The sequence below is a fragment of the Phoenix dactylifera genome, chromosome 7 (assembly GCF_051530095.1).
Source record: "Phoenix dactylifera cultivar Ajwa chromosome 7, Ajwa_hap1_PhDact_Kaust_v1.1, whole genome shotgun sequence".
NCBI lineage: Eukaryota > Viridiplantae > Streptophyta > Magnoliopsida > Arecales > Arecaceae > Phoenix > Phoenix dactylifera.
Window position 1 is genome coordinate 26,399,854 of NC_143196.1, and position 69,056 is coordinate 26,468,909.

Below are 69,056 nucleotides of genomic sequence, written 5' to 3' on the forward strand. Positions count from 1 at the left end.
CCCATGTATTGTGCGCTGGTCCCTTGGTCTCGTTCCCTCATTACCCATGGATGAAGGAACCTTTTTCTGTTATTGAATGGGTAACCCCTTGCATACCCCAGGAAGAGAGTATTATGCCTAAGGCCTTATTAATTACTATCTAATCATTAGTCTGGGAGCATCTAACCAGCGAGTCAAATACTCTTTAACATTACTTGTTTTTTTAGTTGGTTAGATATGTACTAAGTACGAAGATCTAATGGCAGGTCAAATGCTCTTAGTTTTGACTGGTTGTCAGGTTAGCAACCGATGCATATTTTTTGGGAGGAAGCATATTTGTGATGAACCTATGAGAGTTCAAATGGAGGCTTAGAAAAATCGAAATATTGGCCCTAAAAATGGCTCTAGCATTTTGTCTGATGCTTTGATGTTGATAATTGACGTATTATTAGATGTCACGCCCCGAAACCAACATTCGGGTCCGGTACGCGACACAGTTGCGTACTTTCTAAGGCAAAGTCCTAAAGAATATGCAAAGCCTAAAAATTTGGTATAATATCATTATCCGTAATCAATAATGATCTCAATTCATACGAAACAACAAAGTTGGTCCAATTACAAGATTTGATTATCCAACCAGTATTAATCATTCTCTATCTAATCATCCCCTCCACTTGTGATCTTAACCATCGCCATATACTATGTAACCTGCAACTTTGAAAAAGAGAAAGAGAAAGGGGTCGTGAGCTTTGCAGCCCAGTATAAATCCCCACACATCCACACCAACACAATAATAATACAAACCAGCTATCAATAATACTCGAATAATCAGAATAAATATGTACATCAAATATCAATAGAAATCCAGCCACTCAAGAGTGATATATTGGATGATATCTCATAAATTTTTAATAGTATTTTCAATGCTTTTCATTCCAATCCTTTTAAACTTGATTCGAATTAATTATCTTTTCGACTTTGGGTTAAATCTCAGTCATGTTTTCAGCTTGTAATGGGGCAACTAGTAGTTTCACATTTTCGGCCTATGAAGGGGCAACCAGTAGCTTCATATTTTCGGCCTATGACGGAGCAACCAAGAGTATCACATTTCTAGCATGTGATGGGACAACCAGTAGTTTCACATTTTCGGCCAATGACGGGGCACCAAATAGTATCACATTTCTACATTTCCGGCCTCTAACGGGCCAACCAGTAGTTTCACATTTTCAGCCTGTGATGGGGTAGCCAATAGTTTCACATTTCCAACCTATGATGGGGTAACCAATAGTATCATATTTTCATCCTGCAATAGGACAATCGATAGTATCATATTTCCAGCCTGTTATGGGGCAATCGATAGTATCATATTTTTAGCATGTGACAGGGCAACCAATGATAATAAGATAAGCCCAAAGTCCTTGTTCATTTAATCAAGTTCACATCTAACATCAATTTCTTTTTATTTCCAGTTTTAGACTAATTATGGTCACGTTTCCAGGCCGTGACGAGGCAATCAATATAACATGTTAGTTAAGAGCACCACATCCATTAGTCTGATTATGCAAGTATAAGTTATAATCATATATGCATCCATCATACCATCAATCATAAGTATACTTGATCAAAATATAATTTAATATAGAAACCATCATAAGACTATTCTTACTTCTTACTTATCTCGATCATTAGTACATGATATATATATAGGTACAAAAATATTTATATATGTAGGTCGGTGTACAAGGATTCTTACCTCTTTGCTGACAATCAGACAGACTAATCACCTACCCACACAGCGATCTACGAACCAGGGTGTGCGAACCCTGCTCAATGTCCTCTTGTCCAAAAAATTGCTCTCCTACAGAACCAAGTCAACATCAAAAATTATCCGAGGCATTCAACAATCCAGAACCCTCTACTGATTCGCTAAAGGGTCCACCATCACGTAGTAATCTAGGACTACCCTCTGAATCATTTTAACCAAAATTTTCTCGGATCAAGTTAGAGTACAACATCTCGTTGGGCTTCTTTCTTCCTGAATGACTATAGCACCATACACAATCAGGGTCGACCATGAAAAAAGATTCATATTGGAAGATATACGAGTCCAACTAGATAACAATACCTAATTGTTTGAATCAGTCAATACAGCTTAACTCAATCCTTCTGATCAAGAAACATATATCTAATCAAGGTAATAGATCAGAGGTTATTAGTTATGGGACCAATAGTGGCTGACAACAGTCATGTGTAGGACGGACAAGGTCGACTAGGTAATAGTGTCCAACAATTTGGGTCGATCCACTCTAGCCAGTCCAACTAGTCAAATCATGAAACAAGAATCAGACCATGGTACAAATAATACAATAGGGATTCATGATGATAGATTCCAATAATACTTGGCAATGGTTGGGGTAAGGCTAGCATGACGGGCGGTCATAGTGACACTGTTCCAGGACCCTCTACTGGGTCAACCCAAGTCCACAATAATAATATTTGGGATCCTCCTGCTGGGGTGCAGAGTACCCTAATTAGAATCTTCTTGCGCAGATCACTCTCCTCCTACGGAATTAAACTCAATTATTAAAAAAGAATAAAATAGTGGACTAGTAACCTGGACTGCCTACCAGCGTCCACCAAGGGTCTTTCACCAAGTCCCCCGAGTCCCTTTTACCACCTATCTGAGTCAACTAGAGAGAAAGTAGAGAGAAATAATCTAGGTAGAGAGAGAAATAATAGAGAGAAGAGAGAGATAAGTAGAGAGAAGTCAACCCAAAAACTCGGAACCCCCCGTACGGTCGCATAACACTGACTCGGAACCCTTCTTATGGCTGCATAACGCCGACCCGAGACCAATACCAACTCAAAACTCCAGGTCACAACACTGGTCGACTAAAATATGTAGAGAGAGAATGAGTAGAGAGAGAAAGAGTGATAAAGAGAAAGAAATCAAGAGGGAGAGGAGAGAGGAAATAAGGAAAGAAGAAGAGAGCCGTGAGGCCCTCTCTCCTTCCCCCCCTCTCCTTTCTGAACAGGTGCTCAGCGGCAACAGCCACTCATGGTCGGCGACCCCTCCCCCAGCGGCTGATGATCCACGGCGGCGTGGCACGCCCGACAACAACCAACAAAATGGAAGGAGTAACATGAAATAGGGGAGATCCTATTCATTATTATTTCGGCGATTCGCTGGTCGAATTTCGAAGAAAAGACACTGGCCTAACAACCAGAAGAAGGAGAGAAAAACCAACCACCACGACTCACCTCCGGCGAGATCTTCCAGCCAAATTGACGGCGAAATCTCTGAGATCCTTTATGGCAACTACCTCAAAAATTATCTCAAAACTAGCAATTGATCAAGTAGGACAAGTTATGCTAAGAGGGAAGAAGAATGGCCTTTTTATAGGCTCAAATCCAGGCACTACCGGAGTGCAGGATGCCTTCGAAGTTTGGTTCTTGTTGGACTCGAGGAGGAAGGAGGCTCCCATCAGGAGTCTTCCTCCCCTAGCTCTAGTGCCGGGTGCATGGCCCAAACGGCCAGCCCAAGCCCAACATGCTGGACCAGGCCCACTGAAACAAGGGGCTCTACATTCTTCCATGAACGAACGGGATCCTGTGAGGATTCTTGGGAAGTGTGGGGTTGCATGCAAAGTGAGAGGAGCTCGTCTTGGAGCTAGCATGCAGTTCAATATTGATATTGAGAGGGAAGATTGGAAGCTGGCTCTTGTTCTACAACTTTTATGAGACCTTAGATATTGTGGACTGTGACCTTAGCTAGCACTTACATTGAGACCTTAGATATTGCCATTTGTGATCTTAGTGAGCACCTATGCAGGGTGGCTTGGCTCAAAAGTTTTGATACAGGCCAAAACAAGAGACAATTATGGAAATTCTGATGTGGTTCAGCTTGTATTGTTGTCACTTTATTGGACGAAATGAGCATTTTAGAAAGAAGGGTGTTGTGTCAACATTGCCACTTCAGACTTTTTATTCTGATACACACCAAGCAAATTAGTCATCTAGTAAGCCAACACACGCTTCTAGGTAAACCAAAATACAGTTTCCAGATCATAGTGTTCACCAGTATATAGTACATGGCCAAGTGATACATACTTAGAAATTAATCATCTAGCAACTCAATACATACCTCTAAATAAATTGATACAGTTTCTAAAACATCATGTTCATCAGTACATACTGCAAGGCCAGATGATAATTAAATACTCGTCAACTTTCTAATGCATACTTTAAGCTTCTTTGATACATACCCAGTAGTGATCCAATATGCACCTCCAAATAAATCATACATATTTTTCAAAATATGCTTTTATTAGTATACACTACATGATCAAGTGATACATACCAAACAAATTAGTAATCTAGTAACCCAATACACATCTCTAAGTAAATTGATATGTAGTTTCTAGAACATTGCGTCAACGGTATCAGTACACAATACTCAATTTTCTAACTTTATTGAACATAAAAAATTATATACATACCATTACTTAAATTTCATTACCTCTTAGGTGTAAAGATCTTAGAAGAAAAGAGAAGGATTCGAAAGAGGAGAAAGGGATTCGAAAAAGGGAAGGAAGATCTCATAGGCGGAAGAGATGATTTGATGAGGAATAGAATGGATGGAGAGATTTGATGAGAAAAAAGAGGATGATGTGCGCGATTTTCTTTCTTTTTTTTTTTTTAAAATCACGGGACTGACGGCTCTGTTAGATCTTAAAAAAAGAAAGGCACTAAAGCAAAATAAGAAGCCCACCTTATATTTTCTTCTCTAGCACATGCCCGATATGATTTTTGTTCAATAGGGTCAATAGTGTTAGTTTCTATCCATGAGGATGCCGTAATAGGACTTCAATTGTACAAGTCTAAAAAGGTTAATACTAAGAACAGTCAGTCTCAATTACCAGCAAATATAATACGTATTATTCTCGTATTATTCTCGCTGGTCGCAAAATCTGCCACACGTAATATGCGTGGTCTTTGTTCTAATCCTTTTGGAGGACTAAAGGACTATGACTACGTGTTAGAGTAGACCGAGTCCTATTTCATGTTTGTACACGTCTCATTTATATATTATAACTTGTCTTGTAGTTAACGAGGCGATGTCAATCATATATTTAATCCAACCGAATCTAGCAGAGAGCAGTCATGATCAGGTAATGGTGAAACCTCTTACCATGAACTCCATGATAACCTAATAGATTGTACCAGTTGAGGAAAAACGCCATGGGCCGGCCACCTGTCTCACATAAAATATCACTTGGCGTCTTATGATGTTGGCACAGCTAGGAAGGACTCAATGAACCCTTCCTCTCGTTCCCTCATTACCCCATGGATGAAGGAACCTTTTTCTGTTATTGAATGGGTAACCCCTCGCATTACTCCAAGAAGAGAGTACTATGCCTAAGGTCTTATTAATTACTATCTAATCATCAGTCTGGGAGCATCTAACCAGCGAGTCAAATTATACTCTTTACCATTACCTGTTTTTTCGTTGGTTAGATTTGTACTAAGTACAAAGATCTAATGTCAGGTCAAAGGCTCGTAGTTTTAACTGGTTGTCAGGTTAGCAACCGACGCATATTTTTTGGGAGAAAGCATATTAATTTGTGATGAACCTATGAGAAAGTCCAAATGGAGGCTCGGAAGAATCGAAAGCTTGGTTCTGAAAATGGCTCTAGTATTATCTCTGATGCTTTGATGTTGATTTATTGACGTATTAGAAACATAGAAAGGAAGAAAGTTCTTTAATGTCTTGTAATCTAGGGAACCTCAAGTTTGGATATTCTAACTTAATTACCGGGAGAATTAAAGACATGGCAACTTGAATGAAGTTTCTAGGAAAGTGTCAGCATTCTTTGACAGAAAACTAATGGACTATTAACTCTCCTCTAAGGTTGGATGAATCAAAAACAATCAAATCAAGGATTAACCTTGGAGCTGCTGAGCATTGAAAATATATATTTATATCTGGATTTTTTGCAGTGTTTAATATTTGATATGAAGAAACACGATCTCAGATCCTCTCTGAATAGCCTAGCCAGTCCATCTTCGACCAGCCAATCCTTCCAATGGGAAGGAGAGAAAGAGCGAGAGCAAGAGCATAGTGGTAGGAATGGACGAAGAGAAGAGTCAAAACTCACGCAATTCCCCCTATTCTTTAACTCAGTCAAAAAATTAAGTGTTCCGTCGGTGATACATGGTTACTAGTCTATCAAAAACCCAGTCCAAGGTCTCTTCTTCTTTCTCTAATTGACCGTATGCTAATTGCCAAGATGTAATATATGTTCTATCCATCATGCAATATAGTCAAAAGGCCTCAATTAAGTACAAATTAAATCAAGAGCTACTTTTTGAAACTATTGGGCAGACATTTCAAACCAAGTCCACTCTCACTGGTACAACCATCATGATTGACAATAAAATAATTAGTAGTTATTTTGACAAGCAATCTATAAGATCACGGAATTGTAACATTTCCAACTTCCAAGGGGATTTGTGGACTTGATCTCAAAGATCTTATCATTTGAGTGCATCCTAGATGAAAACACTTCAAATCTGACCAACTTGGGACCCTAAAGAAACATCCTCTCAATAATTATCCCTTCTCTATCATCATCTCAATCTTTTGAATGCATCTTGCATATAGAAATGTAAATGTATTGCCTAATTACCAGATTCTATATTGTTTGGACTAAGTCATCAAGTCAACTCCAATGAGAATTTTAGATATATTCAGTTTAGACCTGGTCTATTTACATAACTTTTTTGCTGAAACAAAAGGGGAAGGGGGGGAGGAAGGGACAAGCCCACCTCTGCGTAGCAGCCCCCACTGGGCCCCCACCCCGCCAGGAGAATGTTCGATGCGGGCAGAAATGACCGTGTGTTGGGCACCCCAGCCGGTTTTACTCATACCCTCCCCACCCGTGGACCCGGCTTGGTTACCCATCTGAGCACCGGCACGAATGTCACGTGTGAGTACGTCATACCTGGCACCACCGAGGCTACCAATAGAGCGATACACCCTTCCAGAACCCGTGTCCGAGTGCGTTTCGAACTCGGAACCACTTGGTTGGAAGTAAGGCCACGCTCCCACTGGGCTACCACCTCAGTGGTTATTTACATAGCTATTCGAAACATATATGTTCCAAATAATAGAGGCATACTCTTTTCTCCACATTGAAAGCTCAAAAGACCTAACCCTGCTCAAGAGCCTCCAAAGCCACATTTTTAAAAGATGATAGTCATGCTCAACATATATTCTAACTATCAATGATGTGATATAATCAAAAATTTCATGTGAGCAAAATTTAAATCATGAGGTCCGTGTATGCCAATTCTCGCTGCTTTCTAATATCAATGGCCTGACAATTTAAATTGAACTGCGCTCACTAGCATGACCATCTAATAATTGAATTGCACAATAAAATTAAAAAAAAATACAATAAATACTTGAGAATACAATCTATAAGGTCACATAATTCTAGTATATACTTCCAACTTCCAAGAAGAGCCATTAACTTGATTTTCAATGAACTTTGTATTTGAATGTTCCTACTATATGGATAATGTCCAAATCCAACCGACTTGCAATTGTATACATAAAATATCCACTCAATATTTGTTAGTTGCCTCCCATTTTTAATAGAAATGGCAATTTACTCCTTCCCATTGGGTATCTGGCCTTACCTGGCCCTAATCGAGCAAGTTTTACTCGACCTGCACCAGATGTGAGGTGGGTACACATAATAGAAAAATCCATCTTGAATACGATGTGAATACATATAAATCTTCACAAATCCTCTCCTAGAGAAAAAAAAAATTGATTTGTGTGCCAAAAAAAAAAAACTTTTGTAGCTTTACCTGACCCTATCCTTTAAAATTGCCCCATCTAACTCTACCCGCCCTGCTCTGAGGCAAATATGAGGTGTGTAGGGGTAATGGCCTACTTGACTTATTCTCGACCCAATGCCATCCCTAGTTTTCAAACACATCTTGAGGCTGGAGTTTCATGAACTGATCTATGGATCAAATTTTATAATATTCAAACTAAGTCTTCATGTTGGATCTGATGAAAGTTTAAGATATCTTTTGTTTCTTCCTGATCCATTTACTTCCCTACTTGAAAAACATAAATATTTTCTAAATAACAGAAGCATGCTCTTTCAGTCTTTTATTAGTTATATCATGACAATTGTTGCTGAAAATTAGACCCGGGGGGCGACCATTGGCTGAGAAGGCGGAGCTCCGACGGGCGGCGCGTCGGCGGAGCAGCGTCCTCTGGGGATCTTGCAAGAAGCCGGTGGCCGGGGTTTCCGTCGCCGGCCCTGCAATGCTTAAGTCAGAGGGGAGCTTAATTTGGAGAAAGAAATAGAAACTGTGTAAATAGAAGTCAAAGGCCAGAATCCCCCCGCTAAGAGGAAGAGGTTCCCTTTTTATAGGAGGAGTTCCAGGGTTACCTGAGATGTGACTGGATGAATTAATGGGCTACCGTCATGATCGTGCGAGACCATGCATATTAATGAGTTGCCGTGGGCGATTGAACGAGATGGAGTGGCGCATTAATGAGTTGTCGTGGGCGACTGAACGAGATGGAGTGGCGCATTAGTGAGTTGCCGTGGGCGACTGAACGAGATGGAGTGAGTCAACGACTTGTCGTGGATGGCCTGAGATTTTGAGTAAGTTGGAGGTCCATGGAGATCGTGCACATTTAATTGCTGACAGTTGCTCAAGCGAAGATCGCGGGATTAGATCCTGGATGAGGAGGGGGGAGCTTGGTTCCTGGTAGAGTGGAGAGGTCTGCTTCACCCTTTGATCGGGTCTTCCTCAGACTTAAGGTCGGTCGGGCTCAGCTTAGCCGAGATTAAGGGTGCAAGGCCGTGAGCTCTGAGGTCGGGCGTCTTGAGGTCGGACACCTTTGAGGTCGGGCGCCTTGGGGTCGGGCACCTTGAGATCGGGCGCCTCTAAAGGTTGCTGCCATTGCACTCGTCATCACGTGCCGGCGATGCATCCACGTGTTTTGGGGCAGTCCATTTTTCTTCCAACAATACCTCCCGACTTTCGAGTTTGAGCCGCTTATGAGTTTGAGCGAAGGAAGTAATTGTCTTTATGCCGGTGGGACCATGTAGCTTTAAATTGTTCCGTCGTTCCGTGCATTTTGGGGCGTCTTTAATGAGAGCACGAGGCGACGCCTTTTTGCTTTTCGAGGCGGTATTGAGCCGCGGGTTTATGATGAGGTTCCGAGATCCGACGGGACGCCGCCTCGATTCTGCTTTTAAAGCATCGATCCAAGTTGATACGCCGCTTCGGTTTTCGGGGCTGACACGTGGCGCGATCTAGACGGAAGGAGAGATATGGCTCTGTCGATCAGGGTCGTCGGAGGGGTCTATATAAACCCCTGACTTGGCCCTAAAAGTTCTCATTTGGTCGCCACAGCTGTTGCTTTCCTCTTCCATTTTCTTCTCCTTTTGTCTTCCGATTGTTGCTTAGATCTTCCGGTAGTGCTTCAAGGCGATTTTCGGTGGTCATCTTTGTTCTTCATCTTTGGTCAGCGGCGTTTCCGGTGAGGCCCACAGTAGGTCTTTTCTCTCTCGTTTGCTCGGAGGGTCTTTGTCTCCCCTTTTCTTCCTTTTTGCCTTCCTCCTTTTTGGTCTCCCCCTATTCTCAGCAATGCCAGGCAATGCCTCATTCTTCGATAGGGACCTACCTCATAGGAGGGAGGTTGCATCGGAGGTGGGTCATGGTCCCGACGGAGTCGGGTCTAGCTTGACCAAGGAGGAGTTGGAGTTGATTCGTGCCCGACTTTTTTCTCAGTGCGGGTTTCGCCTTGAGCCCGCGGGGTCGGAAGACCGGGTGATGAGACCTCCACCAGGTCGGATCGGGGTGTACGTAGAGACGCTCTAGGTTGGCCTGCGATTCCTCCTGCACAGATTTGTGAACGAGCTCCAGGCGACGTATCAACTCGTCCCAGCGCAGCTCGCTCCAAACTCGTGGAGAACCATTATCGGTTTCTTATCCCTTTGCCTCACGCATGGGATACCGACCTCGGTGAACGTCTTTCGCCGGTGCTTTATGTTGAAGTCCAATCCGGCAGACGGAGAATGGCTCTACCTCGCCCTTCGGGGCGGTAGGCCATTCTTCTGAGATGCTCCTTCCTCCATTAGTGGGTGGAAGGAGAAATTTTTCTTTCTCTCCTCCGAGCGCTCGTGGGGATTCGACCCGAGGTGGGGGCAACCCCGACTCAAGGCCGTCAACAAGTCCCCCAAACTTTTAGAGAGTGAGCAGAAGACTCTCGATGCTCTTTACGGCCTCGAGGAGAATATTCTTCTGAATGACCTCCTGAGCGAGGAGGCTTTGGTGAATATCAGCCTGAGGTCGGCGCTTCCCCAGGATAAGAGCGGTTGCACTGCTCCTCTGTTTTGTCGTCTTTCGTCTTTCTTGTTTTCTTCTTCTTTTATATATATATATATCATCACTCTTTGGTGGGACCTGATGCTTGGGCCTTTTTTGCTTTTCAAAAATTGTTAGGATGGTGCCCAGTAATGCAGCTCTTCTTGCCCGATACAAGAAGAGGGCAGTCGAGGCCGGCGGGGCTCGACCCGAGCCCGGGAAGAAGGCTAGGTCAGCCTCGACTGCTTCTCCCACCGAGGTGAGGGGCCCTGAGGCGAGGACATCCGACTTCATTCGAAAGGAGGTTCCTTCCACCGAGCGCGCGGGCTCGAGCTCTGCGAGGAATCCCGCGACTCCTGCTTGCCCAGCCCCTATTTCCCAGCGACCAAGTCGCCAGGTCATCCGCTTACGATGCTTGGGCCCCGAGCTGGGCAGCGGTCTCGGGGTCCCGAGCCCATCTCTGCAGAGCTCGGCGAGACCCAACCTTCCGAGCTCTTCGAGGGCCGAGGCCCGCCAGGAGAGGAGGACCCTCTACCCGGAGTGGGTGGTCTACGAGGGCGACTCGGCCCTCCATGATGGCCAAATCGCGCGCCAGGTATTCCGTGTTGCGCTGCTTCCGGCCGACCGAGCCAAGTTCGAGGCTGCAGATTTTGGCAGCCTTATCGACCAAACCTACTGCTCCGCCATTCGGGTAAGTTAGCTTCTTGCCTTAACTTTCATATTTTTTCAAACCCTTCACCTCTACTTACTCCTTTTTTTCTCCTCTACAGCATCTTCATGAGGTCAACATGTTGGTCTCCGTGGTGGCCGATTGTCTGGATATTGCTCGGAGGAGCCAAAGGGCGTAGGACGAGGCCGAGAGAAGGCTTGGCGAAGCCGAGGCCTTGCGGGGGGAGGCCTTTACGAGGATGGAGGCCGCCGAGGCCGAGCGGCAATCGTCGGTTGAGCAGCTCGAGGAAGAGAAGGCCTCGCACGCTTTGGTGACGTCGGAGCTTCACGCCTCCGAGGCGCGTCTCGTCGAAGCCCGCTCCGCGATCTCCGGCCATCAGCACGAGGTGGGGCTCTTCCGCCTGAAGATCAAGAAACTTGAGGCTCGAGAAAAAAGGGCACTGGAGCAAGCCCAAAATGCGGTGCAACTCTTCCGGGAGTCGGAAGAGTTCCGTGACTTGATGGAGGAGGAGGCCGTGGACGGGCTCATCCGCGATTTTGAGGACTTCTGGAGGCAGATGCGGCAGATCTGCCCTCAGTTCAACCTCAGCGGTCTTCAGCCCAATATGGGGATCGCCGAGGGTGAAAGCGAGCCCGGGAGTCTGGAGGACGGCTGCGCGATCAGCGGCGCGCCTGCGAACCTTGAGGCTGAGCGGGAAACCTTCGAGGCCGTGACTGAGGTGGGCAAGCAGGCTACTCAGGAGGCTTTTCCTGGAGAAGCTGCCGAAGGCACTTTTGAAGCCACTGGCGAAGCCCCGCTCGAGGTTGCTGCAGATGCTCGTGGAGACGGGGCGGCGGAGGACCTTGGGGCAGCTCCTGCTGATGATCCCAGCGTGATCGTCGTGGACAACCTTGAGGCCGACGCCGAAGCCGCTGCAGCCCCTGAGATGCCCTAGGCCTTAGCTTCCCTCTTTTCTTTTTCTTTTCATAAATGAGGTCGGCCGTTACGGCCATTGTACGGCCTGGAGGGTCGGCCTCTTTGTCGAGTCTTGTAGTTGGCCTTAGGGCTTCTTATCAATGAAATACATACTTTCCTTATCTTCACTTTGAGGTGGCTTCTGCTTGCGTAATCAATGAACTCTTGTCTTCGGCTGTATGAATTGAATTCCATGCATCGTTCGCCTCCTGATAAGTGCTAAATAATGCATAAATTAATATCTTATTCATAGCACTTATCATTATTTTAATTCACATATTTTGTAAATTCAACTAAAAAAATATGTTCACCTTCATCAATGCATTTTAATTCAATTTTGATTATTGATTAAGCTTAATGCATGCAGGTCGAGTCGAGCCCAATTAGGTAAAGCCTAAATTGACACTGCATCATTTCACAATTTTACATCCTCCAGAGTCGACTCCAAGAACTCTTCTCCAAAACTCAGTGCTTCCCATTAATTCCTGACTCTTCACAAGTTCACCTAAATTTCTTTCCACTCGTTCCAACTCTTTTTCCACATAATCCAATTCTCCTATTTTAATTTCAAAAAAAAATAATAAAATTTCTTCAATTATTTGTCTCTTAGATCTCAAAGCATACCATCTTAGTTGCACAGATCCCAAAGCCTCATTCCTTCTCAGCCGTGGGCAACATTCTAGCTTCCACGTCACCTCCCAGCTTAACAAAACAGAGTTCAAGCCTTCACTCTTCTTCCGCTAGATCCCAGCATCCAAACAAAATCCCCTGCTCCCAGCTCGTTTCATCCACTTTATTCCCTGCCTCAAGACAGAACTCCTCTTCCGATGAGAATAGAATCCCATCGTCCACGGCTTGATCTCATGAAATTCCCAACGTCCAAATGCATCTCCCCTGCTTCGAAACTATCATCCTTATCTTCTAGCTCCCGTATCTTTCTTCCGAACCAAGCCATATCTTCCCTCCGGATAGCTTTCATGATCTACTTCATCCCACGACCGGATCCCCTGCATCTCAGATTACATCCCCTACGGAACCAAGTCCCAATCCCTGTGGATTGATACCCATAATCACTATCCTACTAGATACGTGCTATTGCGTGGTCTTTAAAGTTGACTATCAATTTTTGGCGTCGTTGCCGGGGATTGCTAGTATAGTTGTTTTTCTTTTTATTTTTTTATTTTTTTCTTTTAAAGAAAAACTCTTTAAAAAATATATATATATATACATATATATATCTAAAATAAAATAAAAATATTTTCTATTTTTGTTACTTTACTTATCCTTTTTTTTCTCTCTTACTAATTTTTGATTTTTCTGTTGGTATTATTCGATCAGGAATCAAAGAGGAAATTTGGGACGATCAAAAAGAAAACTACTGAAAAAGGAATGCTGTAAAGGTTTGCTTTAAAAAATTGCTGGAAAAATTTCCTTTGGTAACATCTAAACCTTTCTTATTTAAATTGATTCCCAAGTAGCCTAAAATTTTGTGGTGATTGTTTGATTTTAATTTCAGCAAAAGTGTGAATGCATGCTTGATACACATACACCAATTAATCCGCACATAGTAAGGGCAATCACCCCAACAAGATAAGAACTAAATTTCATCACCAGATTCTTGCCCAAATTAGGTGAACCAATTTACACATAGCCATCACTTTAATTAAAATCAATTAGACGTTGGCTCCTAGGGACATTCGAGCTCAATAGGATGAAGATCACCGAAAGTTGCACCAATTTCGCTCTGTGGCTCAGTTGATGTCTAGGCAAGCTTTGTCCCAAGGAAGACAGTTCATCTGTTCGAGGCAAGTGGTTTTTAAGTGGAACCTTTGCGAACGCATCGTGACCCCCCCACTTATCTGGGAGCTTACCTGGTCAACTTAGTCATTAGACCGGATTGGAGGCTTAGGTGCCCTCTTCAAACTAGTTAGGAGCTGTCTAGTGATTTTAGGGTAAACACAAGGACTTGATGTGTTTTCCTTTTAGTGCATGCTTGACTGTACTTGACTAATCAGAAAAGTATTAGTATATGCTAGGATGTTGTTCCAGATCTCCTGAATTAGTACCTTTTGATTCTGAAATAAAGCGTTCTATTAGGGCCCTTCGAGCCAAAATCCGTACCTATAGAACCATAGGATCTGCCCCACCTGTCGAGATGGCTGAAGAACAACCCAAGTTGTTAAAGGAGTACTTCACTCCTTCTATTTACACCTCTCCTTCTTGTATTCGACTACCTGATACCACTGCTGCTGTGCAGTTTGAAATTAAGTCTAGTGTCATCCAAATGCTTCCCTCTTTCTATGGACTTAACAATGAAGACCCATACAAACATTTAGATGAGTTCCTTGAGATCTGCACTACTGTCAAAATTCAGAACTTCACTGATGATGCTCTGAAACTTAGACTGTTTTCTTTCTCCCTTAAGGATAGAGCTAAGCAGTGGCTCCATTCATTAGAAGCCAATTCTATTCTTTCATGGGCCCAAATGCAACATGAATTTCTGAAAAAATATTTTTTCATAGGAAGAACGAACCAATTTAGGCGTGCTATCACGAGCTTCTCCCAATTTGACGGAGAAGAATTTCATGAAACTTGAAAAAAATTTAGAAATTTACTCCGAAAATGCCCGCACCATCAAATACCCAAATGGCAATTAGTGCAATGCTTTTATGATGGATTATCTGAACGAAACCGTCAGATGGTTGATGCTTCGTGTGGGGAAACTTTCATGCTTAAGAGTGAGCATGAGGCCTGGCAGATGTTTGAAAACCTTAATGAAAATTCTCTCCACCATACCTCCTTCGCTCATCAACCACCTCCGAGTTCTCAAAGAAAAGGGACCATATATGAAGTTAGCCAGCCCATAGGTCTATCCGACAAAGTAGATGCACTGTCCCGCAAATTGGACCAGCTAATGTCTAGAGAACAGCTTCCAAACTTTCCCCAAGCACAAGTTTGTGCTCTTTGGTCTAGCCCGTCTCACCCTATTTTCGAGTGCCCTTCGGCAGCTCAATTTTCTGAATTTGTGCAAGAACAAGTTAATGCTGCCCAAGCCAAAAAACTAACCGGTTGTTATAAATTTTCTGCGTTGAAGTTACAGTCCCGACCGGGTAATGACCCATTTTTCAATACATATAACCCGGGATGGCAGAATCATCCAAACTTTTCTTGGAAGCAGCAAGCTTCGAATACTGCCCAACCCTACTCTCAAAATTTTCAAAACCCTCAAAATTTTCAAACCCCACAAAATATTCATCCCTGCCGTCCCTCGACTCAATTTCAATACAATCCTCCTCCACCTCAAAGAAACACAGCCTTTGAGGAGAAAGTGTTGACCGCCCTTCAAGGTTTGGAAACTATTACACAATTGGTGCACTCTCACATGCAATCCATCGCCAAGCTAGAATCCCAAATGGGGCAACTAGCTAATGCACTGAACAAGCGAGAGGAAGGAAAGCTTCCAAGCCAACCAGTGAGTAATCCTAAGGAACAATACATAGCTCAAGAAAATCAACTAAATACAATTCATCATGAACAAGCCAATGCTTTGACTACCCTAAGGAGTGGACGTGTAGTAGACAATAAAATTGGGGAGGGAAACAATAACAAAGGTAAGGAAGAGGAGCAAAATATATCATATGAAAATCCAAAACCTTCTTCTTCTTCAGCTCTTCCACCTTCTGCCAAAACTCACATTCCAAAAGTCCCATTTCCTGAAGCTCTTAATTCACCCTCTCTCTTTGGCAAAAAGGAAACTTCACTAGAGGAGATGATGGAGGTTTTCAAACAAGTCAAAATCAACCCCCCGCTTCTTGATGCTATTAGACAAGTTTCCTCCTATGCCAAATTTCTCAAAGACTTTTGTACCCAAAAGCAAAAATTTAGGACACATGTGCCTAAAAAGGTCCTGCTAACTGAGCAAGTGAGTTCTATTCTCCAAAACAACACCCCTCCAAAATTTAAAGATCCTGGTGCTCCCACCATCTCCTGTGTCTTAGGAAATAATTTCATTGATCGAGCACTCTTAGATCTAGGAGCAAGTGTCAACCTTTTACCTTACTCAGTTTATGAGAAACTTGGGTTAGGTGAGTTAAAACCAACTTCGGTATCCCTTCAATTGGCTGATCGATCTGTAAAAACACCACATGGGGTAATTGAAGATGTTCTTGTCAAGGTAGATAAATTCTATTTTTCAGTAAATTTTATCGTCCTTGATATGGAACATGAGCCTAATCCTAAGAAACAAATATCCGTAATCCTTGGGCGCCCCTTTTTAGCAACAGCCAATGCGTGCATCAATTATAGAACAGGGATAATGAACATATCATTTGGAAACATGAAGGTAAAATTAAATGTGTTCAATACGGCCGACCAACCCACGAGGAAAGTTGAGTGCTTCCTAATAGACAAAATGGATGATCTTGTAGAAGAAGCTCTTCCCTATATTTTAGAAGATGACCCTATAAAAACATGCTTGACCCATGTTGACATTGCTATAGAAAAGGCCATAGAAGCAGCCAACTCTGTGCCCGACAATCAGTTTTCCACAAATTTTCTTTCTTGAAAAACTTGGCATGAACCCGATATGATATAATTAACGATGCGCTGCGTCTGGCTGAAGACGTTAAACTTAGCGCTTATTGGGAGGCAACCCAATTCTCATAGGTTATTTTTGCATATTTTTTTGTCGCATTTTTTTTATTAATTTCTTAACAGGAGTCCTCATATTACTGATACAACTAAGGTACAATACTTCTATCCTTCATATGCATCATATTTTCGTCCAAATTAAAATAAAAAATAAAAAATATAAAAAAATAAAAATAAAAATTTAATATTCAAAAAAAATAACAAAAATAATAATAAAAAATATATATATATATAAAAATATTGAGGACAATGTCTGATCTAGGTTGGGGGGTATAGGATTAGAATTTTTGAAGAAATTTTTCGAATTTTTGATTTGTGAATAAGTTTTTCGAATATTAAAAAAAAACGAACCTAATTTCTATGCCTTAGTGCTGAAATGATAAATGCATAAAGTATATAAATCTAACAAGCCCAATGATTAGTCAGAAGTAAGACAACTTGAGTTCTTTTCATTAAAAGTTCTTTTAGTGAGTTGTAAGATAATTTTTACTTTGAAATTTCACAACACACATGGCCTGCACTTCTAAGGGTTAGGTTCAACATTATGTTGTTACGTCTAGTAGCAACCTTGAGTCTTGATGAATCATTCCTATCTAATTCACTATTATCCCATATTTATTTATAAAAAAAAAGTGAATTTAGTCAGGTACATCGAAAAGGGCTACCTATTGTCAAAGATCAGCGGGCTTGTATGAGGAACCCGAGCATAGGTCCGTAGGGGAGTCTTGATGCCCAACACCTTATGCCATTTGGTGTGGGAGTGTTGACTGAATGCTCGCTACACGGAGGAATCATTATAAGAGTAAAAGTGCATAATTTATTTATAAATACACAATAAATAAATAAATAAATAACAGCGAAAGAGAAAATAATATTGACCTTGAAAAAGACGATAGTGTGAAACCCGTCATCGTAAAAATTTGAGTACACTGGAATATTACAGATCAAGCCCATGAGGTATTAAAGTAAACATCCACAATTCTCGAAATCCTGCAAGATAGGATGATTTTGAATCAGTGAATAGGTCTTATCTGACCAATTCTTGGAAATTACTAGCTTTAGCAGTATTTTGGAGAATCTAAAGCCTTAGCTTGTGTATGATCCAGATATCACCGAGCACCTAAGTAAATTAGCCTTACAACTTCCTAACAGAAACTTAGTGACTTCAACTTAAGTTGCATACTGACCTAGAATTTAGGCTGACTTAGTAACTAAAACTTTGTGTGCTTTTGAAATTCTTGACATTAAGGCATTTGAAATTAGATTTTATAAAATAATAAAATAAATTCTTTAGACAACAGTTTGTGGGTGTCTGAGCCGGAAACCCTCACGAGACAAAACTCATCCACTAGGGCCACCTAGGGGTTTAAAGCCTTATTGCATACGGTAAATGCAATCGCGATTCCTGCGAAAGTGAGTTAGTTTTTTTTTATTTTGCTCGAGGACTAACAAAATATAGATTGGGGGGTGTGATAAGTGCTAAATAATGCATAAATTAATATCTTATTCATAGCACTTATCATTATTTTAATTTACATATTTTGTAAATTCAACTAAAAAAATATGTTCACCTTCATCAATGCATTTTAATTCAATTTTGATTATTGATTAAGCTTAATGCATGCAGGTCGAGTCGAGCTCAATTAGGTAAAGCCTAAACTGACACTGCATCATTTCACAATTTTACATCCTCCAGAGTCGACTCCAAGAACTCTTCTCCAAAACTCAGTGCTTTCCATTAATTCCTGACTCTTCACAAGTTCACCTAAACTTCTTTCCACTCGTTCCAACTCTTTTTCCACATAATCTAATTCTCCTATTTTAATTTCAAAAAAAAACAATAAAATTCCTTCAATTATTTGTCTCTCAGATCTCAAAGCATACCATCTTAGTTGCACAGATTCCAAAGCCTCATTCCTTCTCAGCCGTGGGCAACATTCTAGCTTCCACGTCACCTCCCAGCTTAACAAAATAGAGTTCAAGCCTTCACTCTTCTTCCGCTAGATCCCAACATCCAAACAAAATCCCCTGCTCCCAGCTCGTTTCATCCACATTATTTCCTGCCTCAAGACAGAACTCTTCCGATGAGAATAGAATCCCATCGTCCACGGCTTGATCTCATGAAATTCCCAACGTCCAAATGCATCTCCCCTGCTTCGAAACTATCATCCTTATCTTCTAGCTCCTGTATCATTCTTCCGAACTAAGCCATATCTTCCCTCCGGATAGCGTTCATGATCTACTTCATCCCACGACCGGATCCCCTGCATCTCGGATTACATCCCCTACGGAACCAAGTCCCAATCCCTGTGGATCGATATCCGTAATCACTATCCTACCAGATACGTGCTATTGCATGGTTTTTAAAGTTGACTATCACCTCCATAGGTAGTTCCAGCGTTTTTTGGCAAAATTTAGCTAAGTCCTTGGGCTCGGCTTTCGAAAGGGTCTTATGGAGAAATTTCGCCAAGTCCTTGGGCTCGGCTTTCGGAGGGGTCTTATTAAGTCTTTGAGCTCGGGCTTAACAACAGTGCAGGCCGAGGCTGAGTTGTCATCGGAGCTTGCATGCTCTTTGATCTCGAGCTTGGTTGAGGCGCCGTTAGGCGAGACTTGAAGTGGAGTTCATGATCAAGGTGGCTAGGTATCCCCGAGCTTAGCCGGGACATCATCAGGTAGAGCTCAAGGTCGTCATAGCAGGCTGTCTCTAGCTAGGTTGAGGTGTTCGAGTGGGATCGGGCCTCCGAGCTAGGTCAGAGGATCGTACGCGAGGCCGAAGGAGCTTGGGCTCACGGCCGACTTAGTGGGGCATCCCGACCTTGGTCAGGGGACCCCGAGCCTGGTCGAGGCTTTGTCAGAAATACACAGGAGGCGGACTTTGTCCATTGATCATTCTGTAATATAACCAAGTAAGTGTAAAAATGTATGTGCCGAGTAGGGTATACCTCTCGTGTAGTTGGAGCCAAGTGTCTCGGGTCGAACTAAGCGACTCTGCTCCGAGGTTGACTTCAGCAGCTTTCTTTGGCCTGTGGTTGACTCGGCAAGGTGCCCCCACTCAGATCGGGGCGTGTTGTCGCAGGAGGCGTCGAAAGCCGTCGAAATATCATGGAGATATCGTGGAAACGTCGTTACGAGGTCGAGGGAGACTTGGGTCACGGTCGACTTGGCGGGGCATCCCGAGGTCGAGGGAGCTGGGGCTCGCTGTCGACTCAGTGGGGCATCCCGAGGTCGAGGGAGTTGGGGCTCGCTATCGACTCAGTGGAGCATCCCGACCTTAGTCGGAGGATCATGCACGAGGTCGAGGGAGCTGGGGCTCGCTATCGACTCTACGATGCTTTCCGAGGTCGAGGGAGCCGGGGCTCACTGTCGACTCAGCAGGGCATCCCGACTTTAGTCGGGTGATCATGCACAAGGTCGAGGGAGCTGGGGCTCGCTGTCGACTCTGCGATGCATCCTGAGGTCGAGGGAGCCGGATTTCGCTATCGACTCAGTGGGGCATTCCGATCTTAGTCGGGGGATCGTGCGCGAGGTCAAGGAAGAGAGGCTCACTATCGACCCAGCGACGCTTTCCGAGGTCGAGGGAGCTTGGGCTCGCTGTCGACCCCGCGATGCTTTCCGAGGTCGAGGAAGCTGGGGCTCACTGTCGACTCAGTGGGGCATCCTAAGCTTGGTCGGGATTTTTGATGGAGATCGAGACCGAGCTTGATGATGGAGACCGAACTTGAAGATGGAGACCAAATTTGGAGTTGGAGACCGAACTTGGAGTCGCCGTGGCGGAGCATGCCGAGCTTAGCGGGGGCATCCGAACTTGGTTGGGCAACCGGACTTGGCCGGGCATCCTAAAGTTAACAAGTAGATCAACATCAGGAGAAGTATTGAATAATTAAGGGAGAGCCGCAAATAAATTAATATAAAAAGGGGGGTAAGCATCAGTTGTGTTCCCGAACATCGAAGACCACTGGAGGCTCTATTGATAATACATCCAAAGGTTTTCGGAGTTCCAGCTTCGGAGGTGAGGGTCCCTTCAAGAGACTCCAGTTTGTACGCTCCGGGCCGCTGGACTCGAGCAACTCGGTATGGCCCCTCCCAGTTTGGGGCAAGCTTTCCTTGCTCGGTTGGCTGAGAAGCTTCAGCTTTCCTTAGGACAAGGTCTCCCACCTTGAAAAGCTTGGCTTTTACTCTGGAGTTGTAGTACTGTGCCATTTTCCATTGGTATCTCGCCATACGGACTCAGGCGGCTTCCCTTGTCTCCTCAACGAGGTCTAAGTTACTCCTGAGCTGAGACGAGTTGGAGGCTGCATCATAATTTTCCACCCTTAATGAGGGGAGTTCGATTTTCAAGAGGATGACAGCTTCTGTTCCGTACGCCAGGTTGAAGGGGGTCTCGCCAGCAGGAAGTCGAAATGTAGTTCTATAGGCCCGGAGAACATTGTAGAGATCTTCGACCCATTGTCCTTTGGATCGGTCGAGTCTGGCCTTGAACCCTTGAAGAATGGTACGATTCGTCACCTCGGTTTCTCCGTTCGTCTGTGGATGGGCGACCGAGGTGAAGCGGTGGTCGATGCCGAGCTCGGAGCAGAACTCCCTGAAACGGGCATTGTCGAACTGACGGCCGTTGTCGGATATGAGGATGCGAGGGAGCCCGAATCTGCAGATTATTGACTTCCAAACAAAGTCTCGTATCTTTGGCTCAGATATCCGAGCCACCAGTTTAGCTTCAACCCACTTGGTGAAGTAATTGATGGAGACAATGAGAAACTTTCTCTGCCTAGTGGCTAGGGAAAATGGTCTCAAAATGTCGATCACCCATTGGGCAAACGGCCGGGGGCGCTGATCGAAGTCAGTGGGGCTGAGGGTCGGCGCTAAATGTTAGCATTCCGCCGACACCGATTGCACCTTTGGACGAAGTTTAATGCGTCCTTTTGAAGTGTGGGCCAATAATATCTTTGGCGCAGGATCTTGTGGGCCAGGGCTCGACCCCCAGGTGATTTTTGCAGATCCCTTCATGGACCTCTCGCATGGCATAGTCCGCCTCTGATGGATGGAGGCATCTAAGAATAGGAGAGGTGAACGACCTGCGGTAAAGCTTGTCTTCATATAAGATGTATTGGAAAGCTTATCGTTTGAGTCGGCGGGCCTCGAGCTCATCATCAGGGAGGATTTCATTTTACAAGTAGCTGACAAACGCGTCCATCCAGCTTGGCTTGGTCTTGATGCAGAGAGCTAGTTCGGGCTCCTCGGTGCTGGGCACTTGGAGATACTCGAGTGTTGTGGTCTTTGGAAGCTCTCTCATGCGGAAAGTCGCCAGCTTTGATAATTCATCCATCCTCGTGTTTTCCACTCTGAGAACGTGCTGAATGTCGAAGGAGCCCAATGTGAAGGTGATGTCTCTCATCTTTTGGAGATACTTCTGCATTGATGGCTTTCTCGCTTCGAAATCTTCCAAAATCTGACTCACGACCAGTTGGGAGTCACTGAAGACCTTTAGGTCCTCGACTTTCAGCTCCTTTGCCAGCTTCAGTCCGGTGATGAGTGCCTCATACTCTGCCTCATTGTTCGAGGTGGAGAACCCGAAGCACAGAGCCTGCTCTGCGACTACCCCGTTCGGGCTAGTGAGGATGAGGCCTGCTCCGCTACCCCCCGAGGTCGAAGAGCCGTCTACATGCAAAACCCATGGTTGCCTTGGGGTCTCCTCTGTTGGTGCGAGCTTGGGCTCGGGGTCATCCGGCAGAGTGCATTCCACTATGAAGTCAGCGAGCACTTGAGCCTTGACTGCCGACCTCGAATGATATTCAAGGTCAAATTTTTCGAGTTCGACCGCCCATTTAGCGATCCTCCCCGCACGGTCCGACCGTTGCAGAATTTGCTTCATAGGCTGGTCGGTCAATATGGCCACAGTGTGGGCCTGGAAGTAGGGTCGGAGCCTTCGGGCCGAGATAACCAGTGCATAGATTGTCTTCTCCAACTTGGAATATCAGGTGTCGGCATCCCTCAGGACCCGGCTGGTATAATATACAGGTCTTTGAAGCTTGTCTTCTTCTCGGACCAGCACCGAGCTTACGGCCACCGAGGAGATGGCCAGGTATAAATAGAGGAGCTCGTATTGCTGGGGCTTTATGAGTAATGGAGGGGAGGCAAGAAGGCGTCTGAGCTCTTTGAAGGCTTGCTGACATTCCTCCGACCATAGGAAGTTCTTCGGCCGTTTGAGGATCTTGAAGAATGGGAGGCACCGCTCGGCCGACCTGAAAACAAATCTTTCTAGGGCCATGACTCGCCCAGTGAGCCGTTGTACCTCCTTGACTGTTTTTAGTGGCATCATTTCCCGCAGTGCTCGAATCTTCTCGGGGTTCTCTTCGATCCCGCGCTGGGTTACCATGAAACCGAGGAACTTGCCCGAGGTGACTCCGAAGGCGCACTTGGTGGGGTTGAGCTTCATTTGGTACTTTCGGAGGGTGGAACATGCTTCATCAAGATCAGTTATATGATGCTCCACCGTCCGGCTTTTCACCAACATGTCGTCTACATAGACTTCCATGTTTCGGCTTATTTGATCTTTAAAGACCTGGCTGACCAGCCTCTGGTACGTCACTCCGGTATTCTTCAGCCTGAATGGCATCACTTTGTAGCAGTAGAGGCCCTTGTCGGTGATGAAGGCCATCTTTTCCTCATCCTCGGGCGCCATTCGAATTTGATTGTACCCCGAGAAGGCATCCATAAAGGTCAGCAGCTGGTATTCCGAGGTGGAGTCGACGAGCTGGTCGATCCTGGAAAGAGAAAAACTGTCCTTTGGGCAAACCTTGTTCAAGTCGGTATAGTCCATGCACATGCGCCATTTTTCATTAGCTTTCTTCACGAGGACTACAATGGCGAGCCACTCTGGGTAGGAGACCTCTCAGATGAAACCGACGTCGAGGAGTTTGTCGACCTCCTCGGCAGCTGCTCGCTGTTGTTCCAGCGCAGAGCTCTGCTTCTTCTACCTTATGGGCTTGCAAGTTGGCTTCACCTGGAGTCGGTGAACCATGACCTCGGAATCTATCCCCGGTATATCCGCAGGCGTCCAGGCGAAGACGTCCGAGTTGGACTGAAGGAACTCGATCAGGCGATCCCGCTCGTGAGAGCTCAGGCAGGAGCCAATCTGCACGGTTAGCTCTGGGCAGTCCCTTCTCAAGGAAATTTGGATGAGGAGCTTACCAGGTTCCACTCGTTCTCTCTGAGGCTCGTCCCGCACTTCCAGGGTTTCAATGGGCAGTGCCTGGTCCGAGGCTTGTGTTGACGCCTCGGTTGATGGTCCTGCTCGGCCTGGCTCTTTGGCCGGCTGTTTTGCTTTGAGGGTGGCCATGTAGCATTGCTTGGCCGCCATATGGTCCCCACGAACTTCGCCTACTTCTTGTTTAGTAGGGAACCGCACGAGCAGGTGGCATGTTGAAACTATGGCCCAGAGAGCATTGAGCCCTGGTTGCCCAAGGATGACATTATAAACTGAAGGCAGGCAGACCACAAGAAAGTCCGTCCTTACGGTGCTCTCTCAAGGGGCGAGCCCGACCGTGACAAGTAAGCTAATCGCACCTTCAATCGGGACTGAGTCTCCAGTGAATCCAACCAGCGGAGCATTCATTTTTCGGAGTTGGTCTTCTATCATCCCCATTTTTTGGAAGGCATCATAATACAAAACATTTGCTGAGCTTCCATTATCAACCAGAAAATGCTTTACATCAAATTTATTTATGACCATGGAGATGACCACAGCGTCGTCATGAGGAGTCTCAACTCCTTTTAAGTCCTCGTCCGAGAATGAGATAGCTTCAGAGATGCGTGGACGCTTTGGAGGGGTCCTTCTCCCAGTCAGTTCTCCAGTCAAGCTCCCTTCGGCCGGGCCTCTTCCGATGGTGTTGATGGTGCCAGCAATGGGCCTGTTGTCATTTGGATTCTCGGAGGGCACAACATTCTCTACCGGCCTCCTTTCCATATACTGGTTCTGCACGAACCGGTCGAGCACCCCACGGCAGATGAGCGCCTCGATCTCATCTCGGAGATAGAAGCACTCCTCTATGTCATGGCCGTGGCCTTGGTGGAAGCGACAATACTTTCCAGAGGGGCGCCGGGTTCCTAACTCTCGCATTGGGGGCGAAGGTCGGAGGTAGTCTCGGCCCTCTATCTCCATGAGAATTTCTGCCCGGGGTGCGTTGAGGGGAGTGTAGTTCTCGTACCTCCCCAGGGGCATTCGTGGCTGAGGTGGAGATCTCGGTCGAGGTGGGGATCTCGGTCGAAGCTGCGCCCGTTGTCGAGGTAGACTCCTCAGCCGAGGTAGGTTCTTCTCTCGGCGGGGAAACTGGCTCCTCGGGTGGCCGCGCTCCTCACGACGCCTTTTCTGCTTCTTTGAGGTCTGCTCGGCCGCGCCCCGCTTGGAGGCGATAGCCTCCTCGGCCTTCGCATACTTTCGAGCTCAGGCCAACATCTTGGTGAAGTCGGCGGAGAAATTCTTCTCAACAGAGAAGAAGAACCTGTAGGATCGAGCTCCAGTCTTTAGCGCTGACATGGCAATCGACTGATCGAGCTCGCGGATCTCCCAGGTTACGGCGGTGAAGCGATCGAGGTAGTCTTTAAGGGACTCTCCCTCATTTTGCTTGATGTCAAGGAGGTAGTCCGACGTTCGCTGCTGGCGTCGGCTGGCAGCAAAGTTGATGGCGAACTGCCTGCCGAGTTGCTCGAAAGAGAACACCTTGCTCAGCTTCAGTCCGAAGAACCAAAGCCGAGCCATTCCTCTGAAAGTCGCTGGGAAGGCCTTGCAGAGCACGGCCTCCGAGGACCCTTGCAGTACCATGAGGGCTCGGTAGCTTTTCAAGTGGTCGAGAGGGTCGGTAGTCCCATTGTAGGGCTCCACTTAGGGTATTTTGAACCTTGGTGGGATCGGTTCATCCTCAATCTGGTGGAAGAAAGGCGACTTGGTAATGAACTCAAAGTCACTCTCGCGCCTTACCTTCTGGCTGTGAAGCGCCTCAATCTGGCGCTCGAGCTTCTCGACCTTCTTGTCGAGCTTTCCACCCTGGGGGATTGCCACGGTGGTCTGCTCCGGCGCCGGTTGTCCCGAAGCTGATTCGACCTCCGAAAACTGTGGCCTTTTATCCTGGTTCTTCCCTAGCGGCTCTCTCCGGGGAGACACTCGGGTCGAATCTTGGTAGCAACACCGCTCTTCATTGTTGGCCCTCGAGGAGCCATGAAGATTTCGGCCTTGGGGCACCGGTCCGTCGGAAGGGAGCACTGACTGGACCTGAACCTGTCGAGGCGGCATAAGAGGGGCCTCCACACGTTGCAGGCCTTGGACTGCTGCTGTCAAGGCTTGAACTTGCTGCACCAGGAGGTTGAACTGTTCTGTCTGGACTTGGAGGGCCAGATCCGCCGGAGGTCTTGGTGGTGAGTTCTGGACCGAGTGTCCAGGACTTAGTGCAGGACGCCGAGAGGCGTTAGAGGCTCCTTTGCTTCTTAGCTTCATGGTCACAACTCGGGCCCTTCCTCTAGCGGCAACTATTGCTGAAAATTGGACCCGGAGGCGACCACTGGCTGAGAAGGCGGAGCTCCGGCGGGCGGCGCGTCGGCGGAGCGGCGTCCTCCGGAGATCCTGCAAGAAGCCGGTGGCCGGGGTTTCCGGCGACGGCCCTCCGATGCTTAAGTCAGAGGGGAGCTTAATTTGGAGAAGGAGATAGAAACTGTGTAAATAGAAGTCAAAGGCCAGAATCCCCCCCACTAAGAGGAAGAGATTCCCCTTTTATATGAGGAGTTCCAGGGTTACCTGAGATGTGACTGGGAGAATTAATGGGCTACCGTCATGATCGTATGAGACCATGTGCATTAATGAGTTGCCGTGGACGACTGAACGAGATGGAGTGGCGCATTAATGAGTTACCGTGGGCGACTGAACGAGATGGAGTGAGTCAACGAGTTGCCGTGGATAGCCTGAGATTTTAAGTAAGTTGGAGGTCCGTAGAAATCATGCGCATTTAATTACTAACAGTTGCTCAGGCGGAGATCGCGGGATTTGATCCCGGATGAGGAGGGGGGAGCTTGGTACCTAATGGAGTGGAGAGGTCTGCTTCACCCTTTGATCGGGTCTTCCTCGGACTGAAGGTCGGTCGGGCTCAGCTTAGACGAGATCAAGGCTGCAAGGCTGTGAGCTCTGAGGTCGGATGCCTTGAGGTCCGGCGCCTTTGAGGTCGGGCGCCTTGGGGTCGGGCGCCTCTGAAGGTTGCTGCCGTTGCACTCGTCATGACGTGCCGGCGATGCATTCATGTATTTTAAGGCAGTCCATTTTTCCCCCAACAACAACCGTTACTTCAGACCTTGATTTAATCTTACCTAACTCGTATATACCACTTCGTGTAGAACAAGAATACGAGATGACCTTTCACGCTCACCTTACCGTGAGAATTTCGACATATAGTACCTAATTAGGTGCCATCTAGTGTATATATGTGGTCTTTCTTTAGTTACAGATTCCATCTTGTTTGACTTTATTTATTTTTTAATGTTTGGCTTTAGGTAACGATGTTAACATAGTCTAGGAAGCTTATGCTTAGAAAAATCGTGCCGTACTTAGGTTATAATGTAAGGCTTCTACAAACTTTTACAAACTCATAGTGGAATGTTCGTTCCTTATCTTCTTAAAAAACATCATTCTTCGTCAATAAATACCCGGGACCGGCCTCATAAAAGACTGTTTAATAGCAACCGTAGCATGGTTGTCAAATGTGGAATTTTGGTTGGTTAAGTCTCAGTTCAGCTCTCATTCTAAAGAAACCTCTAAGACACAATAAGATATATCAGGTTTTGTGTGAACGCGTTCCAAAAAAAATGATAAATCTTTGAACCATCCGCCGTTGAAGGTTGGCCAACTTGTCATCAAGATGCGGTACAATAATAATATTTAGCCAGCATTACGTGTGAGCGCATCCACATACCCCATCTCATAGATCCCAAAGCATATACAAGATAAAGAAAAAATCATTTAGCAAATTCTTATAACATAAACTGAACAAAGAGAGAGAGAGAGATGGAAAAAAAAAATAAAACAAGCAAAGAGAGAGCTAGCGCAAGAAAAAGGGCACCAATGTTCATCACCTTTCTCTCCTCCCTCACCATCGCTACTCTCCCCTCAGATCTTTATCTCATTTTTTACCCCACCATCTGAATACTCCACCTTCTCCTTTTCTGGCATCATTGTCGTTGCCACCCTATCCAGATGATTTATGTGAAATTAAATACCTTCTAATCTCCCACTTTCCCATTTGGAAGCGATGATTATAGCAAGATTTAACTCGAACAATTTATTCTGATCCTGCTCAGCGGAGGAGATGCAATGGGATCTCTCTCCTCTCTTTCTCATCAATATTTAGGGCAGCGGATGGAAGGAAAAGCATAATACTTAGGGCTCCATCAAAGAAAAAAAGACCTCGGTATCATTGTTGGTCGATAGACGACCCAACAACAATCTAGTAATTCAATGATACATACCATATTGTTAATACATGTCTTATATTTTATTAGGACACACCTAAAATTGAGGTTATATATACAGTTTATACATTGTTACTTTTCTAATATATAGTACATGTCCAACTAATATTTCTTGGTATGATGATAAATATCTAATATTCATAGATACATATTTATTTGTTGATGCATACCTTATACTTTATTTATACACACCTCAAATCAAGGTAATACATAGTCATACATATATGAGCCTCCTTAATACCTTAGCTGTTGGTTTGAGTACTTTATCTACTTTCTTAGTGTATGTGGCGATGAGCTCAATCTACTTCTCATGGTATCATCTTTGATAAGATAAGAATGTCGATGTTGGGGTGGGGCCATCAATAGTAAGATAATTAAGATCTTGAGTTTGAGTAGATTTGAGGTCACGAGGTTCGATTGGAAGAGAAGAAGGGTGATGAAGAAGAGAGGTGTTGATGAAGAGTTAAACTAATGAGTTATGACTAGACGTACGGTAAATTTTATTATCATCGGATGTATGCTGACATATGAAAGATGAGAAAGAAGTTGAAGAGAGAGAGAGAGAGAGAGAGAGAGAGAGGAAAGAAAAGAGATTAATAGACTTTTCTCTATATATTTATTCATTAAATAAGTTTTCTAACATTTTAAGAGGAGTTCGACATGAATTTTGTACCGCAGTCTCATATCATCATGGATTGTTGTCACATCATCCATCTTGGAGATGGATAGCTCTCATTCATTTCTAGAATATAACAAAATACTATTAACGCCATACACGATACATTGAGGTGCAAACATTATGCCGCAAAGCAACTTATATCTTATATCATTCTAGAGATTTTGTTTGGGTTAACCACGTCCCGGTCTCATCTTCTATGTATTTTTTTTTTCTCTGACTTTATAAGCTGCATCCATATTCGTTGTGTGTGAGGCGCCGATATACCCAAAAAAAAAGAAAAAAAACATCTTATATCTTTTGAGAGTTGTGAGGTGGGAATGGTGGTGGTATGCTCTAATAACATCACTAGGGACTCGTTTGGTTCGCGGTTTGGTTTTGTATGCTCTCGTGGCATCTTGTATCTTTCTATCACCCTTCCGCATCCAACCAGTCTAATAGCCATTTAATGAAAATAGATAAATAAATCAATAGTCCAATCGCAAGGCGAATGCTTACTTCAAACCATGCGTTTCCGTGATCAAACCACCTGTCCTAGTTGGCGGACTTCGAAAAATTCGTCCACGGCCAGGTAATAATTATGCACATTTCCAGGGCCTCCACGGCTATTTATTGCGTTCTCCTTTAGCTCGAAACTGCAATGGCTTCTCCCTCCTCTGTGCCCAGATGGATTCCAAACCCAAGTCCAACAAGGCCTCTCCGCCCTCGGGTCGCCGAGGAAGACGACATAGAGATGCATGGCTTGAGGACCGGCGTCGATGCTCCGGGAGGCATCGAGAGCTTGCCGGAGGTGGATGTGTTTAAGACGTCGTTCAAAGAGAAGGTACCAAGCTGGGGCATGGTTGGCCATGAAGGCCTCGAGAGCAACCACACAAATCCTGGTGTCTTCCTCACCTGGGAAGATCTCTGTGTCTCGGCATCCGATGGCAATGGCGGGCGTGTCCCAATCCTTCGTGGGCTTAATGGTTATGCAAGGCCTGGTGAGGTCTTGGCCATCATGGGACCATCTGGTTGTGGCAAGTCTACACTTCTTGACACGCTTGCAGGTAACATAAATATGAAGCCTCGTTATCTCTGTATATTTATCGCATGAAGTTTTCGCTGTGTTCTGATATTATGTTAAAAATTTATGGATATGCAGGAAGATTAGGATCAAACGTAGGCCAAAGGGGAGAAATCTTAATAAACGGCCAAAAGCAGAAACTTGCATTCGGGACATCGGTATGAAAGCGTTTTCGTCAATTCTGTTCTTTTTTTCTCTTCTTCCTTTCTTTGGTTTACTAAATCTCGTTAGTAAATCTTCCCTCAGGCTTATGTGACGCAAGACGATGTACTAATGACGACGCTCACAGTCAGAGAGGCTGTGTACTTCTCGGCACAGCTCCAGCTGCCGGAATCCATGTCGAGGGCCGAGAAGAGAGAGAGGGCGGAGGAGACTACCCGAGAGATGGGCTTGGGAGGTGCCATGGATACAAGGATAGGGGGATGGGCTTCCAAGGGCATCAGTGGTGGCCAAAAGAGGAGGGTCAGCATCTGCTTGGAGATTCTGACCAGGCCTAAGCTCCTCTTCCTCGATGAGCCGACCAGCGGGCTCGACAGCGCTGCGTCGTACCACGTCATGAACAGGATAGCCAGGCTAGCCCGCCGGGAGGGGATGACCGTCGTCGCCGCCATCCACCAGCCGAGCAGCGAAGTTTTTGAGCTCTTTCATGGCCTTTGCCTTCTGGCTTACGGCAAGACGGTTTACTTTGGCCTAGCTTCAACGACAAGCGAGGTAGGTGTCCGAGTCATGCCATGAATCTTGATTCTTGACCTTCCAAACCGGCTCAACAAGGAAAGAAAAATGAGGTTACGTGAGAGAAATGGCCACCCTGTTCTCTTTCAGGTGGAAAATGACAACCTTTTTCAAAGTCACGGAGCGCGTTGCATGTTTTTTATTTTTCCATGGCGGGTGGACTAATGGGTCATCTTTTATTATAAGCAGGTTATACTATTAGGCTGCTGCTTTTTTTCCTTGTGAACTTCAAAAAATACCTTGTGCCTTTCACAATATCAAATGACCTTTATCCAACGTTAACCAACAACTACTAGAGTCTAGTCACGTTAGTATTCATATATCCGTAAACTAGAAACAAAATAACGCAAGTAGCCCATGATTCGATGAATCACAGCATGGTAGCAACAAGAATTAAAGGCTGTTATCTGTTGCCCAAGGTGACAATCCAAGAGGGGGGGTGAATTGGTTTCTTCTCAATTTTGGTGTTTTAAAAGCTTTCTTAATTAAGTGCGGTGGTTGCTTTCTTAGATTATTTGAATGAGTTAAACTAGAACAAAGATGGAAGATAATGCAAGAATAAATGTAAACACAAGCACAACACAAACACAACAATATATAGTGGTTCGGTGCTCTCCTTAGCACCTACGTCCACTCCCCAAGCGACCCCTTGGGAATTCACTATAATCTCGCGGATTACAGTTGGATTGTTTTCCGGACTCACAATCCAAAAACCTTTGTTGGTTTTACGGGCTCACCAACGAACCTATACACTTTGGTTTTCCGGGTTCACCAAAAACCTTTGTTGGTTTTGCGGGCTCACCAACGAACCTTTACACTTTGGTTTTCCGGGTTCACCAAAAACCTTTGTTGGTTTTACGGGTTCACCAACGAACCTTTACAAATAGTTCGACAAACAAAAAGAAAGATTCAAACTCCTAAATGAGCAAATGAAACAATATTAACTAAAGAAGAGTTAGAAAGTATTTATCGCTTTGAAGTGGCTTTGCTCTTCTTTGTCAAGGATGCTTCACTCTTCAAGGGAGGATGGAGCTCTTGATGACTCTTTGAATCTGCTCAACCCCTTTCTTTGATTCTTGAATGAAGCACTTGAATGAAGAAGATTAGGGCACTTTTGTTTTCTTGTGTACTCTTTGATATCTCTTTCAAAAGTTATTCTATCTGATGAATAGTGCCCCTTTAAATAGCTTTCCACATCTTTTGAACAAGCCCCAATGGTTAGATTTGAAAAACTAGCCGTTACTGACCTTGGGAAGGCCAAAAAGTACATCTGCAGAACTAGCCGTTATGCTTCAGTCCGTGTTTGGGTCGGCTCAACCTGTCCTTGGGTCGACCCAACTTTCACTTGGGTCGACTCAAACATTCCTTGGGTCGACCCTCTCAGAAAACACAAAAACTTGAAATTTCAGCCTTCCTTCCCATGGGTCGACCCAACCATTCTTTGGGTCGACTCAAAGTTCACTTGGGTCGACTCAACTTCTTCTTGGGTCGACCCTCTCAGTAATTCCAGAGAACCATTTTCTGTCTGCCTTTCTGTCTTGCCTTTGGGTCGACCCTCTCAGGGTTTGGGTCGACTCAAGCTTGGGTCGACTCAACCACTGTTTGGGTCGACCCTCTCAGTAAATCCAGAGAACATATTTCTTTCATGTTTTGAGGTTCTTGAAGTTTGGGTCGACTCATGCTTACCTTGGGTCGACCCAACTCACTGTTCATCTGTGCCAATTTTGCAGAAGTGTGCCAAATGACTTCTTGATGTGCCGGGGTCGACCCAATCATCCTTTGGGTCGACTCAATCTACACTTTGCTGCATCTCAAGGTTAGATTCATTCAAATGAACAAAGACATGTATCTATATCAATTCATACAAATATACTGAGAGTAATGAACTTATAAATGAAGTATCAATTTAACTTATAATATACTCTAGATAATTGCTTGTTAATCATCAAAATAACACTATCATCCTCAATCTCCCCCTTTTTGATGATTACAAAATAAAGAGTATAAGCCTATTGATACTTGTCTTTAAAAACAGTTTATAAAAGGGTTTAAATTGCTGAATTTCAACTTTTCATATATAAGAGTGAAATCTCCCCCTATATTATTTAAATGTTGCCAATTTGACTCTTTGAATTGCTCCCCCCTTTCATTTATAATTTATTAGCAATGAAACTTCAAAAATTTGAGATATAATATGAGTTTCAGGTTATGTATCGGGGTGCGAGAGGTGCGTGCCAAATTCTGAATTTATATGTGCCAAATTCTGAAATTTGATAGAAAATTTTTGATTTAATCAATTTCATTGTTACAAATTGCTCCCCCTTAGATGTATAAGCTTTCTTATATGATTTTTAATTTGTTTGTCCAATTATTTCTCTTTTCTTGCATAAATTCTTATTTCTTTTTCTCTACTTCTCCTTTCTTTAACTTTCTTTACTTTTGCTCTTATTATTCTTTCTTTACTTACTCTAAAGATATCTTTACTTCTCCCCTTTTTGTTGCTTTATCTAATCTACACAAAATCTTTACTTCTCACCTAAGATCTTTACTTCTCCTCAAATAAATACTCTTTCTTTACTTCCTAAAATAAATAAATACTCTTTCTTTACTTCTCCTCCTTTTTGTTATCATCAAAAAGATACATGGGAAAGATGCAATAAACAACAAACTTCAAACTTCATTGATCAAAATAGGAATATTTTCATACATTCATGTCCAAAAACAAAAAACAGATACAATGTTCCTTAATTAAGATTTAAAGATACATGATAAAAGCAAGATACATATGAGAACTAGATATCTAGCCTAGGCTCTAAACATAGATGCTAAGATCAACCTAGGGAGACTCTAACGGCTGGAATCTAGTCCTCATCCTCCTAGTGTACGTGGCGAGGGGAGGCCGAGCCTGGTGAGACTGTGTCTGGCGTGGAGCACGACGAGCTGGATGACTCTGTGCCAAAATCTCTGACTCAGCAGCCTGTGGCACAGATGGTCCATGGGTCTCTCTCTCTCCGGAGTGCTCCAATCTGCTGCCTCAGATCACTGATCTCAGCAGACATGACGTCTAATCGGGCGTCCAATCGGCTCGTCAGTCCGTCAGTGATAGTCCTCGCCTGAGCTGACATGAGCTCAGTCATCCTGCTCCAGAACTCATCCGTATTTGTCGGAGGAACGGATGACGATGGTCCAGCCTCTGAGGGTGCAGTAGGATGATCCATATGCTCCTCATCCTCATCCTCTGGTGCATCTCCCTCTGGTGCCTCACCCTGAATGCCTGCTCCAGTGTGAATCCACTGCCCGTTCACTTTCTCATATCCCATGCGTATAAGTGTCCGTGCAGTGTATGTATCAGTATGATGTAGACTCTTGGATGCCTCCTCCTCGAGAGCTAAATCGTGCTGTCTAAAAATCAAGGTGAGTATCATACCATAAGGTAGTGATACCCTGTTGCTGCACATCACCTTCCTCATCTGTCTCAGTATCATGGCCGGAAGATTTAGGGGAATCCCCTGAATCATACACTCCATCACTGCTAGATCTCGCTCTGTGATGAGATCGAATCTCCCAGTCTTTGGAAATAAAATCCTATTTATCATATTGAGCAGTAATCTCATTTCAGCGGAAAGAGAACTAGCTATTACCTTCGTAGAAAAGTTGAAGTTCTCATTTTCCATGATCAACTGTAGAGCTCTCATTTTGTTTTCTGGCTTTTCCGGAGTGGCTCCTATGCAGGGTAGATGAAGTAGCTCACTCAAGCTCTCCTCGGAAACTCGAATTCGAACCCCTCGAACTTCCGAAACAAGCCCTCCCATACCAGTTTTGAGGAAGGCATAGAACTCCTGAACCAATCCGGGGTAGATCACCACATCTAGGGAGCAAAGATACTCCCAACCTTGCCTTTGGATCCATTCCCACAACCGAAACCCTTCTTGATTGAAGAACTCGGAATGGATCCTTCTCCCCGTAGTAACCGGCCTCCCCGCAAATCTTGCAAGTATCACTGAGGGGGAAGGAGGAGGAGGGGCCTCCGCACGTGCCTCACATCGTGGAGACACCGTAGATGGCTCGGTAGGTTGCCTTTCCTCCCGTTGGATCCGTGTGACTCTTCCGGATCTCTTGGCTACGGCTCGTTTGGGTCCCATTTCTCCAAGATCTTAAGGAAATCTACTGTTTGGAGGAGTTTAGTGGAGATTGGAGAGTGGGGACTAGGTTTTTCGGAAGAAGACAAAGGGCAAACAGTGTCCTAGAAATGCTCTCGGGTCCCCTTTTAATAGTGGGGTCCCGACGTTGGGTCGACTCAAGATTTTTCTTGGGTCGACTCAACGTTGGGTCGACCCTATTCTGGGTTGGGTCGACCCAAGTGCAGACTTTTTCTTTTCTCTTCCTTTTTGCTTCTAAAAAGTTTTCCTTGCTTCCAATCCTTATAAACTCTTTATGGGACAATGATACATGAGTAAGGAATCTATAGATAACAAATTTGACTCATGTTTCATGGGATTTTTGAAGTTAGAGGAATGTATCATGAGACTACTAGCTCCCTTTTATATTTCTTCAATAAAAAGGATCACATATGCCTAATTTCCTCCTTAGCATGCAGAATCTATCTTCACTCAATGGTTTTGTAAATATGTCGGCTAATTGTTTTTCAGTGCATATATGCTCAATGCATACATTTCCATTTTGCACATGATCCCTAATAAAGTGATACCTTATTTCTATGTGTTTGGCTTTAGAATGCTGAACTGGATTTTTAGTAAGATTGATGGCACTAGTATTATCACATCTAATAGGAATATTGTCTACCTTAACTCCATAGTCCTCTAGTTGTTGTTTAAGCCATAATACTTGAGCACAACAACTGCCAGCAGCTATATATTCAGCTTCAGCTGTGGAAAGTGCCACTGAATTCTGCTTTTTACTAAACCATGATACTAAGTTATTTCCTAAGAATTGACATGTGCCACTTGTGCTCTTTCTATCTAATTTGCATCCGGCAAAATCAGCATCTGAATATGCAAGCAAATCTAGACAGGAGTCTCTCGAGTACCATAATCCTATATTGGTAGTTCCTTTTAAATATCTAAGGATTCTCTTAACAGCACTTAAGTGTGACTCCTTAGGATCGGATTGGTATCTAGCACATATTCCTACACTAAATACAATGTCGGGTCTACTAGCAGTAAGATAGAGCAAGGATCCAAATAGTCCTCTATAGAGCTTAATATCAACACTCTTCCCTTTTTCATCTTTATCTAGCTTACTAGTAGGATTCATTGGAGTGCCAATTCCCTTATGATTTTCATTCCCAAACTTCTTCAGTATTTCCTTTGTATACTTAGTTTGATGAATGAAAATACCTTCTTTGGTTTGTTTGATTTGTAATCCTAGAAAGAAGCTTAGTTCTCCCATCAAACTCATTTCAAATTCTCCATGCATTAAATCAGCAAATTCTTTGCACAGAGTATCATTAGTGGCACCAAAGATTATGTCATCTACATATATTTGTACCACTAATAGATTTTTGTCCTTTCTTTTGAGAAATAAAGTTTTATCTACATTTCCTCTACAAAAATCGTTATTAAGCAGAAATTTGTTTAGTCGATCATACCAAGCCCTAGGTGCTTGCTTTAATCCATATAATGCCTTATGTAATTTAAACACATGATTTGGCAATTCATAATTTTCAAATCCTGGAGGTTGTTCTACATATACCTCCTCCTCAATAATACCATTTAACAATGCACTCTTCACATCCATTTGATATAATTTGAAATCCATGAAACATGCAAATGCTAGAAGTAATCTAATAGCCTCTAATCTAGCTACAGGAGCAAATGTCTCATCAAAATCTATTCCTTCTTCTTGATTGTATCCCTTAGCTACAAGTCTAGCCTTATTTCTTATAACTAATCCATTTTCATCTAATTTATTTCTAAATACCCATTTTGTTCCAATTACTGAATTATGCTTTGGTCTTTCAGTTAATGTCCATACATTACTTCTTTTGAATTGATTTAATTCTTCTTGCATGGCATTTATCCAGTTAGTATCTTTTTCAGCCTCTTCATAAGTCTTAGGTTCTAATTGTGAAACGAAAGCAAGATAATCATTTAAATTTCTAAGAGATGATCGAGTTCTTACCCCTTGAGATGGATCACCAATGATTAAGTCTTTAGGATGTCCATGTGCATACCTCCATTCTTTTGGCACGTCTTGGGGTTGTGGTGGCACGCAATCATCTCCCTTATCTTGATTTGGCACGTCATCAATTTTCAACTTTTCAAAGTCGATAATTCCTGTATCATCATCAACAGTATTTTCTTTCCTAGCAGACTCACTATCAGACTCATCAAATATAATATTGACTGACTCTTCCACCACTAAGGTTCTTTTATTGAATACTCTGTATGCCCTGCTAGATGTGGAGTATCCTAAGAAGATACCTTCATCTGACTTGGCATCAAATTTGCTTAGATCCTTCTTGCCATTGTTTAAGATGAAACATCTACATCCAAATACTTTAAAATATTTTGCAGTAGGTTTCTTATTTTTCCAAAGTTCATAAGGGATTTTCTTGGTTATTGGTCGTATTAAAACTCGATTTAGAATATGGCAAGCAGTGTTTATAGCTTCAGCCCAAAAGTACTTTGGAATATTTGACTCACACAATATTGTGCGTGCCATTTCTGCCAATGTCCTATTTTTCCTTTCAACAACCCCATTTTGTTGAAGCGTTCTAGGTGCTGAAAATTGATGTGATATTCCATTTTTAGTGCAAAATTCTTCAAAGTGTTGATTTTCAAATTCCGTACCATGACCACTTCGAATTGCTACTAAGGTGAGTTTCTTTTCATTTATGATATTATTATATAGTTTCAAAAATTCTGAAAATGCTTCATTCTTATGTGCCAAAAATGAAACCTATGTATACCTTGAAAAATCATCAACAATGACTAGTCCATACTTCTTCCCTCCTAAACTTGTAGTTCTAGTAGGTCCAAATAAATCCATATGTATGAGTTCAAATGGTCTAGTTGTTGATACTACATTCTTCGATTTGAAAGATGATCTAGTTTGTTTTCCCAATGAACATGGTCCACATATTTTGTCCTTTTCAGAGATCAGTTTTGGCACATCTTTTATTAATTCCTTCTTAACTAGTTTTGATATTAATTCCATACTAGCATGTCCTAATCTTCGATGCCAAAGCCAACTAGTTTCATTTTTCTTTTCTTCATTAGTAATTAAGCATAAACCATTTTTCTTGCCTAACTCATGAAGATCTACTAAGTAAATATTTCTTTGCCTTTGTCCTACAAGTACAATGCTATTATCTTTAGGATTAGTGATTATGCATACAGATGCTTCAAATGTAACTTTAAACCCTTTATCACAAAATTGACTTATGCTAAGAAGGTTATGTTTCAAATCCTTAACTAATAAGACATTTTCTACAAAAATAGATGGAGCAATGAAAATTTTACCCTTTCTAATGATATGTCCTTTACCATTGTCTCCATAGGTTACTACTCCACCCTTCTTTGATTCCAAGGTGACAAATTGATCTTCGTCACCGGTCATGTGTCTTGAACAGCCGCTATCTAGATACCATCGTTTTTCCACTTTATCAGCTGCAAGACACACCTGCAATCAAGATCAAGAAGAAACTTTAGGTACCCAAACTAAGTTGGATCCTTTAGGGTTAGTACTCCATGTTCCTTTTGGAATCCAAACTTTCTTGAATTTAATCTTTTGATTATAACTTAACTTGTTTTGACTGGACTTTCTAAAGTTACATTCATATGCTCTATGTCCTAACTTATTGCAGCAATAGCAAGTAATATTTTCACTTTTAACTTTTACAAAAATGTTCTTTAAGAATTTTTGTTTCCTATTCGTTCTATATCCTAAACCGGCCTTATCATATACAGCTTTTTAGCTATCAAGAATCATATTTAATTTGGTAGAACTAAGAGTAAATTTATCTACCAAGGATTTATATTTTTCAGCATCTTCTTTTAACTTAATATTTTCAGCAATTAGATTCTTGGTTTCATTTGTAAGTTTCCTACTTAATGTTTCATAGTTATGAGACAATTTTAACTTATCTTTAATGAGAGATTGATTTTCTTCTTTTAGAGCTTTATTTTTATTAATTACTTTCTTATGTTCTTCCATGAGTTCTAAGAATGCATCATGTAATTCATCAACAGTAAAATCACAGTCAAGTTCAGAATCTACCTCATCGTCATTGGCCATATGACACATTTGGGCCGTCTCTTGATGATCTTCCTCCTCCGAACTTGATTCCTCACTTTCACTCCATTTAGCCATGAAATTCTTCTTTTTCAACTTTCTTGCCATCCACTTCAAATCTGGGCAATCTATCTTATAATGCCCGGGTTTGTTACACTCATAGCAAATGAGAATTTCTTTTTCCTTTTCTTTGTCCTTACCCTTTTCTTTGCTTGAGTTACCTTTAAGGAAGGGTTTTTTTTTATGGAATCTATTCTTACCTCTCATGAATTTTCTGAATTTTCTCCCAAGCACAGCCATCCCTTCTTCATCAATTTCTTCATCATCATCTGAATCTTCCGATTCAGTTAGTTGTTTAGGGGTGGTAGTCTTTAGGGCAATGGGCTTTCTTCTCTTGACCTCATCTTCTGAATTTTGTCTCATTGTCAACTCATGGGTCATGAGTGATCCTAGAAGCTCCTCTAACTGCAGTGTGTTGAGGTCCTTTGCTTCCTGAATAGCGGTTACCTTGGCCTCCCAATTCCTTGGTAGAGACCTGAGAATTTTTCGCACCAAATCAGAGTTAGAATAAGACTTTCCTAAACTCTTAAGCCCATTTATAATGTCAGTAAAACGAGTAAACATATCAGTTATGGACTCGGTAGGTTCCATTTTAAACAATTCATACTTGTGTACTAATATGTTTATCTTTGATTCCTTAACTTGATTGGTCCCTTCATGTGTGACCTCAAGTCTGTCCCAAATTTCTTTGGCAGTAGTGCAAGTAGATATTCTATTAAATTCATTAACATCTAATGAGCAGTAAAGCATATTTATAGCTTTTACATTTAACTGTGCTAGTCTTCTATCACTTTCATTCTAATCCATTTCTGGTTTGGGTATGATAGTGCCCTCTATGTTAAGTATGGGTGTTTGAGATCCTCTAGTGATGATTTGCTACAGTTCATAGTCTGAAGCTTGAATGAATATCCTCATTCTAGCTTTCCAATAAGTGTAGTTTGTGCCATTAAATAGAGGTGGTCTATTTGTGGATTGCCCCTCACTCATAGAGCATCCCACTTGGGTTGTCATGATCTTTAACTCTTGATTGTTAGATCAATGAGCACTATTAGAGCACCTCGCTCTGATACCACTTGTTGCCCAAGGTGACAATCCAAGAGGGGGGGTGAATTGGTTTCTTCTCAATTTTGGTGTTTTAAAAGCTTTCTTAATTAAGTGCGGTGGTTGCTTTCTTAGATTATTTGAATGAGTTAAACTAGAACAAAGATGGAAGATAATGCAAGAATAAATGTAAACACAAGCACAACACAAACACAACAATATATAGTGGTTCGGTGCTCTCCTTAGCACCTACGTCCACTCCCCAAGCGACCCCTTGGGAATTCACTATAATCTCGCGGATTACAGTTGGATTGTTTTCCGGACTCACAATCCAAAAACCTTTGTTGGTTTTATGGGCTCACCAACGAACCTATACACTTTGGTTTTCCGGGTTCACCAAAAACCTTTGTTGGTTTTGCGGGCTCACCAACGAACCTTTACACTTTGGTTTTCCGGGTTCACCAAAAACCTTTGTTGGTTTTACGGGTTCACCAACGAACCTTTACAAATAGTTCGACAAACAAAAAGAAAGATTCAAACTCCTAAATGAGCAAATGAAACAATATTAACTAAAGAAGAGTTAGAAAGTATTTATCGCTTTGAAGTGGCTTTGCTCTTCTTTGTCAAGGATGCTTCACTCTTCAAGGGAGGATGGAGCTCTTGATGACTCTTTGAATCTGCTCAACCCCTTTCTTTGATTCTTGAATGAAGCACTTGAATGAAGAAGATTAGGGCACTTTTGTTTTCTTGTGTACTCTTTGATATCTCTTTCAAAAGTTATTCTATCTGATGAATAGTGCCCCTTTAAATAGCTTTCCACATCTTTTGAACAAGCCCCAATGGTTAGATTTGAAAAACTAGCCGTTACTGACCTTGGGAAGGCCAAAAAGTACATCTGCAGAACTAGCCGTTATGCTTCAGTCCGTGTTTGGGTCGGCTCAACCTGTCCTTGGGTCGACCCAACTTTCACTTGGGTCGACTCAAACATTCCTTGGGTCGACCCTCTCAGAAAACACAAAAACTTGAAATTTCAGCCTTCCTTCCCATGGGTCGACCCAACCATTCTTTGGGTCGACTCAAAGTTCACTTGGGTCGACGCAACTTCTTCTTGGGTCGACCCTCTCAGTAATTTCAGAGAATCATTTTCTGTCTGCCTTTCTGTCTTGCCTTTGGGTCGACCCTCTCAGGGTTTGGGTCGACTCAAGCTTGGGTCGACTCAACCACTGTTTGGGTCGACCCTCTCAGTAAATCCAGAGAACATATTTCTTTCATGTTTTGAGGTTCTTGAAGTTTGGGTCGACTCATGCTTACCTTGGGTCGACCCAACTCACTGTTCATCTGTGCCAATTATGCAGAAGTGTGCCAAATGACTTCTTGATGTGCCGGGGTCGACCCAATCATCCTTTGGGTCGACTCAATCTACACTTTGCTGCATCTCAAGGTTAGATTCATTCAAATGAACAAAGACATGTATCTATATCAATTCATATAAATATACTGAGAGTAATGAACTTATAAATGAAGTATCAATTTAACTTATAATATACTCTAGATAATTGCTTGTTAATCATCAAAATAACACTATCATCCTCATTATCCCTTTTCTATACCAGTCTATGGCAACATAGAGCTGTGTACAATATAAAACAAAGCATATAATCTTTCATAAGTATATACTTACCTACCAATTACATGTGACAAAATATATATATATATATATATAAAACAAATAGATAGATAGATAGATAGATGAAGCATGTATATATATATGTATGTATGTACATATGTTTGGGTTTCTGCATATACACATATATTCATATGCAAGTATGTAACATGGATACAGGATATTCTCCTTATCAGGAATTAACATGTCATATGTTTGACTTGCTTGTATATGATCCCAATATATATAACATGGTTTGCTTCACCATTATATATTTCATATACCACATAAAGAATTACGTATATGGCGTTGATTAGGCTTTGCTTGAGCATAAGAAAAACAGCATGATAATCAAGCACATACTTTGTACAGGTTTTTCGTAAAATTAAAGAGAACATAGAAGTTTGTGAGTAGCTATTATAACAATGGCATGGAATCAATTGTGATATATTTTCTCATGTAAATGTCAAAGTTAGACTACAATAAAGAGAGAAATTTTGTTTTTAGGTAAACTAGCATATAGGTATGAGTGGTACGCATTTAGTAACAAAAAATAAATAATATTAAAAAAATAAAAGAATTAAATTTAAAATGGAATGAAGTTAGATCGTAAAAGGTTGTCAGAGGGAGATAGAGATAGGGAAGAAATAATTTTGTTGTAAATAAGTTAGGATAGAAAAAAAAAATGAATTTGGAGCATTACATGATGGAATGATTAATGTTAATGAATCATAAACCATACCTTGACTCGCTAAATCCATCTTGAATTGAACTCTGAGATGCGTGTAATCTGATCTGCAGCCGTGATCAAACGAGATTTGCTTTGATTTGGACAGAGATTAGTGAAAGATCTTCTGGAGAGAGAGCTCCTAATGCATGTTTTAGAGAAGGGGTCTAACAGGCTATTTATAGCCCTCTCCAGGGACCAAACGCCGTGGTTAGTTACACCCGTGAAGAGTCACCCCCCATCAAGGCAACCTTTCACTACCGTGCAATTACCTCAATGCCCTTGTGATTATCAAGATTTACAAGTGACACTTGTCAAGATGTGGGTTCTAATTAAACGGGATCAGAATTTAATTAAACGGGATCCAACATTCTTCCACTTGGACCATATTGACGTCATTTGTCAATATGGGCCACAACTTGAGGGGATCCCAACATTCTCCCACTTGGACCATATTGACAAGTGAAATATCCTTAGCACTTGAATTTTATAATCTTTATACGCGTGTTCTTTCTATTCTGATATCAATTTGGGCAAACTTTATGTTTGACTACTTTGAGAATAATAATACGAACCATGGCGGAAATAACACCTATTTTATTGACGTATAACCTTTCATAATCACTATATTACTAAACCATCATAACCAAACCCTTATGAATGAACTTCTCATGAAATCCATTCTTTGGTCACAATTTTTGCTACCATAGTATGCATAAACCATATGAATTCATTAAAGCAGAAAATACAATAAATGTGATTTACAACCATCTGCAATGTGCGCAATAATACATCAATTAATTTATACAGAAAAGGCCCATTTGACCTACATGCTCCTTATGCAATTCCGGGGCTATTGCTTTGGTCAAAGGATCTGCCAACATAAGCACAGTATTGATGTATTGAAGTGAAATTTTATGGTTATCACATTTTTCCTTTATAACAAGATATTTCACCTCCATGTGCTTATTTTCATTAGATATCTTATTATTCTTTATTGAGAAAACTGCTACTAAATTATCACAATATAACTTTATGGATCTTGAAATAGTGTCCACGATCTGTAGGCCCGTGATAAAGTTTCTCAACCAAATAGCCTGTGTAACTGCATCATAGCATGCTAATAACTCAGCCTCCATTGTTGAAGCAACTGTCATCTTTTGCTTCGAACTTTTTCACGAGACTGCAACACCAGCTAGTAGAAAAATATAACCTGATGTTGATTTTCTACTATCTGGACATCCCGCAAAGTCAGAGTCTGAGTATCCAATGATCTCCAAGAGATCGGATTTGTTGTATGTGAGCATATGATCTTGAGTTCCTTGAAGATATCTCAATACTTTCTTTGCAGCTCTCTAATGTTCCATTCCTGGATTAGCTTGAAATCTCTCCAGTAATCCCACAACATATGCTATATCAGGTCTGGTACAGACTTGAGCATACACTAAAGTCCCAATTAGTGAAGCATATGGAAATGCTTTCATATGCTCCCTTTCAATTTCATTCCTCAGAGATTGTGATTGGCTAAACTTTTCGCCTTTAGTAATAGGCACTGGGCTTGGTTTGAAATTTTTCATACAAAATCTCTCCAACATTTTCTTAATGTAGGCTTTTTGAGATAGATAAACTTTTTGTTTAGATCTATCTCTATGAACCTCAATACCGATGACATATGAGGCTTCATCCATATCCTTCATATCAAAATTACTGGAGAGAAATTGCTTAGTCTCTCTAAGCAATGCCAAATTACTACTAGCAAGCAAAATGTCATCTACATATAGAATTAGAAAAATAAATCGACTCCCACTGATCTTAGGATAAATACATCTATCAACAATGTTTTCTACAAAGCTAAATGTAGAAATGACGTTATTGAACTTAAGATACCACTGTCGAGATGATTGCTTGAGTCTATATATAGACTTATTTAGCTTGCAAACTTTTTGACTCTGACCTTCTGAAACAAAACCTTCAGGTTGTTTCATGTAAACTTCTTCCTCTAAATCTCCATTAAGAAATGCAGTTCTCGCATCCATTTGGTGCAGCTCTAAGTCAAAATGAGCTACCAAAGCCATAATTATCCTTAAAGAGTCCTTCTTTGAAACTGGAGAGAAGGTCTCATGATAATCAAGACCCTCCTTTTGAGTAAATCCTTTGGCAACAAGTCTAGCCTTATGTCGCTTCACCTTGCCCTTGGAGTCTCTTTTGGTTTTAAAAACCCATTTGCAGCGTACTGCAGTAGCCCAGGAGGTAGTTCAACTAGATTCCAAACATTGTTTTTAGCCATAGAATCTATTTCATCTTTCATAGCATCTAGCCATTTGGAGAAATTTACTGAATTTATGGCTTGTGAGAAATTTATTGGATCATCTATATTCTCTATGTCATAATCGCTTTTTTGAAGGTATACTATATAATCTGGTGGAATTGGAGATCTCCTTACCCTTGATGACCTTCTTAAAGTTGCTTCTTGATCCACTGGTTCTATAGGTGGAGAAGCAATATTTCAGTGATAATTGGCACAGATTTAAGTGGAACATTAATAGTAGACTCATCCTCCTCTAAATCATTATTAATGATAGGTGGAGGAATCACTGGCTGCTTATTTGAATCTCGCACACCATACGGAGTTTGCTTTTCCTCAAAATTAATTTTTTGAGGTTTTATACTCCCATTGATTTGGTCATTTTCAAGAAATCTAGCATTTCTTGTCTCCACAATCCTCAAAGTATGATTAGGACAATAAAATCTGTATCCCTTGGACTTTTCAGGATAACCAATAAAATAACAACTAGTGGTTCTAAAGTCCAACTTTTTCTCTTATGGGTTGTACACCCTTGCCTCAGCTTGACACCCTCAAATGTGTAGATGTCTTAAACTAGATTTCCTACCTGTCCAAACTTCATAGGGTGTTTTTGGGACAGCTTTAGTAGGAACCCTATTTAGAATATACGCAGCAGTTTTTAAGACATCACCCCACAGAGAAATTAGGAGAGTTGAGTAACTAATCATACTTCTTACCATCTCCATTAATGTTCGGTTTCTTCTTTCCGCAACTTCATTTTGATTAGGAGTACCATGCATAGTGTATTGTGCAACTATACCTTGCTCTTGAAGAAATCGAGCAAATGGACCTAAATGTTGTCAATTTCAGTATACCTACCGTAGTATTCACCACCTCTACCTGATCTCACAACTTTAATCTTTTTATCAAGTTGTAACTCTATATCTGTTTTGAAAAGCTTAAAAGCATTTAATTCCTTAGCCTTGTCATACAACAAGTAGAGATATCCATAGCGTGAGTAATCATCAATAAAGGTGTTAAAATATTTATGACCAGTAAAACATGGGGTCGAAAAAGGCCCACATATATCTGTATGTATGAGATCCAATAAATTTGTCCTTCTTATGGCACCTTTCTTAAACTTGTTAGTCTGCTTTTTCTTGATGCAGTCTAAACAAGTTTCAAAATCACCATAGTCAAGAGTTGGTAAAATTTCATCATTTACTAATCTCTTGATTCTTTTTATGGAGATATGACCTAATCTTCGGTGCCATAACATAGAGGAATTTTCGTTCATCATGCTACATTTTAATCCATAATGTTCTTTATTTTGCAGGGATAAAAGGCATAGCTCAAAGGATGTATCAAGGTCTAATTTGAATAAACCATCCCCTAACAAGCAATTACTAACAATAATATTATTCAAGAAAAGGTTTACAAATGACCATCCAAATGAACCGGTATATCCAAAGGAAGTAAGTTTAGAAACAGATATCAAGTTTCTTGAAAATCCAGGTACATAGAAGGTATTTTCTAGATACAAAATATGGCCAGTATTTAAGGTCAATTTGAACGTTCCAACAGCTTTCACATGTGAACGCATCTTATTTTCCATTATGATGCTTCGTTCACTTTCCGTTGGAATTCTTTTGTTCAACAATCCCTGCAAAGTTTTACATATATGGATAGTAGCACCAGAGTCAATCCACCATGTGTTATGAGGTACATCAATAAAATTTGATTCATAACACACTAAGAAAAGAGAAGTACCTTTCTTTTCGAGCCATTTCTTGTACTTGGTGCAGTCCTTTTTCAAATGTCCCTGTTTCCTACAGAAAAAGCACTTTATTTGCTTTTTGTCAGTCATTTTAGCTGACATTTTCATTTTCTTCTTCTTGACAGGAATATGATGACTGGTACCGCCGACCTCTTTATGTTCTTTTTCCTTATGAGAGGTGAGATAAACACGCTCTTGCCTCTCTTGTCTTATTCTCTGCTCCTCATCAACACAATGGCTAGAAGTTGATTCATAGTCCATTTTTTCTGTATGTGTGTTGTATGAGATCTTAAATGGTGCATACTCCATAAGCAGAGAATTAAGAACAAAGTGTACAAGAAAAGTCTCAGACATGTCTACTTCCAATGATTTTAATTGGGCAGCGATGTCACGTAATTCCATAATGTGCTCGCGTATGCCATCACTATCATTATACTTTAAGGAAGCAAACCTTGATATTAAGGTGCTGGCTAGGACTTTCTTTGAACTCACAAATTGCTCTTCTACTGCTATTAAAAATTCTTTTGCAGTTTTGCAATCAGGAATTGAGCCCCTTATCTTTCTAGAGATATGATTTTATATGAGTAAAAGACTTAAGCGGTTTGATCGCTCCCACCTCTCATACAACTTTTTCTCCTCTGGCGTAGTTTCCTCCGTGGGGACGGGTGGCATATCCTCACGAAGTGCCAAATCAATATTCATGCATCCTAAAATAAATGTCAGTCTTTCTTTCCATTCCGATAAATTTGAACCATTAAGTATTGGAATGCATGATGTGAATTGTGAAAAAACTGTCGGAAACAAAGCTGCAAAACATAAGCTTACTATCAATATACATGCTATAAGTACGCTAAAATCTTATCTAAATCACTAACCCATATTAGCAATTTAGTGAGTAAATCAAAATTAACTTTACATGATTTACCCCTTTACGACAAAACTAATGCATTAAGTATGATATTTAATGAACTTTATATATCTAGTTGGAAAAATCCAAAAAATAACAGCCAGATCAGCTTCAGATCAGTGGTGGAGAACTAGGCTTACTTAAGTACCAGCCTTTCTTAGGCATGTATGCCTTTTTGATAAGCTTTTCTTAGACACCATTATTCAATGGATAAAATTTTACTAGATATTGTTTAATATTAATGAAGAATTCAAGGCCTTTGGGCAACAAGATTTCATCATAAATATCATACTAATAACATTATTTCATCCCATCATTAACTTTGTATAATGACTTCCCTTTGGGGCCGGTTCATTATATATGATGCAACTATTCAATTTCATGAGATGGTGATAAAAAACTCTTTATTAATTAAATTAAATTAAAGCATTCTAAAATTTATGGGATGCTTTGGCTTGTCACCACAAATATGTAAAAAATTTAATCATTTTTATGTCTTTTCCTACATAAGATGCTTTGGCTCGTCTCATGCATACATCACCCTTTTATCATGAAAATATGAATAATATAAACAATCATGTATCATCATAAGAAAGCATATAAATTGATCATTTATGCAATAAATTTATTACATAGAATAATACATAATTGTCAAAGTACTGTTCTGTAATGAAACTTTAGCAAAGGGACCACATAATATATTTTAGGACCCTTTTGATAATTCAACTTTCAGCTGGGGACCATATATGAATTTCTTATGCCCCTTTTTCAGAATAACATATTGTCAGGGGTTTAACTGCAAAATGCACAGTTTAGTCAAAAGAATTCGGATTTCGGGTTGCGGGCCGAGACCCAATAACTCGAAACCTATTAATCCCTTCACCTTTTTTTTATTATTATTAACCGGATTCGGGTTGCGGGTTTAGAAAATCCGAAATCCATTTCTATTCATCTTCTTCCCAAGCGAAAGGAGGAGAAGGGGGCCAAAACCAGTGGCCCCTTCTCTCCTAAACAATGGCGGCGCAACCGCCGCAGCCGGCTGTAGGCACGGCCGCAGGCCGCGGGGGCAGCCGCAGGGCGGGGCTGGAGGCCGGGGTCGGTCGCGGGGTTCGGCCGCAGGGTGCGGCCGCAGCCCACGGTCGCAGGCCATAGGGTCGTCGGCTGCAGGCCTTGCTGCAGCACCGTTAGCAGCGGCCGGGGCCGCTTAGCGGCGGGCTGCAGGCCACGGCGGCCGAGTCCTCCTTTCCCCTTCCACCTGCTTCAGCCATGGTGGCCACGGCGGTTTGCAGCCGCGGCCGGCTCGCCAGGGCGGGTCGCAGCGGCAGCCGGGGAGGCGGCGGCCATGGCGGCCGTGGGCGGCGGCAGCCGTGGTTGCCTCCTCTCCCTTCTTCTGTTCTTAAACAGGGGTGGAAGGAGGTGTGGAAAGGGTGAAGGGTTTTAGTCCCATATTGCCCAGACAAAGATATTTCATTGCTCTAAGTAATATGGGCAAAAACTTTCATCCCGAAAGAGGCTTTTAGTCCCACATCGGGAAGCCAAAAATCTTTTCGATGTTTAAATAACATCGGGTTCTCCAGCAGATTAAATTAACAGATCAAATAGGTATGATTTACTTTAGACTCGATCCGCTCTTATACCATTGATGGAATGATTAATGTTAATGAATCTGATACCATTGATGGAATGATTAATGTTAATGAATCATAAACCATATTTTGACTCGCTAAATCCATCTTGAATTGAACTTTGAGATGCGTGTAATCTGATCTGCAGCCGCGATCAAACGAGATTTGCTTTGATTTGGACAGAGATTAGCTGGAGAGAGAGCTCCTAATGCGTGCTTTAGAGAAAGGGTCTAACTGGCTATTTATAGCCATCTCCAGGGATCAAACGCTGTGGTTAGTTACACCCGTGAAGAGTCACCCCCCATTAAGGCAACCTTTCACTGTCGTGCAATTACCTCAATACCCTCCTGATTATCAGGATTTACAAGTGACACTTTTCAAGATGTGGGTTCTAATTAAACGGGATCAGGGTTTAATTAAACGGGATCCAACATTACAAAGATACCATCAGAAATGAGATTTAGATAAAATAAATTATTATTCGCATTTTTATTTCCAAAACTATCAATACTCATGATTGTTAGATAATAAAATTTTGTTCGTGAAACCAATACTATTACTTGCATGGACAAATTTGACAGAACCAAAGTACTCCTAATGATCTTTTTAATATAGTATAGATTGAAATTCGAGTGACTTCATCATTTTTGTTGCACTCTCTTTTCTTCAGTTCTTTGCTTTGAATGGCTTCCCCTGTCCACCTCATCGAAATCCTTCAGATCATTACCTTAGGACAATCAACAAAGACTTTGAGAAGGTATGCAGCATCACTTCCAACAGCTTTTTACTTGCTAATCATCCATAGTTGAAGCCCTAGTAAAATTTCGACGATGTTTCTATGATTCCTTCCAACAGGATATCGAAGAAGGCCCTGAAGTCCAGCAAATAACCACTGCTGAAGTAATTGAGACCCTTGTGAAATCTTATAAGTCCTCCACTATTTCACAACAAGTAGCTCAACAAATTGCAGAGATACGTGGAAGGGTAATCACGATCTTGGATTAGTACTTGTCCGTTCGTTCGTGATGTTATTCAAAGAACATCACTTAGCGCAATCCCTTATATATAGTTTTATCTCATGTTCTAATTTTACTTGTATTACCTTTTCTGGAAAGGGAGGAGCTCTGGTGAAGAAAGGAAGTCAAGCTAGCTTCTTAACTCAGTCCCTGGTCCTCACTAGAAGGTCCTTTATGAACATGTATAGAGATTTGGGCTACTACTGGTTGCGATTTGCCATTTATATTGCGCTCTGCCTCTGTGGAGGCACCATATACCATGATGTCGGCCATACTTATGGTTCAATTCAGGTGTGTTGGTGTATTCCCTTATGAACTCAAAGGCCATTTTAATGCTTTTTTATACGTATCATCATGTAATGCTGGTTTTGAAATTTTCAGGCCAGAGGTTCTATGCTCATGTTCATAGCTGCATTCCTGACTTTCATGGCAATAGGGGGATTTCCATCTTTTGTGGAGGACATGAAGGTTAGTCATTTTCTCTCGAGATATAGTTATGCATCTGAATTGTTAACGATCCATAGGTACTTGCAAACTAAAAGACTCTATAGGCATGTTTCTTACAGAATTGGGCTTAAATTTTTACAAGATTTGTGGACTGGACCATTCATTTAAGCATGGCCCGTATCAACCAAATCCCATCTAGCCCATATCCAATGGGAAGAAGAAAAAAAATCTCTATAAGTTTTTGTTTTTCCTTCATGTAAGCTAAAGGCTAGGATTTGGACTAGATTTTGATAGGCTCTCAAAAAATTCAAGCTAGATAGGCCAACAGCTCTGATTCCAACAAGATTTTCAGTCCAATCTTGTACGAATATCAAAACTGGCCCTATAAGTTTCGCCAAGCACATATTGCATGTCAAAAGTTCTGATCAATTAGCCTTCTTTTATGGACACTTGCAACACATGCTTTCGTTAATAGTCATATAGCATCATGATAAAAGAACTAGATTAGCCATAAATACCAATCATTGGTGCAGATTACCTTATGGTCTGATTCTTTATTATTACAGTATCATTTGGGTCCAAGCGCATGCCTAACAAGAAACAAGAGTTTTTTTTTGTTAACTTTACTGATACCAATCATTGGTGCAGATTGCCTTACGGCCTGATTCTTTATTATTACAGTATCATTTGGGTCCAAGCGCATGCCTAACAAGAGACGAGTTTTTTTTTGTCAACTTTAGTGCTAAACTTTTGTTCTTTTTATCTAATTGGAGCAATATCATTTAGGTCCAGGTGCATGCCTAACAAGAGACAAGAGTTTTTTCTTAATTTTGGTACTAAACTTTTCTTTCTTTTGTTTTTGTAATCTTAGCAACAATTATAGATTATTACTGCTGCTTTTACTATTATTTACTTTCGCATTATCATAACATCACATGGATCTTTAGGTCCTTTCAAGCGAAAAAATATAATCTTTTGATCACTTTGATGCTGCATGAAAACTCTCTTTTTATTAAAAGGTCAGCTATAAATACAAATCACCAGTGTTAAGTTTATTAAGATTTGTTTCACTGTTAATGGCCATTTCATTCTCTAGGTCTTTGGACGAGAAAGACTGAATGGGCATTATGGCGTCACCGCATTCGTGATCGCCAACACTCTTTCTGCCATTCCGTACCTGGCTCTCATCTCCGTTGCACCAGGGGCCATGGCCTACTACCTTGTTGGCCTTCAGAGGAGAATAGATCACTTTGCCTACTTCGCTCTGGTGCTCTTCATGTGCATGATGCTGGTGGAGGGCTTGATGATGATCGTTGCAAGCATCGTCCCGGACTTCCTGATGGGCATCATAACCGGGGCTGGAATCCAGGGAGTGATGATACTGAACGGTGGCTTCTTCCGGTTGCCCGACGACCTCCCCAAGCCTGTGTGGAGGTATCCAATGTACTACATCGCCTTCCATAAGTATGCCAACCAAGGCTTCTACAAGAACGAGTTCTTGGGTCTGACTTTCCCCAACAACCAAGCAGGGGGGCCTCCCACCATTACTGGCGAAGAGATTCTGAGGGGCTTCTGGCAAGTTGAAATGGGCTACTCCAAGTGGATTGATCTTGCTGTGTTATTCGGTATGGTTATTCTATATAGGGTCTTGTTCTTGGTAATTGTAAAGATAACAGAGAAGGTTAAGCCCATGATGAAAGCCCTACTTGTTATGGAGCAGCTGTCGTCTGGGTACTCAGAGTGAGTACCATGCACTAAAATGGTCTAGTTGTGGTCTTCTGTAGTATACTTGATTTAACCTCCTTCATACCTCATGAGAGGGAAAGTATATTTCAGTCGATGGATAGGTATATTTCTTTTCATAGGGAAATCCCACATCAAAAATATTTGCTCTGTAGTAAATTAAGGCTTTTCGTATGAATGTACTCATATACAAGAACGGGCATGCAGTTTTTATGTATGGTTTCATATGCAAGAATGCCGCTTGCTCCATGTAAGGATAACTCACAGGCAATAATCAGGGAAGCAATAACTCAAATCTGAAAATTTGTAACTCTTGACTGCACTGAAACAATCAGAACCAAATGCATGATCTGTAAATCCCATTGTTCTTCATCAGCAAGTATGATCTTTATTAATCTAACGAAAATTCAGGACAAATTTGAAAGAATTGAAGTAGAAGAAATAAAATATACGGTCAAGCATTCTCATCTCTGACTTAGAGAATGCACCATTAACTAGAGGTGTCCCATTGACTGATGCTCTAACAATTGTTCTCTCTCTCTCTCTCTCTCTCTCTCTCTCTCTCTCTCTCTCTCTCTCTCTGGTAGAGACTGGGTTAGATAGCATTGATGTACCAGTGCTGACAAGATTAAGCAACGCTTTGGGTCCATGTTTTGATTTGATTCTTTAGCTGATAACCTGTGTCTCTGTTTTCTTTTTTTTTCTTTTTTTCTTTTTTTTTTCCGTCGTCGTCGTCTAGACTCCTTGTAGTCTTGAAAAATTCTGGAGGTTGATCCCTAGTGATCTGAGCTTGAATTGAAACTACAAAAGGCAGGTCCCCTGCCTGGAACTGACCTCTAAGGTGCCATAGCAAGCTCCTCTGATCGACTCAAAACTGGTCATCAGTTTCAACAATCTACACATAAGAAAACCATGGGACGCTGACTAGTATTTACCTCTGAATTAGTTAAAATGATGAAATTTTGACCCAAGCTGACATGTATATCAATCTAATGGTATAAGTTTTCAGGTGAACTTGGATTTTGATGGCTATATTACACAATTTTGAGTCATCAAACTTGGACTCAAAACGTATATACCAACACTTTTCCCTTGCATATTTATCTTATATAGGACTAGATGTCAAATGTCTCCTCCTCAAGCCCAGGTGCGAATCCGTTCAAGTCCCGCTCAAGTATAATTCACTGCTCTCCAAATAAACATTGCAAAAAATAAGTTGAGAAGAACCAAAAAATATCTTTTAGCTAAGGACATCACTTGGTGAGGAGTCTACGGTTATGTTTGGAATTGGGATAAAGAGCGTTTATCCCCACTTTATCCCCTATAAGTTGCCAAACATCAGATTCTTGTGTCAGAATAAGCTATACCCAATAATTTGTTCAACACCCCGATATCCCAATTAAACAGGATTTATACCTTAGAGACTAAAATACAATAACATAATATAATATAATATTATGTAGACAATGCAGTATAGTATAGTATAATTTTGTTAGTATAATATTGTTATAATATTAAGAGATCAGCTACACTACACTCGAGTCAGGGCCGGCTCGGGCCTTAGGCGACTGAGGCGGTCGCCTAAGGCCCCCGACCCATGGAAGGCCCCCGACCCATGGAACCACAGCATAGTTTTTTTTTTTTTTTTTTTTTTTTAAGCCGGGATGGAAGTCTGGAACTCCTTGACACCCACCCATGACCCAGCGGACCGTAGCCTTCTGCGGCTCTGCCTTTCCCTTTCCCATCCGTCTCCGGTCTCCGATGGGCGATGGCTAGAGTGACACTGTGACAGTCGTAGCTGGGCGCTGGGCAGTGGGCGAGGCGACGGCTACCAGAGCACCAGTACCGGGCTGCAACGGGTTACGGGTATTTCCTCCCTCCTTCGGACCTTCTCTCCCCCCTTCTCAGTTCTCCCAAATCCCAATCCCCCGTTCTCCAGTTTTCGGCAGACTCGCACGCTCGCAGTCGCAGCACCGCTCCATCTGTCCTCGTCGACTCCGACGACTCGTCGTCCTCGGCTCCGACCTCCGGCCTCTGGGCTCCGGGCCTCCGGCCTCCTTGCCTCCTCGGCTAGTCGGCTCCGCTCTAAAGTCCACCGTCCTCGGTGGCTCGGTCCTCCTCCCCCGGCTCCAAGAAGCCTTCTTGAAGAAGGCAGAACCCGCCGGCCGGATCTCCTCTCCAGACTCCAGCTCTTGGACCGCTGGCTGGATCTCCTCTCCTGGCCGACGCCCGATGTCGCCGTCCTCGGCTCCTCACTCCTCATTCCTCCAACCTTCAGGCTTCAGCCGACGGAAGACCCGGCGAGTGGCTAGCCGCCGGCCGGATCTCCTCTGAGAGGAGTCCTCTCCAGACTCCAGCTCTCCTCGCCGTCCTCGGATCCTCCGATCTCCGGGCTCCGCCGCTCCGGCCTCCTCCGCTCCTCGGCACTCGGCAGTCAGCAGCTCGGCTCACTCCAAGCCCACCGTCCACTGTGAGTCTGTGTCTCTGTGACACACTGACACTGCGTCACTGCCCACTGCCTAGCCCACCGTCCTCTGTCAGTCCGTTGGACCGTGAGCATCCAATTTCCCACTGAAATTACTGAATCACTGTCACTGATCCCAATTCCCGGTGAGAATCTAATCCACCGCCCTCCTCTGTTAGCTCCTAAGCTAGTTTACTTTACTAATTAATCTTTTGATCCAATTAATTTTTATTTAGTCAAGTTAAATTGATTTTTTTTTGGATCCAAATGTAGGTTGGTTGTGACTTCGGCGGTTCGGCCTCTTCTCGACACAATTAAGTTCGGCACTACTTGTCGGACCCGAGTTTGTTTTTCTTGACACAATCAAGTTTTTTATATTTTGATTTATTTGTGGTGTTTTTTTAATTGCTTAGTTTGATAATATTATTTATAGATTAAAATGTCTAATAGAAAATATGACTGTGGGTATGAAAAACTAAAAAAAAAAAGAAAAATCGATAAACTCATTCAATCTCAAAAAGGAGCTCTAGATAGATTTGTTGTTACAAACAAACAAAACACCACATCAAATTCAACTCAGGAATTAGCAACAGAACAGGCATCCGAAATGGAGTTAAAAAATGAGATTACTAGTGAAACGATATCTAATGAAGAGCACAATGAAGAATCAGATGGAGATAAGATAAACAAGGAAAAAGATTGTGAAACTAGTTCTATTTCTACAAATTTTTATGATCCTGGTCAATGGAAAAATATTGATGCAAAATTTAGAGATCTAATGGTGGAAAGAGGTCCAATTAGAGATTATGATTTTCATTTTCCTAAGGATGAAAATAATAGACACTTCTCTACGATATATTATATTCGTAAGTTACCTAATGGTGAAAAATATGATAGAAGATGGTTAGTGTATTCGAAAGATTTGGATAGAGTATATTGTTTTTGTTGTAAATTATTTAATTCAAAGCCTAGCATGAGTCAATTAGTCAATGAAGGAAGTAGAGATTGGAAAAATCTAGGTATCAAGCTTAAAAGTCATGAAATAACTAATGAACATATCATTAGCATGAATAGGTGGATTGATTTAGAAGTGAGATTGCTAAAAAATAATACAATTGATAAAAGTCTTCAAGAACAAATAAATCAAGAGAAGGATCATTGGAAAAAAGTTCTATTGAGAATTATTGCTGTCGTAAAAAATCTTGCAAAAAATAATTTAGCATTTCGAGGAAAGAATGAAAAGATCTATCAAAGTAATAACGGAAATTTTCTAAGTTTTATTGAAACTGTTGCCCAGATAGACAACCCAAGAGGGGGGGTGAATTGGGTTTTAAAATAACTATTACAATTATTTGATTTATGAAGTACTAATTAACACCTTTTGCAAGTTGATTAATTAGATGCTATGTGCTGTGAATGAAATGAAGATAAAGAACAACAAAGCAATCACAAACACAAGGAATTTATAGTGGTTCGGAGCTAACCCTTGCTCCTACGTCCACTCCCCAAGCCTCACTTGGGAATTCACTATAACCCCTCGGATTATAGCCGGTTGTTTTACAAGCTCACAACCCAACTTGTTGTTTTATGAGATCACAACAAACTCGGTCGGTTTTTCCAGGCTCACCAACTAGAACCACCCGATTGTTTTTCCGGGATCACAATCGAACCCTTACACCGTTGGTTTCAACCTAGGCTCACCAACAAACCTTTACACCCTTGATTCAATCCCCTGATTGAATCAAGTAAGGAACAAACGGTTTGAATAAAAACAAACAGAAAAATAGAGCTTCTAAAAAGCAGATATACAGCGATATAAATAAGAGAAAAGTTAAGAGCCCTCAAACAAGTTTATGATGATGTAGAGGAGGGCTTCTTGAACTCTGGGTCTCCTCTTGAATGTCTTGAAGACTTGAAGGCTGAAGGAGACTTCTTTAATGCTGGGAAGAGTTGGTTGAATGGAGTTAATGGCTCTCTTCCTTCTTTATGATTTAGATCCCTTTGACAGATGAAGTTTTTGTATTTTCTTTGAAAGGAATGTCACTTCCCTCCTTTGCTACAGTCCTCTGTGGCTATTTAAGTCATTCCCCACGGAAACTAGCCGTTAGACATAATCTACTAGCCGTTCTGCACATTCTGCACATCCTGACAATGTTTTCGTTGGGATCGGAGTCGACTCGCGCGATCTGGAGTCGACTCGGCTGCAGCAGGAGTCGACTCATGCTTTTCTGGAGTCGACTCGCCAACTGTTCCGGATTTGAATTAAAGTGAGCTTCTCAACTGGGAGTCGACTCGACTTTTAACCCGAAGTCGACTCCCCAAATTCTGGAGCTGACCTTGCACTTTTGGAGTCGACTCATTCCAAGAAATCCATAGAGGTATTCTTCAACTTTGCTCACTCGAGTCGACTCAGAAATTCTGGGAGTCGACTCGGCGCTCAGAGCCCGAACTTCCGTTCTTCTGTCTTTTGGCTCGTGCAGTCTTGGAGTCGACTCGGACTGTTTCGGAATCGACTCGGCTCTCAGTATCCGAAAAACAGTCTTCTGTCTTTTTGGAGTAGCGCTGCCTTGGAGTCGACTCGAACTGTCTTGGAGTCGACTCGCGTCTCAGAGACAACAATACTGTCTTCTGTCTTTTTGGGTCGCGCTGTCTCGGAGTCGACTCGAGCTTTGCGGGAGTCGACTCGGCTCTCAGTGTCCGAAAGTTGCTCTCTAACTTTTGCCTTGTATAACACTGAGAGTCGACTCTCGCTTCCTTTGGAGTCGACCTGCCAACCATCGGAGTCGACCTGCCAACCATCGGAGTCGACTCGCGTTCCTCAGGAGTCGGCTCGGCTCTCAGGGTTCAAAATGACTTCTCTGTCTTTCTGTCTGTAACTCCCTGGAGTCGACTCATACTACTCCGGAGTCGACTCGGCAAGCATCGGAGTCGACTCGCGCTCTTCAGGAGTCGGCTCGCTGACAGATTTTGAGTTGAGTCTTTCTGTTCGTCTGTCTGTTCTCAGTCGGAGTCGACTCATAATGTTCCAGAGTCGTCTCGAGCCTGTGCCAGTGCTTCTGATACGCTTGGAGTCAACTCGTAATATCCCGGAGTCGACTCGAGTCTCAGACTTTGGTTCAGATTCACTTCTTAACTTATCCAAAATGTCTTGAACCAAATCTAGAGACACTTAACCATAAATTTACAAGATTTTCACTGAAACACTAGATTGAATTCATTAGTAAACATAAGATATACTCAAATGCTTTGAGCTCATCAAAATCAAATAGGGTTATTATCAATCACTCCACAATCTCCCCCTTTTTGATGATGACAAAACATTGAGTATATGTAAAGTGAATTGCTCAATAAACAAGAAAATTTATAATAAAATTTTAAAATGAATTCAAGTGTCTAATTATTTAATTTATCCAAACTTGAAAGGTGTGAAACAATAAATTTTGAAGTTAAAGCTCCCCCTTTCATTTGGAATTATATAAGCCTTCATGTCATGCAATCAATTGTTTGGCTTATATATATTTAATGATTTTGCTTTCTTAAAAATTCAGATTCTCCCCCTCAACATATGCATTCAATTTTGTTTCGATTCTCTGAATTTTCTTTTAGTGCATTGAAGCTTTTGAACTTAATTTTTTGGTTTTTAGAGGGAAAATCTGCCAATTTGTTCTTAAGTATGACTCAACTAATCTCCGAATATCCCTTGAATAGATTCTGGAGATTACTCCATTAGGAGCCCCAACAGAGAGATAATGAGCCTCGAGGTATCGAATCCACTAAGAACAAATTCTTGTGTGTTATAAAAGTTTTCTTTTTATTGATTTTCATTGATTCCCTTTACATGTCTATTAAATATATTTCTCCCCCTTTTTGTCATCATAGCAAAAAGGAAGTAAGCAGAACACACAAGCAGTTAGAGATTAAATTGCACAGTATTGAAGAAAATTGTCTACTCATTGTATTGATGTATGTGTAGGTACATTTGTGAATACAAAGAGTAAAGCATTAAATACATGTCAAAATACACAAAATAAGCTAGGGCTTCCTCGAGGATGTGGCTCCTCTGCTCAGTCTTGATTGTTCCATTAGGAGACTGACCCCATCCGTGACGTTCCCTAGCTGGGTGATGATGGCCGAGGTGGCTCTACTGTGCGTCGTGGAAAGCTCAGTCAGAGTCTCCTGGAGTTTGTCCACCTTGGCGATCAACACATTCGCCAAGCGCTCGGCCCCCTGGTTCAGGCTGCCCATATCGTGTCGGATGTCATCTCGCATCTTTCTTGTGTTGCTTGTGACATCGCTCATGTTGGAGAATTGGGCTTGTATCAGGCTTCTGACATTGAAGATCTCCTCCCTCAAATGAGCCGTCATCTCGGTCACAGCTGATAAGGAGGGAACTAATGCAGAAGAGGGGGCAGGGACTGGACCTCTGAGCTCCCTCAGTAGATCGTCCCGAAGATCTCGTACAATCTCCTGCCGCAACTCCCGGAGCTGCTCAGGAGAAATCTGGACCTCCATCGGCTGAGTGGGTGGAGCTGAGGAGGAGGGTCCGGCTGAGGTGGATGGTGCTGATGTGGAGGGAAAGGTGGGATAGTCAGAATCTGGATCAGGACTGAGGGAGCGTCTAGTGGTAGCTGTGGAGGAGGATGGTTTCCTGACCCAGGTTCCCTCTACCTTATGAAAACCCATCCTGTGTAGGGTTCCCTCACCCATGCGATCTGTCCATCGCAGTGCGCGAGAGGGTTCCCCCTCAGGAATGGGGATCCCGGACTCCCTAAAAATCAGGGTGTACATCATCCCATAAGGAAGGGTGAGCCTAGGTCTGTCTAGTGGCTCACAAAGGTACTTGTAGATCATCTTGGGGAAGTTAATAGGTGTGTCTTGGAGGATGTAGAACATAAGGGCTAGGTCCCTCTCAGATACAAAATCAAAGCGGCTGGTCTTAGGGAAAAGGGTCCTAGAGATAATACTCAGGAGGAGCCGCATTTCAACTGACAGTGAACTAGCGGACACCTCATCGAGTGGGGACTGGGGTGGACTCCCTAAAATGGCCGTAAGGGCCTCAGTCCTATCCTCTGGGTGTGTAGAAAATACCCCAGCTTGGGGAAGATGTAGGATTTGTGCTATGAAATCCTCAGAAATGAATAGAGAAACACCCGCTACGGTTTCCTGTATCCCCCCATTGCCCCTATGCACTGTTCCATAGAACTCCCTAAATAGACCTGGGTATGTGGGGAGATCTAATGAATAAAAGAACTCTAAACCTTGGCCCCTCAACCTATCTCCTATGGTGAAGCCCTCTCGGGAGAGATAGTCGAAGTTGACGTATCTCCCGGTGGAGACCGCCTTCCCGGCGCACGGTCGCGAGGGAACCGGCCTCGGCGGGGAACGAAACGGAGGTTGTGGCCTCACGGGATCGTTCCGAGCCTTGGACCGTCGCTCGGCACCGGTCGCGGGTTGGGGCCTCTTCCGGCTTGGGACAACCATTTTTCAAGGCATCCTTGACCTAGGGATGGGGTAAAAACCTAAGGGACGGAAGAAGGTCGACAAAAAAGCCCTAACGACGGTCGGAGACGATCTCGGAGACGGCTCTAGGGTTTGTGAACAGTGGAGGCGGTGAATAGAAGTGTTGATTAAACGCTTGGATTAGGGTTAAAAACTCGGATCCCGACCTCGAGTCGACTCCTGTAAGTCGCGAGTCGACTTGACCTCGAGTCGACTCCAAAATATGCGCGAGTCGACTCCCCTTATGCTTCCATCGGCCTCGAGTCGACTCCCGTCAATGTGCGAGTCGACTCCCCTTATGCTGCCATCGACCTCGAGTCGACTCCCGTCTATGTGCGAGTCGACTCCCCGTCATGAGCCGACTCTGAAACGTATCCGAGTCGACTCGAACTCTGGCACGCACCTAAAAATTATGCTATTTTCGTACCAAACAAGGGACACTCACTAAGTTATGATCTGATTTGATGATCATAGATGAGAAACTCTATTTTTAACACAATCTAATCATCAAAATCAATGAACTAGAAGAGAACATCACTAGGATGGATCAATCACTCCTAATCCTCTCCTAAGCACACTAAATCTCTCTTCACTCAAGGGTTTTGTGAAGATATCAGCTAATTGATCATCAGTACAAACAAATTGAAGTGTCACATCACCATTCAGTACATGATCTCTTATGAAGTGATGTCTTATCTCAATATGTTTAGTTCTTGAATGCTGAATTGGATTTTTAGTTAGATTAATGGCACTTGTATTATCACAATTAATGGAAATTTTATCTTGTTTAATACCATAGTCTTCAAGTTACTGTTTAATCCACATGATTTGAGCACAACAACTCCCGGCTGCCACATATTCAGCTTCAGCAGTAGATAATGCAGCTGAGTTTTGTTTCTTGCTGAACCATGAGATTAAATTTTCTCCTAAAAATTGACATGACCCGCTGGTGCTTTTTCTATCAAGTTTACAACCAGCAAAGTCTGAATCTGTGTATCCTATTAAGTTCAAGCTAGATTCTTTAGAGTACCATAAACCTATATTTTTTGTTCCTATTAGGTATTTAAAGATTCTCTTGACAGCAATTAGATGAGATTCCTTAGGATTAGACTAATATCTAGCACACATGCATACACTAAACATGATATCAGGTCTACTTGCAGTGAGATACAATAAAGATCCTATCATACTTCTATACATCTTTTGATCTACAGATTTACCTGATTCATCTTGGTCTAATTTGCATGATGAGCTCATGGGTGTGCCGATTGACTTGTTTCCCTCCATATCAAACTTCTTAAGCATCTCCTTGATGTATTTAGCTTGATTGATGGAGATCCCTTCTTCAGATTGTTTGATTTGAAGCCCGAGGAAATAGTTCAGCTCTCCCATCATGCTCATTTCAAACTCACTCTGCATCAAGTCAGCAAATTCTTCGCAGAGGCGATTGTTAGTAGCACCAAAAATAATATCATTAACATAAATTTGTACTACTAACATGTCTTTGTTTTTCTTTTTTAAAAACAGTGTCATATCTACATTTCTCCTAGAGAACTCATGATCCAGTAGAAATTTGCTAAGTCTTTCATACCATGCTCTACGTGCTTGTTTCAAACCATAAAGTGCTTTGTTCAGTTTATACACATGATTAGGATATTGATGATTTTCAAAACCAGGAGGTTGTTCTACATACACCTCCTCATTAATATACCCATTTAAAAATGCACTTTTTACATCCATTTGAAATAATTTGAAATCCTTAGAGCATGCAAATGCTAATAATAATCTAATTGCCTCGAGTCTAGCTACAGGAGCAAAGGTTTCATCAAAATCTATACCTTCTTCTTGATTATACCCCTTTGCTACTAGTCTAGCCTTATTCCTTATTACAAATCCATTTTCATCAAGTTTATTTTTATATATCCATTTGGTACCTATAATTGAGTATTCAGAAGGTCGTTCAACTAGATTCCATACCTTGTTTCTAGTAAATTGGTTTAATTCTTCTTGCATTGCATTTATCCAATTTACATCTTTTTCAGCTTCTTCTATGTGTTTGGGCTCAAAATGTGAGACAAAAGTGATCGGTTCTTTCAATTTTGAAAATAAACCACGCAATAGCACGTATCTTGTAGGATAGTGATTACGGGTGTCGGTCCACAGGGATTGGAGACAAGTTATTTTTTTTTAAAAAAAATAAATCAAGAAGAAGAATTTGCTAATTCAAATAAACTAAATTAAACTATGAGTGCGAATTAGAATTTATCAGAGTAAATGGATCTAGGGTTTGGAATCCACCACATAGCATTGTATTAGGGACTGTTTTTTGTTCTTAATTTTTATCTTTTGGAGAGGCATGCAAATTGGCTACAAGCCTTTTAAAATAAAAGCATAAAGAGTGTTAGGAAGATCCATCTTCGGTGTAGCATGAAGTGTCTACCTAATTATGCTAACCTAGGATGCAGTACACCTCATCTTTCTAGGCATGGATCATCTTAGACTACTTTAGCAAACATGAACAATAAATAGCATGCTCAAAGTTTAAACATTATAAAAGGATTTTTCATTGATAATAAGAATTTAAACAAGCTCCAAAATAATAAAGAAAATAAGAACTACAATGCCCTGTAACATTGCTAGGGCTTCATCCAGCCCTAGACTAGATGTTTAGCCGAGCATGGCTTCCGGACGACCTCCCATCTTCAAATGAAATTGAGCACCTCTCATTCTTCCCAAAATATCACAACTCTTCTCTTTCCCCCCCCCCCCTCCTTTCTCCTTTTTCTTATATTTTTTTTTAATCTCTCCCGCTCGGTTTTCTTCTTCCTTTCCTTCACCGAAACAGGGGTTCCCCTGTTCTTCCAACCGAGCTCTCCCCTTGGCACCGCCCCTCCTTCCTTCTTATATAGACTCCTCCTAGAAGCCAATAATGGATCGCGTGGAGAGGATCGTCCGGGGTGCTCATTCGGGAAGGGGGAATGGATCTCGGGCTGCTGAAATTTGGGGGAGAATCACGGGCGGCCGGGATGGATTGCGGACGGCTAGAAGAGACTGAGACGCTGAGAGGAGCGGATCCGGAATGGAGGGTGCTGCGGGATCGCTGGGAGGAGGCTATCGACCAGGTCGCACGCGGAAGAGGACGATGCGGCTGGGATTGGGTCTTCCGAGATGCTGGCTGGAGAAGAAACGGACGCGTGAGGAAATCCGGAAAGACTCTCGCGGCTTTGCTGGGGTGCTGGAGTTCCGGGAGGTGGATCTAGGTGCGTCATGGACAACGGAAGAGGCTAAAATGTCGGGATCTTGGATGCATCATGGAGAGAATAGAAGCGGAGGGCCGGATCGACGGGAGGTGCTGCGATTATTCTGCTGCTGTGAACGCGCTGGGACGAGCGGATGGTCTGGGATGCTGGCTACACGCACGGTGATCGCGGAGGAGCTGGTCGCCGGCTGCACCGCGTGGAGGATTTGCATCGCTGGCTGCTGGGAGTTGGCACGGGCGGCGGATCGACGCGGGATCGACGGGAAGAAGCTGAACGGCCCGGATGCACTGCGGAGGAGGGGGGAAAGAAGATAAACAGTGAACTCATTTGTTATTTTATTTTATTTTATTTTTTATTATTATTATTATTTTTATTATTATTATTTTAACACTGTTCATATGAACAGTGTTTTTATGGGACACTGTTCATATGAACAGTGAATAAGTGATTCTCCCCAGAATTATTTTTATTTATTTTATTATATTCCTTATTTCCCCTTTTTTTTGTTTTAAATTTATAAATTTTATATGAAGGTAGGTAAGGAATTGGTTGGGAATTGACTTTGGGTTTGAGGTGGGTCATGATGGTTGACTTGTCCTTGAGCCCATTGTCATTTAAATTTAATTCTTGCTAAGCTGCTTCAGATCGAACTAGACAAGACTAAAAACAGGACTGTGACCTAATAAAAAGGGTTAATCAAACCTCTGCCCCATACAAAATAAATTATAACTTTCGATCGAATCAGAACCAAAACCCATTTAATTATAACCTTAGCTTGACTACAATTCTATCAGGTTACCAAACCGGGTCAACACAATCTCCTCCTTATATGTTTTCCTGTAATTTTCATGAAAGATTGCAAACAAGAGAGAGACAAGTTCAGAGTCTGATTTAAGAAAAGAATTATTTGCTTTTTACCATATTTTAAATTTATTTCAATGATCATTCAATTTTATGATAAAATACGTATTTATCAGTTTAAGAACATTGATAAGTGCTATGGAAAGATAACTAAATTATAGATTATCAAGCACTTATCACACCCCCAAACCTATGTTTTGCTAGTCCTCGAGCAAAATAAAACTAGAAAAGAACAACTCTAACTCACTTTCGCAGGCATCGCGATTGCATTTACCATATGCAACATGGCTTTAAACCCCTAGGTTACCCTAGTGGACGAGTTATAGTCTCGTGAGGGTTTTCAGTGAAGATACCCACAAACTTCAATAAATCATTTTTTTATTATTATTTATTATTATTATTATTATTTATTTTTTATTTTTTTATTATTTTTTTTATTAGATCGATTGATCTATGAAGTGAAAATCGAATTCCAAATGCATACTAGCTAAGATTTTCAAAAACTCTCTTTTATTATTATTATTATTATCTAAGATACATAAATGATAAGAATTTCAAAGCACACACGGTTTTATTTACTAAGTCAGCCCAAATTCTAGGTTAGTATGCAATCTAAGTTAAAGTCATTAAGTTTCCTTTTAGGGAGTTGTAAGACTTATTTATACTGGAGTGCTCGGTGAAATCTGGACCGTACCCAAGCTAAGAGTTCGGATCTCCAAAATATTGCTAATACCAGTAGTTTCCAAGGATTGGTCGAAGGAACCTACTCACTGATTCAAAATCATCTTATCTGCAGGATTTCGAGAGTTGTGGATGTTTACTTTAGTACCTCACGGGCTTTATCTGTAATATTCCAGTTTACTCGAATTTTTACAACGATGGCTTTCACACTATTGTCTTTTCGGTCAATACAGCATTTTTTTCTTTTTTTCTTTTTCTTTTTTTTTAAAGAAAGATATATAAATTGTGCACTTTTACTCTTGTGGTGATTTCTCCGTGTAACGAGCAATCAGTCGACAACTCTCACACCAGTTGGCATAAGGTGTCGGGCATCAAGACTCCCCTACGGACTTATGCTCGGAGTCCTCATCACAAGCCCACTTGACCTTTGACAATAGGTAGCCCTTTTCGATGTTCCTGACTAAATCTATTTTTATTGATTTTTTTTTTTTTATTGGATTAGATAAGTATGATTCATCAAGGTCCAAGGTTGCTACTATACTATCAACATAATGTCGAGCCTAGACCTTAGAAGGGTCGGCCAGTGTGTAGTGAAATTCCAAAGTATTAATTAGCTTACAACTCCCTAAGAGAGACTTAATAAAAAGAACTTAAATTTGTATTACTTCCCACTAGTCATTGGGCTGTTAGATTTTATATACCTTGTGTGTTTATCATTCTCGCATAAATGTATATAAATTAGGTTTTTTTTTTAAAAAAAAATTTTAATAATTTTTTTTATTATTTTATGAAAATAAACACATTTTTTTAAAAAAATATTTTTAATTTTTTATTATTTTTTTTAAAGATGATTTTTTTTATTATTTTTTTTTAACTTTTTTTTTTGATGAAAATCAAGATGAATACCCCCAAACCTAAACCTAACATTGTCCTCAATGTTAAAGAAAACTAAAAGAATTGGGTTGCCTCCCAACAAGCGCTAAGTTTATTATCTTCAGCCAGACATAGTGAGATAGTTTTTGCATCTCCTTCTATGAGGTCATCTATTTTGTCTATCATAAAACACTCAATTTCCTTTGCGGGTTGGTCGGCCGCATTGAACACATTTAATTTTACCTTCATATTTCCAAATGATATGTTCATTACCCCTGTTCTACAATTGATGCACGCATTGGCTGTTGCTAAAAAGGGCCGCCCAAGGATAACGGGGATTTGTTTCTTAGGATTAGGTTCATGTTCCATATCAAGGACAATGAAATCTACTGGAAAATAGAATTTGTCTACCTTGACAAGAACATCTTCAATTATCCCACGTGGTGTTTTTACAGATCGATCAGCCAATTGAAGGGATACCGAGGTTGGTTTTAACTCACCTAACCCAAGCTTCTCATAAACTGAGTAAGGTAAAAGGTTGACACTTGCCCCTAGATCTAAGAGTGCTCGATCAATAAAATTATTTCCTAAGACACAGGAGATGGTGGGAGCACCAGGATCTTTGAATTTCGGAGGGGTGTTGTGTTGGAGAATAGAACTCACTTGCTCAGTTAGGAAGACCTTTTTGGGCACATGTGTTCTAGATTTTCGTTTTTGTGTACAAAGGTCTTTGAGAAATTTGGCATAGGAGGGAACTTGTCTAATAGCATCAAGAAGCGGAAGGTTGATTTTCACTTGTTTGAAAACCTCCATCATTTCCTCTAGTGAAGTTCCTTTTTTGCCAAAGGGAGAGGGTGAATTAAGAGCTTCAGGAAATGGGGCCTTTGGGATATGAGTTTTGGCAGAAGGTGGACTAGCTGAAGAAGAAGAAGAAGGTTTTAGATTTTTATTTGACACATTTTTATCCTCTTCTTCACCTTCCTTATTGTTGTCCTCCCCAATCTTATTGTCTACTACACGTCCACTCCTTAGGGTAGTCAAAGCATTGGCTTGTTCATGATGAATTGCATTTAGTTGATTTTCTTGAGACATATATTGTCCCCTAGGATTACTTAATGGTTGGCTTGGAAGCTTTCCTTCCTCTCGCTTGTTCAGTGCATTAGCTAGTTGCCCCATCTGGGATTCTAGCTTGGCGATTGATTGCGTGTGAGAGTGCACCAATTGTGTAATGGTTTCCAAACCTTGAAGGGCGTTCAACACTTTCTCCTCAAAGGCTGTGTTTTTTTGGGGTGGAGGAGGTGTGTGTTGAAATTGAGTCGAGGGACGGTAAGGATGAATATTTTGAGGGTTTTGAAAATTTTGGGAGAAGGATTGGGAGGTATTAGAAGCTTGCTGCCTCCAAGAAAAATTTGGATGATTCCGCCATCCCGGATTATATGTATTGGAAAATGGATCATTATCCGGTCTGGGATGTGTTTGGGCAGCATTGATGTGTTCTTGCACGAGTTCGGGATATTGGGGTGCTGAGGGGCACTCATGAATAGGATGCGATGGGCTAGAACAGATAGCACACACTTGTGCTTGGGAAGAGTTCATGTAATGCCCACCTATCATCAGTTGGTCAATCTTATGGGACAATGCATCTACCTTGCTAGACAGGTCCATAGAATGACTTATTTCACAAATGGCCCCTTTTTTTTGAAAATTCGGGGATGCTTGACGAGAACATGAAGCATGGCGGAGGGAGTTTTCATTAAGATTTTCAAATAATTTCCATGCTTCATGCTCATTTTGAAGCATAAAAGTGCCCCCGCATGCAGCATCGATCATCTGACGGTTTCGTTCTGTCAATCCGTCATAAAAATATTGCACTAGTTGCCACTTAGGTATTTGATGATGAGGGCATTTACGGATTAGGTCCCTAAATCTCTCCCAAGTTTCATGAAATTCTTCTCCCTCAGTTTGGGAGAAGCTTGTAATAGCACGTCTAAACTGGTTCGTTCTTCCTATGGGAAAGTATTTTTTAAGGAATTCTTGTTGCATTTGATCCCAAGAACGAATTGAGTTAGCTTCTAAAGAATTCAGCCATTGTTTGGCTCTATCTTTAAGGGAGAAGGGGAATAATCTAAGTTTCAGAGCATCATCAGTGAAATTCTGAATCTTGACAGTGGTGCAAATTTTAAGAAATTCATCTAGGTATTTATATGGATCTTCATTGGTGAGCCCATAAAAAGATGGAAGCATTTGGATCACACTAGACTTTATTTCATATTGTACAGCTGCTACCTCAGGTAATTGAATGCAAGATGGGGAAGTGTAAATAGTGGGAGTAAAGTACTCCCTCAGGAGTTTGGGTTGTTCTTCAGCCATCTTAAGAGGTGGGGATGATCCTAATGTTTTGATCTTAGCTCGAATGTTCCTAAGGGTTCGTTCTATTTCAGGGTCAAAAGGTAATAGGTTTTGTACTCTAGAACGACTACCGTGCATACACTAGTACTCGATCAATCAAGCATGCAATAAAAGAGAAAAGCATATCAATCCTAGTCTTTGTCCTAAAATCACTAGACAGCTCCTAACTGGTTTGAAGAGGGCACCTAAGCCTCCAATCCGGTCTAATGAACCGAGTTGACCAGGTAAGCTCCCAGGTAAGTGGAGGGGTCACGATGCGTTCGCAAAGGTCCCACTTAAAACCCACTTGCCTCGAACAGATGAACTGTCTCCCTTATAGGGACAAAGCTTGCCTAGACATCAACTAAGCCACAGAGCGAAATTGGTGCAACCTTCGGTGATCTTCGTCCTATTGAGCTCGAATGTCCCTAGGGGCCAACGTCTAATTGATTTTAATTAAAGATGACACTATGTGAGATTGAGTTCACCTAAGTTGGGCAAGAGTCCGGTGATGAAATCCGGCTCTTATCTTGTTGGGGTGATTGCCCTTACTATGTGCAAATTGATTTGTGTATGTGTATCAAGCATGCATTCACAATTTTGCTATAATTAAAATCAAACAATCACCACAAAATTTCAAGCTAATACTTAATTTAAATAAGAAAGGTTTAGGGGTTACCAAAGGGAATTTCTCCAGCAATTTAATTTTTTTTTTTTTGCAAACCTCTACAGCATTTCTTTTCCGGCAGTTCTTCTTTTGATCATCCCAGATTTTTTTTTCCTCGATTCCTGATCAAATAATATAAATAAAAATTAGTAAGGGAGAAAAAGAAGATAAGAAAAGTAACAAT

At 41.9% G+C, this 69,056-nt stretch overlaps 1 protein-coding gene and 1 non-coding gene across 2 annotated transcripts; both read left to right on the forward strand.

Annotated features, from left to right (window-relative positions):
• The first annotated feature begins 29,441 nt into the window (after positions 1-29,441).
• Positions 29,442-52,375, forward strand: LOC103721895 (ABC transporter G family member 1-like). The gene is made up of 8 exons (XM_088701406.2): positions 29,442-29,884; positions 29,980-30,059; positions 30,148-30,612; positions 49,644-49,730; positions 49,829-49,957; positions 50,089-50,280; positions 50,371-50,457; positions 51,533-52,375. The coding sequence occupies exons 1-8, from the start codon at positions 29,479-29,481 to the stop codon at positions 52,178-52,180; spliced, it is 2,094 nt and encodes a 697-aa protein (XP_088557532.2). The 5' UTR covers positions 29,442-29,478; the 3' UTR covers positions 52,181-52,375.
• Positions 52,376-67,705: 15,330 nt separating this feature from the next.
• LOC149753195 (small nucleolar RNA R71) lies at positions 67,706-67,811 on the forward strand. Its single transcript, XR_016396069.1, has one exon. It is a non-coding gene; the product is annotated as a small nucleolar RNA R71 (small nucleolar RNA).
• The last annotated feature ends 1,245 nt before the right edge of the window (positions 67,812-69,056 follow it).

Coding starts and splice junctions, on each gene's coding strand:
- LOC103721895 (XM_088701406.2), top strand. CDS start 29,479: ATGGCTTCTCCCTCCTCTGTGCCCAGATGGATTCCAAACCCAAGTCCA. Junction 30,060..30,147: donor AACTTGCATTCGGGACATCG/GTATGAAAGCGT, acceptor ATCTTCCCTCAG/GCTTATGTGACGCAAGACGA. Junction 49,958..50,088: donor TTGCAGAGATACGTGGAAGG/GTAATCACGATC, acceptor TTTTCTGGAAAG/GGAGGAGCTCTGGTGAAGAA.